The sequence below is a fragment of the Rhinolophus sinicus genome, chromosome 17 (genome assembly GCF_057876585.1).
Source record: "Rhinolophus sinicus isolate RSI-liver-muscle chromosome 17, RSI-T2T, whole genome shotgun sequence".
Taxonomy (NCBI): Eukaryota; Metazoa; Chordata; class Mammalia; order Chiroptera; family Rhinolophidae; genus Rhinolophus; species Rhinolophus sinicus.
The window spans coordinates 175,965,624-176,037,712 of record NC_142517.1 but is presented as its reverse complement, the minus strand read 5'-3'; the positions used below and the strand labels follow the sequence as shown (position 1 = coordinate 176,037,712).

The following is a 72,089-nucleotide window of genomic DNA, read 5'->3' as shown; positions in this document are numbered from 1 at the left end:
GAACTTCATCTAACATATTCAATAAATTAGTAAACAATGTCTTTCTGGAATTTACAACCCAGAGATTATAGGTATAGGTTCTATATAGCTAATTAGAAGAGCTCAAATTTGAACTCAGACATTATGAATACAAATTCAGTAACATTTCCATTATATTGTTCTATTTTCCAAATTAAAACAACCCTTTCTCAAGCCCTTAAAACACCAATACTATTTGTTAAATTTTGACAACTTAATAAGGATAAATATTGTAATTAAGTAGTTGATTATTAGGACAGAAAAACATTTTTCATGCTTCTTTGCTGAATTAACTGCATCTTGTACCTCCAAAACTGCTGTTTGTGGCTAAGAAGCATTGCTTTCTTAGATTTCCTTATTTTCTCTTTGCTACCATTACCAGCACAGCAGATGATTTTCTTTTATATCCTATTTTACATGAAGAAACTAAGTTTTTATCACTCTAGGAGAGTTTGTGTGAATGCTAATGAGTAGAGAACAACACTGCCAAGTTGAAAATCCGAGGGGCCCCCTCCCAACTTCTGAGTCATTCTAGCACATCAGTATTGCGAAGCCTGCAACCAAAATCCATTCCTCAGCAAAACGGCAAATCGCTACATGTTAAGTTGCTTGAAAATAGTCAAAAGCACAAATGTTTAAGCCTCAAATCCCAGTAATGCCCTGTAATTGGATTCATTCATTACAGCAGACACTATAAAGTAGGGTGTAGGACACAGATGAAGAAGAGGGAAGGATGGAAATCCAAATAGCTAGGAGCTCAGTACTTAGAACCTTTTCTGCTTTGGCAACTGTCTACTCTTCCAGGTGGTGACAGTACAAAGGTAGTAAAAACAATGAGCTGTGAAAGTAAAAAGTTCTTACTGCTACAGCTATGACTCTTACGAATATAAAGTGTGTCAAAATTTACCATACTCATTAATCAGGGAAGCAGAAAGATGATAAAGCTGATTCAAAGAGCAGTTACAGAATTGAGCAGTTTTAGAAACTGAAGGAAGAATGCTGGAATAAGATTACTAGGTTAGATATAAAACTGGTGGATATTCTACAAAACAACAAAGCCATAACTTAAGGGTTTGTACTTTCTACTAGACAGAAATCATCTGCATATCTACCAGAAAAAACTCTATGCATTAACATGTAACTTAATAGAATATGGGCCCTAATCAATAGCAAATTATATGTCAAGGAAAACAGTATTTATTTCCCAAAAGAATTAAGTAATCCTTCAGGGAGCCTGTTAGATAATGTTGCAATATAACACCTAAAGGACACACAACTATCCCTTTGCTTTATTTCTAATTTTTTGATAATATTTTTAAATAGAACTGAAGTAGAAGAGCCTTTCCTTTGGAGAAACACTCTGTTGCATTACATCAGAAATGTGTCTGGTCTGTTTTGAGAGAGAAACACCTCCCAGTTCCAAACTCTAAAAAAAAAAAAACTTTCAGACCATAAATAACTTATTCATATTTCAGCATACAGTATTTTTTTGAATAATGTATTTCTCTCATAAACAAGACCATAATTAGTGATTGAATGAATCCCATATTTCAGTTTGACTTAACATAGTCTCTGCATTCAAAGCATTCATCAACTGTATTTTAGAAATGAAAAGCACCTTAGTGAGGCATCTTGGAGTCAAATGATGTCCAGAAAGGTTAAGCAACATACTCAAGTTCACCCTGTGACTCTAAAACTGCGCTCATAGAGAAACTTAACAGTTAAAGCAGAAAAACATATGGGGCTATAACAGCTGTAGAAATTCCAAATTCCTGTGGTGGATCTATCAATGACCATGATCTCTAACATTCAAGTCATGCTGCTGTGCCAGAAAATAGGCTTTCTATCAAAGAGCTTATGTTTGAGGACTGTGAGGACTTTTTAACTATTAATAATTTTCTCCAATAAGATGCACAATGAAAGAAATAGGTTAATTCATCTGCAGGAAAAAGGCAAGATTAAAGCTTAGACATAGCACCATTTAAATTGGCTTGTCAAATGATTTCATCTTTTATAATTCGATTTTCTTCATTTCTAATTTTTTTCTTCCAAGTTTTGTTTCTAAAGAGAAATCTGCCTCCTTGGTAAACATTTTTTTCATTTTAGAAAATAAGGCTGTATTGTTAAAATAATCAGGTTTTAGAAAAGATAGAGTATGTTATGAAACCAAAAAACAAACAAACAAATAAACCAAGAGAATCTGACTACTGAATAACCTTGATGGCAGATTAGAATGCTTGGCATTTCTCATCTTCTTTGTAATTCTCCTTATCTACAAATTGAGTTTCGAATACAGAGAGAAACTTTTGTTACTTACTATAAAGTATTTATGTCAGTCATAGTAATTATGCTTGAGCAATAGCAGTCATGAATTTGTGGAATACTGATTCTTCCCATATCAAAATGATTCACCTAAAAGGAGGGAGTTAGCAATGGGAGATGAAGCTCAATGAGTATTCAAAATTGGTTGCTAATTGCCACCCTGATTCTGCAATGCCTAATACACTTCTAAACAATAGGCTTCACACAATTCTAAGTGAATTCAGATCTACTTTAATTTAAAATATATGTGCATTGCCACATGGCACTTTTACATTATGGAGACAGAGAAATCTATCACAAAAATACGATAACTGACCTGGAATGTCAAAATTCTGAAAACTTTAGGAGTAGTTGTAATATCAAGAATATACATTTTTAGTCATATTTCAAATTTTAACTCCGTATTATCCTGTAATGATCTTCAATCCTAAGGGCAGGCTAAATACTACCCAACTGGCACTATTCAAAATACATTTTTATTAAAATACTCTAGATACACTATTCAAAGTAACTGAATAGAAATGTTTTTAAATGGAAGTTTATAATTCTTCTTCAGCTTTCTCAAGACTGTTAATAAACATTCACCTTTCAAAATAAATGAGTATATCCAAATACAGAACAGATGTTTCAATAAAATTTGGACAGCTTAAGCTGGCCAAAGTGACATTTCCTAATAGTTTTCTTGGCACATTAAAATGATTTCATATTCTCCTACTTTAGCTAAACAGGGTAAGTATTACCGGCTTGACACAAATGAGTGACCAGAGCAGGTGTCTTGGGTGGTGGCAACCCCATGCTGTGACATGACAGATTGGAGCTTTCGAAAGGCAGAGATCCTTTATGATTGAGAAACCAGCCCTTGAAGGCTGGGAAAATTTCAACATCTTAATTCGCCTAGAAGAAACAAAATTTCTGATTGTTCTTAAAAATATGGTAAAAGAACAATGATTCCAGTTGCTGGGTTTTATTTTGTTTTGTTTTGTTTTGTTTCAGTATCTGAATTAAATGTATATTTGGGATTATGCCTGGAGGTTAAGAGGGAAGCTGAAATTCCCCAGGATCCAAAATCCAGTGCAAGTCACAGGTTCAAAAATGACCTTTGTTCATTGAATCATGTCTGTATTCTAGTTGGCCTTTCTTTTTTGTCCCTTTAGACCTCCTTTAAGTCACTAGAAATTTATATCTTGAGTGATATGTATCATTTCTCATAATAAAATCCCTCACTGGAACTCAGAAATAAAGTCACTGAGGTCATACATGCTTTGACCTACTCTCGTGAATCACAGATGGGGACTGCAATATATTGCTCCACCCTCGGACTTTTTGAATTTCTTATATCAGGCAGGTATTCACGCAGATTGAAATGTGAAAGGGGATTGAAAAATTCGTGCCCAGGGCATTGTTTGTCCACCAGCTTCACAAGTGATGGGATAGAAAGGGGAAAAAAAGTTTTTTGTTAGATTAAAAAAAGCCCCAAACTACAAATGTCAAAGATAATCTAGCCAAAGGACACATTCTAAAACCAGCAGTGACATCATTACCTTTCACCTTACTGTCAACTGACACCATATATTTTTAATGGAATTACATAAAAGTATGTTTATGTAATCCTAAAAGAATGAAATATTGCTATCTCAAAAGATAATACAATTTCCCAAGGTATACATGCCCTTAGGGATTTTAGCTTAGATATGTGCATTATATATCTAAGCCAGGTAAAAAAACATTGTGCTTAATAATAAAATTGAGCAAACACACTGGGAGCATAACATGCTCTAAAGTTATCATTTATAAGCAAAACAAAAATAATCTGAGAATAAAGACTTTGAAGAAAGAGGAAAAATGCATTCAGAAGCATGTGGATGGTCAATGGTGAAGCTAGAAATTGAATTTACTAACCTATTCCATGTTCTGTAAGTAACAACTTTCAGAAGTCCCTTGCTTTCCATACTATGTTCAATCTTTTTGTTATTGTTTTAATGAATGGAAACATTTTATATCTAAAAAATGATAAATTAATGAGTATAACAAACTGCTAGAACAATGTTAGTAGCACATGTTCAAGACATAAAACAAATCTTTTAAAACACATTTAAATTACTCAAATTCTAACTTTGAAAAAATAGGCCCCCATCAAGGAAAACACATAATTAAGAAAGACCATGTGGACAGTGATAAATAGCCTTAGACAGTTATACAGATCTCATTTTTCCTTTCCCAGCCTCGTTGGCTCAGTAGATTTAGGCTGTAGTCTGACACCCAGAATATTCTGTTCCATATTTTATGAAAACTCAGAAATGCAGGTCACCTAACTTGCTTCTGAACAAAACTACCAGATAATGTTTCTAGGACCAAACTTTGTGTCAGGAAATGGTGCAAATCTGGCCACAGTTGACTTGCCTACGGCCATGACAGCTAGTAAATTGGTTTAGCTCAGGAAGAGATATACACATAGCAAAGAAAATGTGACGATGCAGTAACTAAGTGCTTTGTTTGCACTAGTGGTCTCTAAACAAGGGTCATACAAGCCCAGGAGTCCTAGAAAAAAATATTACAACCATTATTTCTATTTTATTTAAAGAAAAATAATAAAGTATAAAAATAATAAAGAAAAATAATAAAGTTGCTATCATTTCATGTACCAGTTGACATTGACACCCTGCCTCGTTCTGTATGTTAAAATGTCTTGAGGGTAGAGTGGGAGTTTCATGAAGTCGACAATGATTCACACTTATTCATCTGCCTTCAATACATTGTAATATATTATACTTAACCTGTGCCTGGTAGAGTAGCCAGATTCATTGGAAATTAAATTTGCGGCTTTTCAATAAGGAAATCAGCCCCTGATATATGCAGTGCCACATGTGAATAGAGAAAGCAAGGAAAGTCTCAACAAACAGATATACTCTAATGTTTTACTGTACTGGCACTGTGACCACTTTCAACTCGATTATATTACCTCAGTTTAGCTAAATTAACTCTTAAATATTGGGCAAGCGACTTAAAGGAGTTACAACAAAGCAAGCACAAATGAAAGATGTTATGAATAAGATAAGCAGCAGTAAGTTTTTAAATGGCAGTGGTGACACAAGAGAACTCTTAGCCACACACAGATAATCCAGAGGCTCCCAAACTTTCTCAGTTCACAATGTCTTGATGTCTCAGTAGTTTTTTATCATTACCCTTAGATAAAAACATTTTTAAATATTCAACAGTTTCATTTATTAAGTACTTAGGTCCAAAGTACTTAAGTATGCATTTCCTAACAACTTAGTAGCCATTTGAAAAAATAATACACATAAATTGAAAAAAAAAAAAAATGTTTTTCATTCTTTAACAATGATAGTTACTTAACAATAGGATATGCACCTGATGGGGAAAGCACAGCCCTCAAACCTTGGAATCAGATTGGACACGCTACCCTCAGGTCCTGTTCCACACTGATTTTCAGAAGCACTTGCTTTTTATCCCAGCCACCACCAAAAACCTAACACAGCAAATACCAGGGCTGCCAAAAAATGTATACAAGTGGACACTTTGGTCAACGTTGCTCAAGCAGTAGTTTGCGGTAATCAGAAGTGTCTAGATGCTGATGGTAACCACTTTGAGCACCTCTTGTAATTGAAAAAGTCAAATGTGACTTGTATTCATCTTTTGTTATCAGTATATTTTGAGTATTACAATTTTCATTGTTTTTTCCTTTATTAAATGTGTATTCATTTTTTTGGCACCCTCTGTATATTCCATTAAATATTATAGCAATACCTAATGTTGAAAATGGAAACAACCTTGTGCCACTAGTTCACGCCCTGCCTAAAGAGGATGAATATTGCTGTGTTTCACTCAAAAATTTAAAACATCCCATTGTATCTCTATGCAACACCCTTAGAAAAAAGCCTGAGTCCAAGTCCAAGTCCTTCCTGCTGACGAAAAACCACCTACAAAATAGTCTTGCCAAAAATATCAAGATCAAACCATGAATCCAATCAACCTTCGATCTCAAACCATGGATCCAATCAACCTTCAATCTCCAACCATCAATTTGCAGGAATGACAGGACTGCATAAAGATGCAGTGCAAATCCAAATTTGGGGAAATTCTAAAACCCAGTTTCTTCAACAAATAAATTGTAAGTAAAAAAAGAGGAGGGAAAAGAAATACCATGTGATTTAGAGTGTGGTAAATGTAGCATGTCAAATCTTGAGCAGAAAGATGGATCATTTAACATATGATACTAAAATTATTGGCAGGCATTTTAAAAAATAAAACAAGGTCACTTACACTGAATAAACTCAAGGAAATAAAATATTTAAGTATTTTTAATTGAATGTACTAGGAACATACATACGTGATGTTTTACATGATATTGTGATAAAGAGAGACTTTCTAGGCAAGGTGCCAAACCCCAAATCCATAATAGAAAATATTGGTAAATTTGACAATGCACATTCTAAACTTTTGTAGAGAAAAACACTACAAAAGATGTCAAAATATAAACAACAAATTGGAAAAAAATATTTGTAATATACGTATCAGAAAATGAGGTAATCTCTTTAACATTTAAAGGACTCTTGAAAATCTGTTTGAAAATAATAAACACGCCAATTAAAAACAGATGAAGACAAGAAAGCATCAGTTCCCAAAATAACAAATACAAGGAGATTTATTAGAGTTTTATTTATAATAGCCAATTCTTCCAATGGCATGTTCTTCAGTGACATAAATAAAAAGAGAGAATAGAGTAAATTAAATTAAAAGATATATTAACCAATCACAATGTATGGGCACTATGTGACTCATGGCTCAAATGAAAATCTTTTTTAAAAAAAGAAAAAGTATTTATAAAACAATTGGAAATTTGAACACTGACTAAATATTTGGTGTTAATAAGGAGTTACTGTTAATTTTTTTTTTGGGGGGGTGCCTGTTTATGTTTTTAAAATCCTCATGTTTTAGAGAGTCATACTGAAATATTTATGGATGAAATGATATGAGACCTGCAATTTCCTTTAAAATAAGTAAGAGAGAAAGAGACGTAAATGAGATAGGAATGGCCATAAATTGATAGTTGGTATTGTTGGATGTTAAGTACATGTTGGTTTATAGAATTATTCTGTCTACTTTATTGAACATTTAAAATTCTCATAATAAAATGGAGTTTTCAGTCCTGTGCTTAAATGAGATTCAAAGAGAAGACAGTATAGCTTGATTTTTAAGAGCAAGGCTTCAGAGTCAATGGCCCAAATGCAAATTTTAGCTCCATGGAGCAATTACCTGAACAGATTCTTTTTCAGTTTTCTGATCTGTAAATTAGAGATAATTATAATACTGACCTCATTGGATTGTCATGAAGATGACATTGAGATAATACCTGAAAGCTGGCAGACAGAATGCCGCTGACTTAGATTATAAGAAATTTTGACATAGATATAATTGTTCCTACTGCATACAGTATTCTCACTTTTGTCCACACCATCCCTATCAGTACAAGCTAGTGGACTATGAGAACCCTAGCATAAGAAACGATGCTTTGAAATCTCCACACCGACACTCTGGTATGCTTGCCACAGGGCATCATGCTCCTGTACACCAGTACTCAAGCAGTTTCTTGGAGAGGTCCACACGGCAAGAAGCCACGTGAGGCAGCCACCTTGGATGTGGACCTTCCAGCCCTAGTTAGGCGTTCACATGACTGCTACCCCAAGTGACAACTGACTCAACCTAGTGCTAAATCCTGAGCCAGAACCACCCAGTCAAGACACTCCTGAATTACTGACTCATGAAAATAATAAATACTGTGAGAGATAATAAATGTTATTTAAAGCCAGTAAGATTTGGAGCAATTTGTTACACACTAATGGATAACTAATAGACATATAAATATATGTGAACATTAAAAATTTATTGGTAAATATAAATTCAGCTGGAAAATGCTACTCTGGTTTGCATTCTCAGAAAAATTTTCTGAAATGAACTTTAGAGAAGTTCCTCTACGAAATCAGGGCTGGTCATTGTTAATACATGGACCAATTAACAGAGCAGATTAAGTGTTGGCTCAAAAAAAAAAAAAAAGTGAATTTGCTTTCTTGGGATATATCATCCACTTATTTGAAAACAGAGTAAGTTCTTGAAAAATAAATATTTGATTAAAAACTATCTAATGTAAATCATAAGATATAATATAGCTTATCAGCAAGAAACTGCTCTTCATGGCATATGTATAATTTTGGTTTGTGGTCATTTTTTTATTTTTTTCTCAAGGGATATTATATTTTTGTTGGAACCATCTGGCAATACTATTTGCAAACATGTATTGGAAGTTCTAGTATGGAACTTTGCATGGAGCTATGCAAATACGGTCAGAGATAGTTAAAGCTATAAATTATAATTGACGAAGACTTCAGTTGAACAGAAGGCCCTCTACTTGCCAAGCACTGTGCTAGTTACTTGAAACAGAAAATTCAGTCAAGTGTGAATTTTTAAAAACTCAGAATCTGAGAACTCTTTTAGGTATTAAAGGCATTGATATAAGAGACTGATCAATTCTAAAAGGATGGAAGAGGACCAGAATGAAAACCATGGGCCACAAAGAACGAAGATGATCAAAGACAAAGCCCAATCAAGAGTTATATGACTTCCCTGCTGAAGGGAGATTGGAGGTTCAGTTAACACCATCACAATGCTTATTAGTGTTAGATTTTCTCTAATATAATTATTACATTAATTGTTAAGTAAACTCTACTCTCAATTAACTCTCATTCTGTGGAGTAGGTTTTACTATTCTCAGTATTTTTGATAAGCAGAAAAACTGTACTTGAAAACATTTAAACAGAATTATCTATATCACACTGTGGTTAAGTTTTTAAACCTTTAGAATAAAAAAACAATTTTAAAGAACTGTTTAATTGATACACATACCCTAAACCCACTAATTCTCCCTCTCAGGAGATACCTTAAAGAAAAGTTTTGCATATATACACAAGAATACATGAAAAAAAACTCCTTGCTGTATTGTTTATAGTAGGTAGTATTGGAAATTTTAATGGAGGAATAAAGTATGGTTTCTTTTATTGCTTTTTTTACATTTTAGGGTTTGCCTAGTTGTTCCTATTTGATTATTTTTCAAATTATCTTTAGATTCAATGTGTCTATCTCCAGGGGAAAATCCATTGGTATTTTTATTGGACTTGCCTTAAATTTATGTAACTTGAGAGAATTGACATTTCTATGAGGTCAAGTCCCTCCACCCAAGAACAAAGAATGTCTTTCCACTTGTTTAAGTTTTCTGGGTTTTTTCTTTCATATAATTCCCAGAGCCATCCCTTTCTCAGCTCATTGGTGTGGGTCGGGTAGAGCCTAATCTGACTGAGGGGGAAAAGTGGGCACATGAGCCAGGTTCTGTCCATCACAGTAAATGTGATATGTGGATATATGACCGGATCTGAACCAATGAAACAGATGAGAACTATTTCTGATTTTATTAGGAAAGAGAGGCACTCTGCTGGGGTTGCTAAGGTGGTAGGTAGAATGTAAGCCCTTGGTTGCTTGGAAAGAGCCTAAGAACAAAGCAACGCCAAAGACAAGACAAGTCAAGGTGGAGTGATGGGGTGAGTCGGGTGCCTGACAACAAGCCCTGCATACCAGGATCCAACCTTCCCTGATCATGTACCCCAGAGTCAATACATTTATGTTCTAAGCCAGTTCCAATTGAAATTTCATTACCTGCAACTGAAAGAGACAACATAACTAATAAAATACTTTTAAAATTATTTTTGAATTCCGTGTAGGGCATGATTCCATTTTTATCAAATCATTTCTACCTTGTCTGTAGTTCACTCTTATCTCACTTCATCCAGATCAAAGTCTTGAGAGAGGAGAAGGACATAGTGGGAGATGGCCAAGCCCCTTTCTCCCTATAAAAACCTCAAATGAGCAGTCATACGCATCACTTTCTCTGTAAACTCTTTTGTCTCTAGAGCTGGACAAGAGGGTCTTTGCTTGGGGGCATGTAATCAAACTTACAGTAAAGATGTCCACTCAGAAAGAAATAGACTTTCAGGACCTCATCCTTTCCATCCACTAGACACTGTTTTATATGCAGAAGACTCCTGATAACAGTGAGTCTGATATATCCCTTTTTTTCTGAACATAAAGATCAACTTCTTAGTTCTTGCTTTACAAAGTGGAGATAAGCTATGTAACTGACTAAACACACATAAAAGACAGAAGCTATAAAGCTGGAACTACTGTTTCTAAGCTGTTTAAATACATGCAACCGAAGCTGCAAGATATCTTTAATATACCTGTCCTCATTTCACATAGTCTGCTGCTTATGCCTTGCACCACAAAACACAAAGAGCCCAGCAATACAAGAAACCCAGCAAATGTGCAGACAGCATTTCCCAGCAGGGATCTCAGCCTCTCACAGCGTGGGGCTCTGCCTCTCAGTGATGTGAAAAGCCTGTCACAGGCTGACTTTCCAGCTGATGCTGCAACCTTCTTACATTCGGAATAAGCAATTTCTATACTGTTATTTTCTCACATGAATTTCACAAATGGTTCATATGAATTTGGCACGACTTAGTCTTCTGAAATTTCTGAAGACATGGTATTTCTATCCCTGGTAATATAAATTTATAAATGTATTTGAGGATTCTGCTTTAAGTATTATGTAACAGTTCTAGTTACATTATATCTATTGGTAATCATGACCTTGTTTCTCTTTATCCATTCTAGATTATATGACATAAACCCTAAAAAAATGTATCAGAATCTCTAGAAAACTAAATAATTACTTACTTCCATTCATTCCTCCTATCTTAAATTATTAAGGATTTACTATGTGCTCAATTTCTTGAATTCTGCACCAGAATTTATTCCTTTCCTCTTCCATCATTTTCCTCCCTTTTTTCACTCCTTCTCTCTTGTTCTTCCTTTTTACTATGCAAGGTCATTTGCTAGGCCCTGGATTAATGTTCTATACATATGTATATATGTATTTTGATGATAGACTTAAATTTAATCTGTTACAGGTTCATCGACTTGACTTAAAGTTTCACTTTCTGAAGGATGCCGGATGGTTTCAGATATCTGGAGGAATGGTAGAGCAGGCAAGCCAGGAGTCTATTTGTAGAAGGGGATGGGGTGGTATTTCTCGAGAAAGAAGTCACTTTAAGGGAAGAGAGAGTCAAGATGCACATTTCATTTGTTGGGATGAGGGTGGTGAGTCCTAGACAAGGGCTACAATAAAAGAGTGAGAAAGCCAGGTGATGTCACCGTCATGGCTGAGCAGGAGACCCCAGTTTCCATCCCTTCACAAAGATCAACAACTAGACAGCTATCCACGAACAAAAATAGCTCTGAGAGAGCTTAGGGTCCACTTAAGAAACTTCACAGCAACACAGTAGAACAAAAATATCTTCTGAGAATAACCAGACAAAAAAGGAAAAAGAACAGGTTCATTTTCCCTGTATCATCCCATCCTCCAGGCTGACACTGCATAGCACCAAGATGCACCCCTTGGCTCCAAAGAGTTCCCCTTACTAGGAAGAGGAAAACGGGGTGAGTGACCAGCTTTGTCAGCCTTTCATGATACTTCATGAAGGACCCTCTTTGGTCTCCCCCTATCCAGAGACTAACAAAGCTGAGACATCTAGAGGCAGCTAAGAACAAGTAAGAAGGTCAGGAGCTACCAGTGTTGGCTACTTCGAAAGAGCTACAGCTGTTCCCAGTGTACTCTGCAGAGGACCCCAGCAGTTTTCACTGCTGACGAAACCAAGGGCCAGGACAGCTGCCACAGGCCCCCTTGAGATATCATGTCATGCGGGGAGTCATGCGGGGGTCTTTGCTCCCACTCCCTGCACAAGAACACAGGTGTCATGCGGGGCGGCCTGTGGGGTCTCTGCTCCCGCTACCCACATAAGAATGCAGGATGTGGCCAGGCCCAAAAGGAACACCCACGGAGCCATAGGTAGGGGAGTCATACCACTACGGTCTCACTGGAGGCTGGGTTCACCGGACGTGCGACCTGCTGTCCGCTTTTCTGCCAACTGACCGACGACTCTCCTCGACTCTCCTCCATAGCCGCAGCAGTTATATTAATGGCCAATGGCTCAATGGTTACAGCTGACGGCCAACCAGCCACAGCTGACGGCCATCTACCACTTGAGCCAGCACCCCTCCATATGAGGCCGAGAGCCTGCAAACTGCTCTTTGGGACTCTGTCCCCACATATCACCACTGAGGTTTTCCTCCCACGGGTTCTCTCATTTGCAGACACCAGCTTTCTCCCTGCTCCCTTCCCAAATGTGCCCTTTCCCCACGCCTGCCAGATCTAGGATTCATACTGGCAGCCAGCCCCAGCCTCTGCTGCTCCCATCACCAGCCTTAACTGCCACACTTACATGCCCATGGGGAGACCCTGAAGTCACAGGAGTGTGTGCTGACAGTCAGAGACCCCAAAGCTAGTTATGGGCCTAGACCTGGCCTGGTCTCCTGTCACTGGCTTGCACAGCTGGCTCACCTACAGCTAGCCCCTCCAGCTGTGTACCTGCAGGACCTTGGTCCACTCCCATCACTGACCTTCACTACCCTGTGCACACCCATGGAGAGATCCTGCAGCCATAGAAGTGCACGCCAGCAGCCAGGACTCCCACAGTTGGCTCCTGCACTTGCTACCAGCCCTGGCCTCCACCACTACATATGTGTCCATGACAATCTTACATTTAATTATAACTCAGTAATCCTGGGGTGGGAGAAAGAGTGAGAAATCTGAAAACAAATGGAAGTTCAGGAGAGCAGAGTGGTTGGCACTGAAGCCAGCAGCCTCTACCGTATCAAAAATTGGCACCCTCCATATATAGTACGCACCCTCTCACAGCCCTGGCTGCCCTGAGCCCAGACTTAGGGACACACCCAGCTACCTCACTGCTATCTCTAGCAGTCTCTAGTACTAGGCAGTAAAAAGTACTAAGACAATTGAGCCATCAACAAGGAAACCTGATGGCCATTGAGATGGACACCAGTGGACACTCCCAGGGGCACTGACACTTCGGGCTCCAGCAGCAATAGGAACTATCACCACACCCCAGATCTAGAAGGAACTATCTGCCGGTGGTCAGCATCAGGAACTGCAAAGGGCCGAACTGTCCTGTATCACCAATCAGTATTTTCCCAGCTGCTAACATAATGCCTGACACATCGTAGGCATACGTTGAATATTTATGGAATTAATGAGTAAATAAATGGATGAATAAATGAATGAAAACACTAGAAAATACCCACATCACTGGATATATATTTTCAACTATGGAAATAAACTCCAAAGATTGTCTTCAAAAATGTATGAAGGGAATGTTTGTGAACACAAAACTCCCATCAAGGTGACAGGGAGCAGTCTCAAGGACGCACAACTGGCATTTGATTGTAAATAGAATCCCAATCAAATATATCAGACTTATGCTGGGTAGAAAAATCACATGAATAGAAGATGATCAGTCACATAAGCAGGGGATAAAACAGGATCCTGGAAGAAGAAAATGTTTACAAATAACTGCAAGGGTTACCTAGGGGAAAAGGAATTCTGACTGAATGCTAACATTTTTAACGTCTTGGCAACACCATCCCTAGAGTATTTCTGTCCCTGCAGGGGGACACTTCTTGAATCAAATCACTCCTCATGTTTGGATTCCTTAATCACCAATCTTCTTCCAATCCTGGCATTCTCATCTCTTGATGGTTCAATTGCTCTCTAAAATTTGACAAATTCATCTATAGGAGACAAGCCTTTCAGAGCCCAGTTAATGCCAGGCCAACGAAAGGGATGGCACTGTCCCCGAGTACTGGCAAAATGAGACCTCCAAGACCCAGAGCTGAGGACTAAGCGATGGCCTGATGGTGGGGGAACCCCCGGGGCAAATGCCAAAAGCTGTGGGAAGTGATTGGTGGATGGCTAGTCTTCTAGAAGTGCCTTCTCTGCTTTGTCCTGTGCCTTCGCAAACATCATCTGTCTCCCCAGAGAGCCAGAGGAGGAGAGGAGGAAAAGAAAGTTGGCCAGGAATGTGTAAAGGATGTGAAAATCTGGATATTTCTGCAGAGAAAAATAGAAGCAGAATCAAAGAAAATCCATTTCGTGTCTGTCACTATGAGTCTATACTTTGTTGGGCCAGTGTCTCTGGGAAACTTTGTTTACACCATTTGTTTACCAAATATAATAAAATTCAAAGTCACTTACTATTTGTTTCTGTGTCATTCACCAAGTTACCAATTACCTCCCAATTATAAAGTTCATCTTGTTCGTTGATTACCTTGCTGTCTCTAAAACATTTGAAATTGTAGATCACCAGCTCTTCACGGAAATGTTTTTCTCATTAGGCACAATGATGTGACAACATGATGCCTCTCTCCCTACCTCTCCAGTGGCTCCTTCACCAATTTCACCTCCTCATGCTAAATGGAGTTACAGTTTTCAGACCTCTACCCTCTGTCTTTTCTACTAGCAAGTCCTACCCATTCTGACTCCTCCAACTACCCTCACCCAATCTTTATTTATTAAGCAGCTCCTGTGTGGTATGCTACATCTCCATACTTGTCATTCAAGTCCAGCCCTGGGTGGTGTCCTGGACTTTACATCCACGCCCAAACAGAACCTGTGAACATCTATGTGTGGATGGCTCACCTTCGTGCCAACAAAGCACAGTAAAATGTTTGTACTTCCTGTTGCAAGATACAATTACACAAATCAAAATAGCTTAAACATGCATGAAAATTACTGATTCAAGCCCATCTATAGAGTGAATGTCAGGATTTTGGCTTCTTTCCTCTGGCTCTCAGCTCTGCCTTCTTCCATGGGTTGTGTTAATACTCACGTGGGCTCTAGGCCTTAGCACCATCTTATCAGCAGCCTCCACACTGTAAGAGACAAGTGGAGGAAGAAACAAATGTGGAGGCTGAGGTGCAAAAGAAGAAAAATGAGGCAGCGGTCCCACTAAACCACTAGTACGTGCACCCACAGAGGCCACAGGAGCAGAAGCATGGAAGGCTAGAAATTGGAGACATGTGTACAAGTGATTGGATGGCATGCTACTGTCTAGAACTTGTTTCAGTGGTCTAGAATTCCCATTCCCATTGGATAACCACAACCATCTCTTAGAGACCTACCTTGCTCATAATGCAATCCCTTTCATTCCTTTGCCCTGGGCCTGTGACATTCTGGACTAGCTGTTTCTCAGTGGCTGAGTGTAATATGAGTACAATAAATCACCTTTTCTACTGCCTAAAAAAAAAAAGAAAAAAGAAAAAGAAAACCTCAGATGGGCTTTTTCATGGTAACAAAGGGGTTGCAGAAGTTTCAGTACTCAAATGCACATCTCAGATTATAGAGGAGAGCCTCCCTTCTACAGCCATTGAACACAATTTATGGACTTTAGTCTGACTGATGAACTGGGCTCAGCACCCACCTCTGTATGGTCACTGTGGCCAGAGAAATACTCTGAGCTGTCGGTTTAGACCACAGCTCATCAGTTCTGGAGCAAGGAGGTGTGTTTATCATAATTAGCCTGGGCCAAAAAGAGCCTTTTTGTAGAGAAAGAGCCTTTCTGTGATCAGTTCCACCAAGAGTATGGCTGCTACATAATGGGAGAAGGGTGGAATGGATGCCAGAAAAACAACAAAAGTTTTAGCAACTCTCGTCTATTTGGGACTTGGAGAAAAGGAAGAAATCTGTATAGTCAAGTTTCCAGGCAGCTAAGGGTTCACTTCACTCTTTATGTATATTAACCCATTTGAATGATATAGTTCAAAAGTGTATTCTCTATGTCTCTGACTTTTAACAGAAGTATACTGAACGTAATTTAACCATTTAATGATGATTTGAGGTCATCATGAAGTAAATGTATTATTGTACCAATTACAGTACAGTGACCGACCCCAGGAGTCATTGAGCTGTGCATGGTTTAGACCCATTAAATGACTCCAGAGTGCTATGCACTTTAACAAATTGTATCTACTTTTTATGACTTTTCTTTCTCTTCCCTTTCTCTAAATTGCTACTTCTAATCGACAGTGGAATTGAGAACCATGTAATGAAGCTTTTTAAATTGTGTATAAATTAAAAGTAAAACTGAAATTGCTTAGGAGGAAATAAGTCCAAATGCAAACTATGGTTGCCTCTGAGTAGGGACATTAACTTGGTTTTATTTATTTTTGTTTCCTCATTATTTTGTCTCTATAATAATATTTAAGAGTAACTTTTATGATCTCTCACACACACACACCTGCATACTACATACACACACAAAATTAAACCAAGTAAATAGGATTAGGGTGGTGCCTTTGAGTTCCCCGAGTGAAAAAACATCCCAGCTCTTAATTCTTACAGCCCTTGACAGTTCTTCTAGCAGATGGGAGGCCTTGTTGATATCCTGTTGCCTAGTGTGTTCTGAGTCAGGGAGTGTACACACCTGAGGAGAAAGTCAGAATGTACTAGGGGGAGGTTGGCTGCCTACCTACTATGGGACCTTGACCTGGTAGGTTACCACCAGGGTGAGACTGGCCCTCAGCCTTATAGATGGGGAAGCCCAATTCTGCCTATGCCCCAGGGTTGCACAGTTCATAAGGATGATGAATCAACGCCATGGAAACTCATAAGTGACATGTGTGCTTTTTACCCAGAATACCAATTTAACAATAGACAATGAAAAGGGACCTGACACTCACAAGGAGTTTTTCTTCCAGCATAGAGACCATATGGAGAGCCAAATTATAATTAGAAGGTTGATTTTATCAGCATAAAATTAGAACTATAATGTGACATAAGGTTAAAATAGCCTGGTACACCCAACTATTAACACAAAAGGTCATATCTGCTGAAAGCCTCAGGCCACTCCAAACACTGTTGCTGGGTGCCCCCAAACTTTGTTCTATGACCCACCATTTTGTATACTTCATTACGAAACAACCCCCTTTCTAACAAATCATTCTTTCTTTAGATAAGTTAATATAATCACTGGTTAGTGGATAAAGATTATTGCTCTTAAAGTTACTTTTCATACTTCTCTGTATAAGTATAGCTTTGGGAGAGCAGTTTTCAAGTTCCAGGGCTACCTCATGGTTACCTCCCACTCTACATACTACATTCAACTTCTAAGGGAGCTAAAATTCAAACAGAAAAAAGTTCAAATAATAAATATAAAAACAAACTCATTATCTTCTCCTCAGTTTCTCTACCAAGCCAAACAAGTTCCCCAAAGTAACTTTATAAAAAATTAACAGTATGATCATCTTTGACTCTTCTCTCTCTGCTGCCCCTTATTTTTCAGGTGGCCAAGTCTTGTTTACTCCTCCTTTTCAATGTCTGTCACCCATCATTTTCTTTCCACTCCCATTGCCCCACTTTTTTTTTTTAATCTCAGCTTGAATTACTATAGTAATCCAGTAATTCCTTCCCTTCCCTCCTGTCTCTTCTCTTTTACTCTTATCTAAATATTACCGCCTTATTACTCTTCTAGAAACTTTCTCATTCAAAATATTTAAGGCCTCCTCACTACACAAACAATGATGTGCAAATGCCTTGGACGAGTGCTCAAAGCCCTCCCAAATTTCGCCTTTATGTTCTGTTTTGTCTTCACTTTCTGTGACCCCCTCAACATGGACTCTCTATTTCAACATTTAAATAGTTACTGTGGACAAATGAAAGTGTCAAATACGAGCAACGGTGATGCTTTGTAATGCAAACCTATAAGAAAGAAGACTTAGAAATTAACACCAATAGATACAGTTTGCAGATTTTCATTTTAACAGCTCATTCAGCTTTCCTTTTTAATTCCCTGTATTTACCTTCACAAACACATACATACATTCATACAACAACAGCTAATTACCAGGTAATCAACATGTTTCCATGGTCTCAGTCATGCTTTCGAAGGAACCGTAAACCTGTCCAGCGTAGGTCTTAATCCAATGATAACATCAGACAGGCATCACATAACTCGTATTGACTTGTGACCTAACATCATTCAGGATATCCTAGAACATAAATGTCTCTGACATTTAATGTGATAGAAACTCTGCTTATTTCCCATGCAGGATGTGACCTTAAGGAATATATGATTTATCACGTTTGGTCACCTTTCAATAAGAACCCAACACAAAGTGATTTGAGCAAAAGAGAATGTATTGACTCATAAAACTCAAAAGTCCAGACATGGCTACATCTAAGTGTTCAAACATGGCCATCAGGACACATTTCCATATCCCAATTCGGCATTTCTCTATACTTTATTCCAGTAGATTCTTTCCACATGGTATCAAGGACAGACACCAGCAATTCCAGGCTTAGCAACCCCAGCAGAAGGATAGTGCCCCTTTCCCAATAATATCAATAAACATCCTAGGGTGAGTTCTTATTGGCCCAGCACAAGTCATATGCCCATGACTGAACCAATCACTGTGGCAGAGGGATATATGTTGTCTTGATTACCCAGGACTGTCTCACCTACTCCCGCCCCCTGATGAGGTCAGCGGATGGGGTCAGCCCCATTGAACTGCATGGATTGATAATGGAGGAAATGTGGTTCTCCCAAGGAAAATCAAGGTGCTGTTATCAGAAGAAGGGAGAACACATATGAAACAAACAGGTGAACACCAGGGGCATGGACATGACTATTACCTCTTTCTATAATAAGTTCTTTAATGAGTCTCACAACTTTATAATCAAAATTTAAGATGAACTTTGGTAATTTGTATTAACAGTTATAATATACATACTCTTAACCCTGCAATTTTATTTCTATGAATAATAGCTATTCTAGCAAGTGGCTTTCCTATGTGCCCAACACTAAGCACATTACAGATGTTATTTCATTTAATACAGAACTCTAGGGTGAAGCTCCATTTTACAGCTCAAGAAACTGAGCTTAAAGAGGTTAAATGACTTAAACAAGGTTGCACAGCTAGTAAGAGGCAAAGCCCAATTCAGCCTTCAAAGTCTTTACTATTAGTTACTTCCCTCAGAAGTCTCTGTGACATGCAGACTCATGAATTTATTCTATATATATATGACTGGTGAGAAAAGATGTGCATCCCAGAATGTTATTTATAAGTATTTGTCAACAGAACTCAAGTATGAAACAAAGTATCAATAAATTGTGTCAACCTACATATGTCCTCTCATTATCAGTAAATATATACTAAGTTCCTACTTTATAAAATGATAAAAGATTAATGACTTTTTTGATAAGGCTGTGAAATTACATGTTTGTTCAAACCAGCTGCCTAAGCTACAAAAGCATCCACAGTCAAGGTTAATCAAACACAATAAGGCCTTGTGCATTGTTTCATATCTATCACCATGCCAGTTTATCACTTAGGAAAAAATTGAATACTTAATCTGTACGACCATTCAAAATAGATCTTTATATGTCGCAGCTGTCTCCTATCAGGCCACAGGGAGCTTTAGGCTAAATTACTTAAACCTGATGACACTCAACACTGGACTATTCCATCAAATGGGAAAGTGAGTGGCCTGGGAGCCCACATAGCTGCTGCTTTTAACCACTGTATCCCAAGACTGAGAAGCTTCCCTTAGCAGTCAGAAACCTTCCCTCTGCCCTAGTCCCCAAATCAGGGCAGAAGAGGAGGCAGAACAGCTACAGCCCTGAAGCTAATACTGAGCTTAGACAATTTGTAAGGACAGCTGGAAAAGTAGCCATACTGGTCGAGCTTTCTGATATGCTGTCTGGATTGGCTAGAGGAGGGGAACACAAACCGTATATGTCATTAATTCATTATTGCTGTTCTTTTAAAGGTGAGTATTAATGTAAACAATGTTACTGAACCTCAGATTTTGGTATTTTTTTCTCTTTTTTTTTTAACCTCTTGTAACATGTAAAAAGATCGGTTTGTTTACAATCAGTCTCTTTTTATCATGCCTCCATTTCTCATTATCCTCAGGAGTGTATCCTCAGCAAACATGGCCCTAAAACACTCCTGAAAAGACCAAGAAGTAGAAGCTCATTTGCACAAGAGTGATGATTTAGTCCTGTGAATTTTTAATTTGCATAATCCTCCTTCCATTTCCCCGTTGTAAAGGTTTTTGATTTTTTTTTTCCTGCAAATGACGTGGGTTGGGAGAAAGAATTAAGCAAGCATCAAAGTTCTAGCTCCTGTGTTCTCAGCTATTACATTAATCTTTAAGATTTTTCTCTCCCATTTATTAAAAATCAGTGACTCATCCAACTTTACACATAAATCCACATCAAAGTTAATTAGAATCTTGGTAGTCTAATGTTTGCTTCTTCCTTTATTAAATCCTAGAAGCTTAAAGCAAGGTTGTGTGTGTGATTGTGGAACAAAGAAAAAGAGAAGCCAGGAGACATGACCTGCCCGAGATTAACAGGCAGTGTTTGCATGGTAGGATTCAGAGTTGGGCCCAAGCCTGGTGGGTGCAGAGAAGAGGCAGGCCTCAAAACAGCAGAACTGATGGTCAGGTCTACCTCGTCTACCTCCTCAGGATGTGAGGTGAGCCTTGATCCCAATCTGAAAAAGGGAGTGTGGAGGTAAGAACTAAACAATTGAGAAGAGAGCCCCACGTGCTGACTTCTTTTTCTCTTTCTGCTCTATAATCAGGAAATGCAGCCAATTATTCTTGTTAATTGACATTCTCGCTTTCCTTTCTGAAACGCTTAAAAAAAAAAAGAAAGAAAGAAAGAAAAACCATGCTGCTTTGCAAAATTTCTACTGGAAGCAGGGAAAACATGTGCAGGAGGTAAGATGGGTACAAGATGGAAATTATCGTGCAGCAAGACATTTTACACTTGGTTTTCTCAAAGTGTACCTGGACACAAAATGAAGGGAAAGGACATGAGGAGGAGAGGGAATTCTATCCAATGTACTTATTCATGAGAAACTGACAGCAACAGCTCCAAGATTTTATTGCATATTGATTTTGCTTTAGGAGGTTTGCGGGGAAACTACATAAAATAAAGTGAGAAAACTAATTTTCTCCCCAAACCGTTCTTGAAAAGTGTTGGGGAATCTTCCAATGTATTTCTTATTAAAAAAAAAAAAAAAGTTGCATTATTAGTATTCTAAAGTCTAAAGAAAATATGACAGGAAAGCTAAGAAACTCATGTTTATAGCTCACACGAGGCTGGAATCACTCACCCACTGATAAGACAAGTTAGAGTTTCAGAGCATAATAAATTTATGTCACATTAATACATTTGAAACTACTTTTCACAAGGTTGCATAATTCCATGCTATATGGAAGGAGATAATTTAAAGTCCTAGATAAACTTACAACCAAAAAAAAAAAAAACATTAATATTAAGTTTAACCCACACTGGAGGGTGGATGCAAGCATTCCAACTCCCTGAGAGGTGTTCCCCCAATTGGCAAGTTCTAGGAGCCTCCCACAACTTGGGGGCCACTGCTTCTCTGCGCGTGCTCTTGCTCCCCCACTAACGCCTGAGCCCAGCAGTGACCGCTCCCCAGTTGGCAACCCCCTAAATTCTCAGGTGAGTCCTGAGGCGCAGGTGGGTAAAGAACAGAAGATCTCCCAGTCCTTTGACCCTAGTAACGTATGACCTACGCTAGAGAAATCTCAGATCAACATGCCGGTGCTCTAATGTGGTCCGCAGTTTCATGCAGCAGCATTTTCCCCTTATCTCCACAGCTCTCTCCCTCCACAGGACCCAGTCCGCATTGCAGGATCAAGGATACAACCTGAGAACAGTTGCTGCATTGTACTCAGAGCTTCCTCCTGCCCTGATGACTAAGGCTTTTTTCTGGGTCAGATTCCACATGCTCTGATCCTTCCCTCCCAGGACATTTCTCACTCTTTCCCAATACCTTCCTCACCCCCTCAAAACACAAGTATCAGACAGTCTCATGAGCTCCAGAGCCCCAGCAACGGGCTAGTTCGAGTTCACTTCCCAGGAGGCTCTTCTGCCTCCGATCAATAAAAATTCCAGGGAAGCTGAAACCCCAGAAGTACTGATAATTCCAAGAAAGAGTCTGGAAAGACAAGAGGGAAGGTAACAAGCAGAATCAAGAGCACTCAGTCCTACTGAGCAGTGTCCACAAGCTTGCTTTGGATCAATGGGTGCTTCACACCATTACGTAGCATGGCAAAAATACAGGGGTGGGGGTAGGCTCGGCTGCCTCAAAGGTGATAAGCAATTTATAATATTCATATTGTAATGCAAGACCAAGTAAGAACAGACTTATGCTTTGTAATTTATATAGCTAAGTTCAGGTACTTGTGGCAGCTTTATCACATTTCTACCTATTACTTTCTGGTCCCCTTAAGATATGAAAAGAGGAAATGATCCAAGATGGTGAAGTAGCCATAAACACTGTGCTTGCCTCATCTCATACATCAAAATTACAACTAAATTATAAAAAAATCGACCTGGAGAACCGTCTGAAGTCTAGCTGAACAGAAGTTTTGTAATTAAGGATATAAAGAAGCCACATCAGGACTAGTAGGAGGGGTGGAGACGCAAAATAGGCTGGCCCCAAACCTCCGTGTGGTGGATGAAAAGTGGGAGGAATATCTCGGCTGCAGAGGTTCCCCACGGAGAAGCAAGAGACACCAGCCCCACACCAGGCTCCACAGCCCAGAGTACTGGTGCCGGGAAGAGGAGCCCTCGCAACACCTGGCTGTGAAAAATAGTGGGGATTCTGACCGTCCGTGTGGGTCAGAAGGCTGCAAGAAACCCGGACCTCCTCTTAAATGGCCCAAACAGACTTGTTCGCAGGATCCAGTAGAGGGACAGTGACTCAGGGGGCTTCGGAGACATACAGGGAGCAGGCTGAGGTGTGTGGCTTCAAGTGAGGGTGAGAAGATAGTCATCATTTTCCCTGTGTGGGGTCATCCTCTTGTGCAGCCAGCAGGCTGCCACCATCTTTCCTGTGTTGAACCCACCCCCACAGGCCAAATCTGAATTTGATTGGCCTGGTGAGCTTTGAGGCTCCACCCTGCTGCCTCACCCAACTTTCATACCACAGGAGGCTTTATCAGCAGCTGAACCTTGTAGGAGCCAGCAGCTGAGAGCAGACCTCAGAGTTACTCCAGACCCAGTACTGGTGGCAGCCTTCCTTGGTTCACAGCACGGCTTCTCCCACATGCCTCCAGGTCTAGCATAGGCAGCAACCAACTGTGGATCTCTTTGTAGCCTCTACCAGATAGTCCTTGGCTGGTCACAGGCAGTGGCTATCCTGGGCCTGCACCAGAGTCCCTCCCAAGAGTCCCCAGAACCAACGTACTTGGAGTTTTGCTTTAGACAACAGTAGAGCACTGCCCAATTAGCCCCACAAGTGGCACACACAAAGGGTAGTCTCAACAGGTACCAGAGCCCACTGGGGTGAATCCTGAGCCATGTGGTAAGCTCCGCCTGCCCCAGACAGCAGCCCTGTGGATGTGGCCAAACCCCATAGCCAGTAAGCCTGAGGGTCAATCCCACCCACTAATGTACCAATAGCAATCAAAGTTCAACTATAACAGGAAGGCACAAACATCTCATACAAGGGACACTCCTGGATTACCCACCACAAGTGACCAGGGAGACTGTGCCATGGACCACACAGGGGACCTACTACATAAGACCGCCCAGCAAGACTGGCAGACATAGCAGACCTACCTAACACATAGAAACAAAATAGAGAGACAGCCCACATGAGGAAACAAAGAAATATGTCCCAAATGAAAGAACAAAACTAAACTCCAGAAAAAGGACTAAACAAAATGGAGGCAAGCAACCTACCAGATACAGAGTTCAAAACAATGGTTATAAGGAGTCTCGAGAAACTTAGTGAGAACTTCAACAAAGAGCTAGCAAGCATAAAAAAAGACATAGAAACCATAAAAAAAGAACCAGTCAGAAGTGAAAAATACAATAATGGAAATGAAGAATGCACTAGAAGGAATCACCAACAGACTAGATGAAGCAGAGGATTGAATCAATGAATTGGAAGCCAAGGTAGCAGAAAACCCAATCAGACCAGCAAAAGAAAAAAAAAGAATTAAAAAAAAAAAAAAAAATGAGGATAGTTTAAGGAACCTCTGAGACAACATAAAGCATAAAAACATTTGCATCATAGGGGTATCAAAAGGAGAAGAGACAGAGCAAGGGATTGAGAACATATCTAAAAAAATAATGACTGAATACCTCCTCAACCTGGTGAAGGAAATAGACATACAAGTGCTGGAAGTGCAGAGTCCCAAACAAAATGAACCCAAACAGGCCCACACTAAGGCACATTATAATTAAAACGGCAAAGGTTAAAGACAAAGAGTGATTCCTAAAAGCAGCAAGAGAAAGGTAACTAGTAACTTATAAGGGAGCTCCCTTAAGACTGTCAGCTGATTTCTCAACAGAAACTGTATAGGCCAGAAGGGATTGGCAGGAAATACTGAAAGTCATGACAAGCAAGGATCTACAATCAAAACTACTCTACCCAGCAAGGCTATCATTTAGATAAAGAGCTTCCCATATAGGAAAAAGCTAAAGGAGTTCATCACTACCAAATCAGTATTACAAGGAATGTTAGAAGGGACTTCTTTAATACAAAAAATATATATATATATAAATAGTAAAATGGCAATAGCTACATACCTGTCAACAATTGCTTTCTATGTAAATAGATTAAAAGCTCCAATCAAAAACAGAAGGTGCCTGAATGGATAAGAAAACAAAACACTTACATATGCTGCCTACAAGAGACTCACTTCAGATTGAAAGATATACACAAGACTGAAATTAAATGGAGAAAAAAGATATTTCATGAAAATGGAAACAAACAAACAAACAAAAAAGATGAGGTGGCAATACTTATACCAGACACACAGACTTTAAAACAAAGACTATAACGAGACAAAGAAGGACCCAGTAATCCCACTTCCTGGTATTTATGTAAAGAAACCCAGAATGCTTCTTCGAGGGAATGTGTGCATCCATATGTTCATTGCAGCATTGTTTACAATGGCCAAGATGTGGAGACAGCCTGGGTGTCTATCAATAGATAAAGAGCAGGTGGTACATATATACAATGGAATGCTGCTCGGTCATGGAAGGGAATGGGTTCCTGCCATCTGCAACAACACGGATGAACCTGGAGGGCATTGTGCTGAGCAGAGTATGTCAGACACTGAAAGACAGATGCAATGTGATTTCACTTATATGTGGAATCTAAAGAACAAAATGAATGAAAAACAAAGCAGAAACAGACTCAGATAAAGAGAATGTTTTGATGGTTGTCGGATGGGAGGGGATTGGGGGTGTGGGTGTAAAAAAACGGGAAGGGATTAAGTACAAATTTGTTGTTACAAAGTAGTTATGGGGATGTAGGGTATAGTATAAGAAATATAGTCGTTAATATTGTAATAACTATGTGTGATGTCAGAATGGTATTAGACGTATCGGGGTTAGATGGATGAGGGTTGTGGGGCAGGGTGAAAAAGGTGAAGGGACTAATAAGTACAAATTGGTAGTTACAAAATAGTCACAGGGATGTAAAGTAAAGCATAGGCAATATAGTCAATAATATGGTAATAGCTATGTATAGTGACAGGTGAGTACTAGACTAGTTAGGGGGATCATTTCTTAAATTATACAAATATCTAACCACTATGCTGTACACCTGAAATTAATACAAAATAATATTGAATATGAACTGTAATTCAAATTTAAAAAGAGGGAAATATGCGAAGGGGAATAAGAGGGATAAGAGGTTCAAATTTCCAAATATGAAACAAATAATTCATGGGGATGTAATGTACAGCATGAGGAATATCGTCAATAATACTGTGATAGCGTGGTACGGTGTCAGATGGTTGCTGGACTTATGGTGATCACTTCTTTAGGTCTATAAATGTTGAACAACTATGGTGTACATATGAAACTGATATAATATTTTATGTTAGCCATATTTTTAAATAAAAATCTTTAAGATAAAGATATGAAAAGGGTTGTTTTCCAGTAATCTTTGACCCTTTCTTCTTTCCCTAGATGCTACATTTAAGCTTCAACTTCACTTTTCAATGCTCAAACCATCTTCTTCTTAAGGAGCTGTTGTTGTTTTGTATGAAACAAAACAATAAATATTGAATTTTGACACACCCTTTGTGCAACACTGATTCAACATATTCAAATGAGGCTTTGGTTTTGATTCAGTATGTGTAATAGAAATCATACAGAGGAGTCATGTTTTATGTAGCGATGAGGGTCTAAAGTCAGCATATGTAGCGCCTAAATTTATTGAAAATTCCTTAATTTGGAATGCATAATTTTGTGTATGCAGCCCTACACAGTAATATATATTACTTTCAAATGATTCCACTTAATATAAGACATGAAAAATATAATTTACAAAGTGTTTTAATGTCATAAGAGAGTGAGAAGTTGGTATTCTTCATTGAGTTCTGGATGAGGTAGCTGGTTTTCATTTAGAGTGCATGTCCTATTTAAAAAAAAGAAGAAAAAAAAAAAGAAAAAAAAGCATGCCTTTAAGGGCTAAGCTCCCAGAGCAGGAAGAACTTGTGTGATTCTGAGAATCACACAAGAACTGAAACTGCCCAGGGGAGCCCGTTTTTGGTAGATGCACTACGAAAATAATATTTTTGTCTTTCTCTCACTTCTGTCTTGTTTTTATTGTTTTGCAGGCTGTTTGTTTACCAAGCCAAGCACTTTTAGTTGAATTCCCATAAATTAAATGTGTATGAAATGCAACTACACTGTACAGGGAAAAATATATATCAAGTTGATTACCTAGCAATGTTCACTTGTTCATCTACTTAATCTAAATATGAAGTTTGACTCTTTTTTTTTTTTTTACCAGAGGATTGAATCTGATTCTTTCTGTTGCCACTGCTGTACACAAACAGAGGTCCATATACACATGCATATAGGCGTGCTTATCTCGCACAAACACATACACACACACACACACATACACACACACACACACACACACACCGCCGCCCCCAATGAAAGACCTCCCTCCAACATCTCCAGTCAAAGTTCAAACAACTTCCTCCCACTGGCTGTTAAACTCTTTCGCGTCTACAACACCCGCCTCACCCTCACCACGTGGCAAGATGTCTCACCCACTTTCCTGCGCCCCTGTAGGTACCTACACAATGATCACACTATCCTTGCTGTTTCTGAGCTCCTCCAGTCTCCCATCAGCACCTGCCCCCATTCAGGGCCTTGCTGTGCCCTCAGACTCTGGTGCCCACGCTGTTGCCTGCACTTTTGCAGTCACCGCCTTCCTGCCCTTGGCACTGCTGGCAGGCCCTCTATTATTGCTGCACTTGCTGAGTCAGCCAATGCCACTGCTGCCTCTTCCCCAGTGAGACAAACAGAGGGAAACGGGACACTCTTAGGAACTAGTCAGTTCCTTCAAGAGTCTAAGATCTGAATTCCTGGGTTACATGGAGTCTTGATAATACCTACTAGCTCAGGACAGGAGGGACCTCACCAGCAGTAGGGCATATTTCAGGCTGGCTGATGGTGGGAAAATCATTAACGTGAAATAATAACAACAAATACTTACATAACAATTACAATATTCTAGGCACTCTTTTAAGTCCTTAATACACAGGAACTCATTCAGGGCAAATTTTGTCCCCTTTCAATGTTAAGATTATGTGTATATCTATATCAGCCCCAGCCCCAACTTAACAACAGGAGGGAAATCTCTTTCTCACCCATAATCAGGCTGTCTGCGTATACTCAGGTTGCATAAGGTTGACTGACCAGTCCTTGATTGGTAGATTATAATAGAAAGCTTAAGCTTTCTAGAGACAGATAATATGTCAATTCACATTTTTTAAACGTTTTTTTATAATGAAAATGAGTAGGGAATATTTATATATACATGCATACAAATACATTTATATGCTTATCTCATATGTATGTGACAAACATAAATCTCTATTATATACAGCTCATACACATAAACATATGTATACCTCATCTATATGAGATAAACATATATAAAAAGTACAGAGAAGAGTATAAAAACCCTTATATGCCGGTCCTCAACAATTATGAACATGTAAATAATCTTCTTTCATCTATATGCCCACCCACAGGATTATTTTGAAGCAAATTAGAGACATCCTCTTATTTCATCTATAAATACATCAGTATTCGTGCCACTTATCAATTTAATCCTCCTTAGCTCTAAATCCATCCATCTTTGTTCCTTGTGTGATGCAGAGCTGGACCCTAGAAACATTTCTCTTTTGACCGCTGGCAAGATGTGAAGCTTTGTCAGTAGACAACACCGGAGGGACATTAGAAGAGGAAGGGGCATCTCTTCCCGGTCCTGCTGTGCACTCCCTTGTTTGTTCTTGAAAGCAGCTCCAGCTCTTGAGACACACGGTGGTACTCACTCCCAAAGAGTTTCAGCAGCACCCAATGGGTGGCTTTCTGGGGAGTTCTGCTGGCATCTCAGCCAGTCTCCGTGTGGGCCTCACAGGTGTCTTCCCATGGAGTTGGGTGGCCATCCTTAGCCTGTACCAGCCCAGTGAACTTCTCTGCCATCCAGTAGGCCCAGGAACTCAACGTCTCCGAAGAGATCTGGATCTCATCACTGCGGTGGGGAGGGTTGAGAGGGAGGGTTGTTCTTTACTTGGGTGTTCTGTCTCAGCCCTGGAAATATTGGCTATTCCTTATATCTCCTCTTCTATATTCTTTAGTGTTTGCTGTACCCCTTCATAGTTAATTTCCTGATACTAATTAATAATTATTCATATTAAACTTTCTCTGTTCATAGGACTATGTGGTTCTTTCCTGACTACATCAACTGATACAGTACCTAACTCCAAAACCTAAGGACTCTTTGAACATAGCAACAAAATTGTATTAAGAAAGGACTAATTTCTTAATACCAACATCTGATCACTGTTCAAATTTCCCCAAATTTCTAATAAATGCTTTTATCCAGTTCTCTTCCAGTCAAAATTCAAATAGTCCACATATTACATTTGATTGATGTGTCTCTTAAGTGTTTTTACAATCACCCACCTTCTTCCTTTATTTTTCTCACAATTGATTTGTTGAAATCGGGACTGTTGCGCTTGTAATTTCCCATGATATTGTTCAACTTGCTCCTCTGTACCCTGTACATCCTGTAACTAGTAGTTAGATCTAGAGACTTAAGTAGATTCAGGTTCAATTTGTTTTCAGGTTCAATTTTTTTGAAAGAGTACTGGTGTTAGTACTTCTTATTGCTTCATGTCAGAAGGTGCATAATGACTGGTTGTCTATTTTTTTGTTATTGATCAAGGGGATCCTGAACTGTCAACTAGATCTCTCAAAAAGTTTCTCACCAATTCTTCCAAAACTATTTTGGAAAATGTCACTTTTCTTAAGGAAACACAATATACTTCAAAGTGATATTTCCAATTCAAATTTGTAATTATATTTAGAATTTAGAATTTTACTTAGCATCTTTGATTTTATATTTGTGTGTTTTCTTTATTCCTAACACCATTAACAAATTGTGCGTTTTATTTATCATGAAAAATATATATAATCGATTTAGAATAACATTACCATTAATAATATTAATATTTCTTCCTAATTCACTTTTACTTTAGGATATACCCAACAAGAATGTATAGACAAATGACCATGTTTTTAAAATACTTGAAATAATTCTTCTCTGTGATTTTAAGCCATCAACAGAATTTTCATTTTGCTTTTGCTTTATATATGAATTTTTATCTTGGTTTTATATATGTGTGTGTATGTGTGTGTATATACATCTATATGTAAAACATTTCCATGATTCTAAAATTATATCTACAAAACAAGGAATATTAAGTGAATTCTAGCTTCTGTCTGTGTCCCCTTCTTTTTCCTTTAAGAAATAATTTGTCAATTCTTCCATTTTAAAAAACAAAAGCAAAATAATTTACATTCCTCTTCTCGAATAAAAGGTAGTACATTATATGTACTATTCTATACCTTGTTCTTTTCACTCAATGTTTCCTAAACATCACTTCAAAAAGTATGGAGAGAATTTCTACTGCAGCTGCTTAATATTCCACTGAGTGAATGCACTGTAGTGTATTCAACCATTCCTGAATTGGTAGACATCTGAGTTGTTTCCAGTCTTTTGCTATTATAGTCAATGCTTCAGTGAACATGTCTTTTCATATTTTTGCCCGTGTATCTTTAGTATTGTATCAGTTAGCTTTTGCTACATATAGCACAGTACCTCAAAATTTGGAGGCATAAAGCAACATCATTTAGCTCAAGATCAGGTAGGTCAGCAGTTTGGGCAGGGCTCAGCCCTGTCCTTCCTTCTGCTGCTCATGTTCCTATTACTGAAGTCACCTGGCAACTCACTTGGAGCTGGATAATCTAAGATAGATGCATTCACCTGTCTAGAGGTTGGCAGGCTGTCGGCCAAGTTGCCTCAAGTGGCCTCTCATCCTCCAGCAGGCTAGCTAGCACTCATTTATATGTTCCACTGGCACTCTCAGGGTTCCAAGAACATCAAGAAAAAGCAAGTCCCAATGCACAGTACCTTTCAATTGTCTGCTTGCGTTAAGTTTGCTACAGTCCTGGGCGCAGGGTCAAGCCCAGTGTCATGGAGGACGTGCATACAGGCAGGGGATTCTAACAGCACTGGCAACCAATCTGCCACAGAGATAGGTCTCCAGGGGCAGGATCGTGGGGTCACAGGGCAAACTCAAATGTAAAACTTCCAAACCCTCCCCCTCCCCACCAACCCTAGGGATTAGACAGTTTGCATTCCCTCCACTATGAGTGAAAGTGCCCGGTTTTCATCGTGTCACCAATAAAGTATGTTTTCAAACTTTTATATATTTTGCCAATCTAAAAATGAGTAATGGTATTTTAATTTGCATCTCTCATTATGAGGTTGAGCATTCTTTTCATATGTTGGGAGCCTTTTTAATTTTTTTCTATAAATTGCCTATATTTCTTGTCTATTTTCCATGTGATTGGTCTTCTTTACTTTTACAAACTTTTACTGTCTTAGAAACAATAGCCCTTTGTCAGTGGTATAAATTACAAATGTTTTTATCTCGTCTTTATATTTTATTTTTTTAACCATGCAAACATACCGTGTTTCCCCAAAAATAGACCTAGCTGGACAATCAGCTCTAATGCACCTTTTGGAGCAAACATTAATATAAGACCGGGTCTTATTTTACCATAAGGTAAGACCCGGTCTTGTACAATATAAGACCGGATCTTATATTGTTTGCTCCAAAAGACACATTAGAGCTGATGGTCCGGCGAGGTCTTACTTTCGGGGAAACATGGTAGTATGTCCCAGGCAGCCAACTCATTCCAGCACAGTCCTAGGACAGCAAGTCCTCCTGCTCAGCAGTTTCTGCCCTAGTCTAGGGTGCCAGGTGTAAATCTTGAGGGGAAAAATAGATATTGAGGACAGAGCTGGTGCTAATTGAAACAAGGGAAAAGTGAAAAATAGCAAGGTCTTTGGGATTCCATTTCTGATGTGTGTGAGGTGGCTGGTTTGATCTTACTCTGGCATGGTTGGAGTAATGCAACTCAGTGAGCTCACATTGGAACATCTGAAACATCTCCCTTTAGTTAAGAATGTTTTTTGTTTTGTTTTTTAATATCAGAAGAGTGACCACCAATGGGGCTGTGGGGAAGGGTTTGACTTGGGAAGGCACAGGAGGGAAGTTTCTGGATGGCAATGTTTTGTATCTTGATGGGGGCTTGAGTTACACAGGTGTGGACATTTACCTCACAAATGTCCACCTGATCTGTGCATTTCTTTGCATGTAAATTTTACACTAAAAACTGAAAAATACTGAACTCTAGTGAACAGGCATGCTGAAATATTTTGTGTACTGATGTGTGCAGTTTACTTGAAATGGATTAAAAATAGATGAATGGGATGGATGGATGGATGTGATAAAACAAGTCTAGTCAGCTGTTAATGGTAAAATCTAGGCGGTGAGCACACAGGTGCTTCCACTAAAATTCTTTCAACATTCCTATGTTTGAAATATTTTTCATAATAAAATGTTAGGAGTTACCCAATGCTTTATCAGAAGAGAATTAGTCTGCACTCGGGGTGTGCAGCGATCCTGAGGGCTGACACTGGGAATACAGCTTCCTTCCACTGTACCCCATGCCTTCTCCTTGACCATCGACCTCCTTTCTGGCACAAAACCTGTCCTACATGTCCTCCCTCTTCCTCTGTACTTTCATAATCATGCCCTCACCCTTTGAGCAAAGGTGAATGGAAAAACAGCAGTGTACTCAGCTATTGAGCAGATCTTTATAAAGACTCAACTCTACATGCGGTCATGCTAAGTCATCAGCACACCTGTCTGTGGCCAGAGAAGACTAAGAAATTGACGTGTTGGTTTTTTTTAATCCTAATTTCAGTCATTTATATAAATTGCTTAAAATTTCAAATTGTAAAAGAGATTGTCTTCTGATAATGGTATAATGACCAGTATTTGCCTTATTACCATTGCTCCTGGGAAAGAGTTTAACATTTATTTAGCCCTAGAAATGGAGACTTTTTGTATATTGCCTCATGGAGTTCTCATAGCTGTGGGAATATGTAGCCCCATTATCCTCATTTTATAACGAGGCTCATGGTCATGGAGCCAGTAAATAGTAGATCCAGGACTCAAACCTAGATCTCATTGGCTCAAAACCATGTTCTTTTCACCAAGCACTGTCTCTAACATTTAAAATAGGTTATGGTCTGAAAAGCTAATACAATAAGACCAAGTCATTTGGCCAGGACTTTACAAAATACTACTAGTAAACAAAAAACCTATTCCACTTCATTTTTACCAAAACATCACCCAGTGAAAGGTATTTTTAAGTTTATACTTCCACAAGTATTGACAAATGTTAATGAAAATACATCTCACCTTTTCCATTTCCTGTAGCTTTAGAGGCAGTTCAGGGTTTAAGGAACCTACTGAACTGAGGGGAGTTTTCTTTTGATGTCAGTGTTGCTTGTTCATAACTTAGAATTAAACAGATGGTCCAACTATCCTGTAATGACCTTTTGTATCATGCTTAAACCGTCAAACACTTATCTAATGGGACAATGGAACCTTTTCCCACTAACCCAGATTCCTGAACTATGGAAACTATATAGTAATCACCCAGTAGATGGCACTAGTTGTGCTGACTACCGTTTTTATTCGTTTTCTATCTTTAGTCCAGGGACTTAGGTCAGAGATCTACTAGGGTTATAGTTAAAGCAAAACCAGCACCACATGGCAGCCAAATGCCTTGAATATTGTTGGTGGAAAACACTTATTGCAGCTGCCCATCTATACAGAACAGGATAAAGATGTCTTAAGTGATGTTCTCAGGAATGTTTATCATCCCTCCTACCCAACTACTTTCCAATTTGACCAGCCTCTCTCCACATAATAAAGCAGGGAATAGAGGAAAGTTCTGAGGGAGAGGAGGAAGGTAGATGATGATGCAAACGTATTTGCTGAGATAAGCAACAATAAAACCTATTTAGTAAAATTTTAAATAGAAACCGAGGGTGAAGTTTTTTTACTTTGATCTATATAGGCCTAGATAGAAACAGCTTGACTCCACTATAACAATTTTAACATTGATATAATTCTATTTTAACCCAATTCAAAACTCACAGTACTCACATCCAGAGGCTATCCCTCCTCCTACTCCATTCTGTTTGGGACTACCTGGCTTTACCACATTCTGCCCTTTGGAGGCGTATGCTTTTAAGTTTTCCATGTTTTCCAACCCAGAATTTTGGTATTCTAGCCTCACAAAGGTAACAGCTCAGGAGCTATATACATGCTTCAAAATCAAGTTATTGCTGTGTTAAGGGGAGATGTCAAGGGCAGGAGACAAAAATTCTTCAATCTTTTGTTTCAAGTGCAGCTCATAAAATAAAGCAGAAAAGCAATTCACACTTCTACATTTCTAAGTTCCTGGGGAGCATCTCATATAGGTGGTTTATAAACCATTGAGGATTTTATTTCCCACATACTCGATGTATGGACCAAGAACTGGACCATCTCTTTTATGTCCAGAATAATTTTTGATGGAGTAAAACACACAAAATGTACTTGAATTTCTGATTGGAAATGGTTAAAGAACTGGTTTTCAGACATGTCTATAGCCCTTCAGTTGAAGTTAACAGTAAGTACAGCATGAAGGTGAGGACTGCAGTGTCAAGTATCTATTGTTGCAGTTCAACAGTGAGTCACCAAGCCTTGGGTTGGCAGACTCTTAACACCTGGGGAGCCACAATAAAATCATGGGTTACCTATCAAGGCCTTCCAGAAGGCTTAAATGTCCACTAGTCAAACTTGTTAAAATGTTCCTTTTCTTTATATTGCGACAGTTATCTCCTAGTGGTACATAGCTCTTATGTCCTTGAGAAAAACAATGTAAAATGGCTTGTCAGATATTCTAGTCTTGATTTTCTCTGGCCTGCTCCTTAACCTGTGCTTTGAGAAACCATCATTAGATCCTTTTAGCTCAGAAACCTGAAGTACTTTGGTTACAGTATTTGATTATGAACTCGGTGTATCCCTAATAAAGCAAACTTCAAGGAATTTGGAGAAAAGTTGAGCCTGGAAAGTACAGTTTTCCTAGATTCTCCCTCAGGGACTAACAGTGCTGTATTTCAAAGGTCACAACCTGACTTTCTCAGAAGCATACCTTAACTGTTAATCATTGTAACTACTTTGTGAAATGCGGACTGTTTAATTACCCCAAATTTAATCACTGAATAGAACCTCAATACACAGATGTAGCATGACCAAATATATCTGCCTTTACCTATCATAGAACCCATACCAGGGAATAACTGGGAACCTCTTTTCTACTAGAAATGTTCAGATTCTCATCAGACAGCAGATAAAATTAAGATCAGGAAAAATAGATTAAAAAAGAAAAAAAGCCATCGTAGGGCAAGTAATCCCAAGAATAAGCCTAGAGGAAAGAATAGACTTAAGTTTGGAAATGGGTTCCATGTCGATGTTGTTTTCAGGTTTGTTGTCTGTAGACTCTTTCCAGACACATTGAAGGATCTTCAGATTAGTAAGAGTCACAGCAGCCTAAAATTGCTTGGAGCAGTCATTACCTTAGTGACACCAGAAAAGGGAAGTCATTGCTCTAACTAAACTAGAATGTCAGATCTACATAAACTTCAACTAACAACTGCCACTGTTGTCTTCAGACTGATATAAAACACACTCAATCTATACCTTCTGAGGACTCTTTATAGGGCCAGTTAATCACCTCACTATAAACATTCTCATATCATAAACTGTAACTTTACTAACTTCACATCTATTTGTGTTCAGCATCATTCCCTTGGCATTATTACTCAACCAATAAAATTAAACATTATTTTAAAATATTAAATGATAAAATACAAGTGACAAATACTCAGCACTGCAAATGTTCCAGGTATCCTCAAGTTAATCTGTCCTCACATTTAAAACAGAATCCCTAAACCTACAGGAACAAAGCAAGAGTTGGTTGGTATACTATAGGAAAGCCTAACTGTTTAAACGCTAATAGGAAAGCACACTGCAGCCTTCACTATTACCCATCACCATCATCTGGACTTAGGGTTTCATGATTCCATTTCTGTACTATAGCAATTCCCTAAAGAACCTGACCCAACAGGAGGGGACAGCTGGTGGATGAGACTTCAGGCACTTCAGAACTGTTTTGTAGAAATGAAATGGGACTCAATCCTAGGAGTGTGTGTTTCTAAACTAAATGGTTTTTGATTCCAGTAGGTGTTTAAACTTATTTAAAAATAAGTTGAAAGCTGAAAGCATCAGGAAAGAGGAAGGCAGGGAACTTGCTTCCTCTCAACTTCTTGTTGAGTACTGTCCAAGCAGGCTGGTAAGGCAAATATTCATTATGGATTGTAACTCACTTTGCTTTGCTTTTGAAGGCTCCCCTTAAGAAAACAGAAATTTGTTAATAAAGAACACAGAACAACAAGGTTAGATTATTGAAGCAAGTGTCAATTATAAAAGTAAAAGCTTAGGTTTTTCTCTATTTAATCTCAACATGTTAAAGAGTAACAATACTTCTACACCTAACCCTGCATTTTTTCCTCTTCTTGAGGTATGACTACACAACAAACATTCAACTGCTTATTGTGTGCCAGAAATCATTCTATTCACTTACATGGAAAATCTAAAGTAACTCTGTAAGATTGTAATATTACTTACTTGTTTTTATAGTTGTAGAACCTAAGGCTTACAGAGATTTCAAAAACAATAATTTGCCCAACATCACAAATGAGGAAATAATGAGGCCAGAATTGGCAGCTCAGCAATCCACTTATATTTTAATTTTCCAAAACTCCAAAATTCTTTCTTTTAATAAATCACCTTTACCACTCTCTTCGCCCATGAATAACTTAGTGTTATTGTTCCTCCCACTACTCAGATTTAAGAGAACTTACATACTCATTTGATTTTTCATTGCTCCAAATGTCTATAATTTTGTAAACATCTTAAGAAAATATTAGTCAGGAAGCCAAATTGACTATAATTATCAGTATATAAACAAAGGAAAAACTTACTTCTATAATATGTAAAGCCATTTTGAAGTGCTATCAACCATAAATGGGCTCCTTGAGATCATTCATTATTTCCTCTACCCCTAACTCTCCTCATAGTGCCTGATACATAGCATGGACTCAAGTATTTGTTAGATGTTCTGAATTAGAGCAAACAAATATTATCTGGCACAAATTTTATATTAAAACACTATGGAATCTTCAGGAAGCAAAGTCTACTTAAATTATTTGGGGATTTGAGGTGGGGGAAAAGGACAGAGCGACAAATGCCGAGCTAAGTCATCACCAGGCTGAAGTCATCATTACTACAGTCCAATGTACTGGCTCTCCATTGTGAATCACTGAAAGAGTAAAAATAAGGTAGGTCTGCTAACATCAACGCAAGTTTTTATTCAAGAGACAATATTGAAAAAGAGTTGAATTCTAACAAAGGAAAATTTTACCAGTTATCCACCCTACAATAAAAAGTGGAACTGGGGACCATTTACAACACATAAATAAACTCTACCTTTACATTTCTTAATAAAGCTATGTTTGCTTCTTTGAGAGAGCCATGTCTTAACTTTTGCTGATAAGGCTTTGTGAACTGTGTTCAGAAACTGTGAACACACACACACACACACAAACACACAACGTTCAAATAAAGTAAGTACCCATGATTTTTACTCCAAGTTTTTCCAAGTACCTAGGACCCTATAACTTAAGGCTGCGTATTTCTCCATGAATTCAACTTGAATTGCCTTCACTATGTTTATCTCCCATAATTTTTATAAACAATTAATGTTTACTATGAGTTTATAACTTCCTCAAATTATACTTTAATATTTGACATGGTTGCTTCAAAAAATAACTATTCAAGGCCTCAGTTTTAAATTTTCCTTCAGTGTAATGCACAAAGTTGATAACAAATAGACTACCCTAAAATAAAGTAATTGTAGCTTTCTTCTAAAAAATCACTTGTTACACTACAGATCACATTCTACTCCATCATTCTGGTAAAGAATATGTGTTTTGGTTCTAAAACAAGAGTTTAGGATGATTCTGTACTTGAAAACCTTAATGGCAGTCACTCAATGAAAACGTCAATCATTCCTGGGGTCACAAACACTCGTAAGTCACTGTTAGCACTGTTTTTTTTTTTTTTTTTTTTTTGGTGGTTATTGCTTTAGTTGGCAACATCTGAATTTAAGACAGAGAACATCTCCCACTAAGCCTTATTTTATGTTACAAAATACATGCAGAAGATAGACTCATAGAGGCTATAATGCTGATGTCTTGAGTAACTCACCCATGAAATGGGTGCAGGTGTTTTAGAGGATATCCAAAAACTTGTTTGCTCTAAAATTAAATGCCCCTACTTTTCGGTGTGTTTCCGTTCTTCAACAGGAGACTTGAGCAGCTTAACAGTGTTGCTATGAAAACAAACCACCCTTGTTAACAAACCAAAAACATAAAAGGAAACCGATAAAGAACATAGTTTTCACAGTTAACAATAAATAAAAGTGCAGTAAGTATTCAAGTAGGGCATATAGTTTAAAAACCACATGTGAGCACTTGGCATAGGTCATCTTTTCAAGGCTCTCCTAGGGTCCCTGCCATTACTTAGTGTGCTCATGACCGTTTGATTAGCAGCAGCTGTTCCTGGTAGCTGCGGGTTTATTGGTCCCCGGCCATTGCTTCTACCAGCATATGAAAATTGGCATCCCCTTGATTCTGGGCCAGTTTGAACCCCGTTTCCTAAAAAAAAAAAAAAATACAAAAATCCATCACCATTTTCAGATACTGATCTATAGAGGTCCACCTATGTGAAGTTCTAACACATGCTAGTAACGTTTACAAATAATAGGGGGGATAATGCCTTTATTTTTAAACTACTAGAAAAAACTCAATGTGGGTTCTAGGTTTTTTCAAGCATATGATTACTGTAAATATATTAACAGGGAAATGCTGTATTAATAGGGAAAAGTAAAAAAAGAGCAACTTGGGCAAGAGAATGAGAAATTGGTGTGCTAGAAAAAAAGGCAGATAATGAATGCACTGCCTACGTTATAGGAGAAAAAGAAAGGGCAAATGGTGTATAATTACTGGCATTTGGTTCAAATATGGTTAATAATGTTTCAAAGGAGACAATATAATTCTAACTTTTTAAAGGAAAAGACAGCAAAGTATTTCCCCCCAATGTGATTCCCATAATATGATCATCAGCTGTACCAAAACATGTAGCCATGAATTCAAATAAAACTTCACCCACCCTAATGAACTGCAATCACAAAATATTTTTTTTAAGTTATTTAAAGACTTCAAAAAACCTTTAACATGGCTGCAAGAAGCATTAATATGACATCTGAAGATCTTTGAGGGGTAAAGGCTACTCTTTTAAAGAGGCGGCTATCAGCATGTGAAAAATTAAGCTGAGCTTTAGTCTGAAGATAAAAGGCTTTTTCAGTGTACAAAAATAACCAGTAATTCTGCATCTATTATAAATAAACACTAGATTACAGAAATTTTATAAAAGTCAATGGAAAAGTAACATGACACATCACCAAAACTTAGATTTATTATTAGCCAGTGTTCACCACTGTATTCCCAGTAACTGGCCCAAATGTTTAAATATATAATGTGCTCACTAAATTAACAGGATATCTGTTTTCTAGAAAATCAGCTATTTGGGAATTCCCTGTTTACCAATGGTTCCCTTTTAGTTCTAATTTATGCCTAATGACAATTTTTTCCTCTAAATTTTTCATGAGATATTCCCTTAATTCTTATAACTGATCACAATTATGAAAATAAAAAATCTTACCCACTGGTCCAAATGTACCTGTACCCATATTACTATTCATGGAATTATTCTTCTGTTCACTATGTGCCTAAAAAAAAATTTTTTTTCATTTAACCAAATGCAGGTTTAAAAAAAATTGAAAAAAAGAAAACATGTTCACTTTATTATAACATAATATCCTTTTTAAAAATATTTTTAAGGTTTACTTAAGCAAATTTTTAAAAGATTTACCCAAATCTATGCAATGTTAAAATATTCAGGAATGTTTCCCAAACCTTTCATCTTATTGTATTTCTTGATATTACACCTCACTCCTCAAAGTGCTAAATGGCACATATATTTAATATATGACACTACAGATATATATTCAGACTCACAAAATGTACAAAATGAAAATGACTTTTAAAAGTTTCCTTTTTAAATTGTCTTCATTATGCTCTGGGTATGACAAGGCTGGCAACCTCGCCATAGAATTATAGTACATGGTCAAAAATTAGCCTAATCCTAAAAATAGACTATGCATTTGGATTAATTACCCCTTTGTTTTGTTGTCCTCGATAATCTGGATTGGGCTCACTGAAATTTGGCACTTCTGAATAAACCATACAAAATCTGAAAGAAAAAGGACAAGTTAAATGACTTCTAAAATCAACTAATCAACCCTTCTTGCATAACTTACGGGAAAATTAAGAATTTAGGTGTCAAATGGATTAACTAAAAAGCAGCATGTTAACTAACTCTAGTCATTTGTAACAGACACTTCCTAAATGCTTATGTTCCATAAAAACACCAAATATTTGATTGCCTACAATGTACGAAGCATCCTATTTTGTATTTTAATTCTTCTATACTGCAAAAATAAATTGTGTCAAAGATCAAGGACACAGAAACACATATTTGTCCTGTTTTTCCACATAGGCTGATGCCACTGAACCATGTTTAGGGTTCCAGAGTGGTTTTTCCAGCAGTGGTGATGGATTTGCACTGATCCATTCACACACTCTCATCCAGTCCCTCTTTTGACCAATCACTGTGAATCTGCAAAGATAATCAATCATTCGAGGTTAAGAGTGAATTCTCCAGGAATGAATAAAGACAACTGGCTATCAAGACAACAGTTTATCCCAATGCTTATTAGTTGACTATGATCTATATTAACATTACACACATTTTTTTAGCTCCTCAGCCCACAAATAAGAAATCAGAAATAGTTTTGATAAATGATAGACTGATCCTGACAAAGTCACTAAGAAGTCAGTGACCCCCCCCCCCAGTGGTTCTTTACATAACTGACCTCCATTATAAATATTTCTCTATCATAAAAGTCAGGATAGGATCTTAAATCTTTCGATAATATTGATGCTAAGACCTTTCATTACACATTGCTCTATTACCACTCTAAATACAAACATTAAGTGAATCCTAATTTTCCTCCTAGCAAAGACAAAGTGTTACCAGTTTCTGATCTTGAACAGCTAGCAAGATTGCTTATTTTTCCACACAAAGTACCTTATCCCTGCAGTGTGGAAGAGAATATGTTATGTATGTATGTATGTATGTATGTATGTATGTATGTATGTATTTATTTATTTATTTGTGCCACTTGTGACTTTTCTCTGTAAGTATCCTCCAATTTAATGGGCATTAAGTAGATGTTTAAGCATTAACCAAGTAGAATGGACTAATAATTTGACTTATTACCTACACCATACTTCATGAGTACATCCCAAATATCAAGGCTAGCACAGAGGCTGAATTACCTTTACACCCCTAGAGAGGATGGTTCCTCCAAGTCAGGGTGGAGATTACCAAGGTAGTAGTGTATGGAAGCTCGCAATGCGGCTGCCTGTACGGTACCTAGACTGTGGATAAATACAGGACTTCAATTGTCATTGCTGCAAGTCCTTTTACCATGAGTACACATTCACCCATCAACAGAGTAAAAGAAAATGTAAACATATGGTCAAAACCCATACCTAACTTATGTGGCAATTTACTAGAAGACAGAACCTATTTCAAATGGCACTTGTGACACCTGAAAAATGCACATTCTCAAAGCTTGCAGAAATGGTCTCCCTGGGGCTTGTCTCAAGTGCAGCTTTTTAATGCTCTTTGCCAGGAAAAACTGACATTCTCAACCACAGAAAACAGTACTGATAGCTGTTCAATTCATACAAACATGGAAAGTTATTTTTATACCGTGTTTCCCTAAAAATAAGACCTAATCGGACCATCAGCTCTAATGCATCTTTTGGAGCAAAAATTGATATAAGACCCGGTCTTACATTACATATATATATATATATATATATATATATATATATATATATATTTATATAAAATATAGTATGTATATATAAATTATTATATCTTATATTATATTATATTATATTATATTATATTATATTATATTATATTATACCCGGTCTTACATTATATTAAAATAAGACCAGGTCTTATATTAATTTTTGCTCCAAAAGATGTATTTAGAGCTGATGGTCCGGTTAGGTTTTATTTTCAGGGAAACACGGTAGTGACATTGCTGAAGGCATTCAGTTTACCAGTCAAAAACAAGCCAAGGAAAAGGTTTATAGTTTATACCTACCCATTACTTTAGTAGGTACTTGTAATTTATTCAATTACATTAAATGCACTTTAATACTTACTCCCCAATTTTTTGAAGTTCTCCACCCCTTCCAGTATAAAGTGTCAGACATCCTTTCCACATGGATGCATACCTACAAATAAAAGAAATATCAGTTCTGTAAAAATGTCTCTTCCCTTCTATTTCAATCAAGTAAATTTTCATACTATATTTTTTATATTAGGTGTGGGTGAGGATCAAACCCTCTGTCTACCATACCAAATCAAAACAATTACTTTAACTTTGATTAACTTGTTATTTATTAAGAAATAATAGAAAGAAAATTCCACTGCCAAATTTTGACAGTCATCTTAACTATAGCTAACCCTAGAAAACAAAGTCTTTCTGCAAAGCAAGCATTATTATACTCCAAAGGTCACATCTTTAGTCAGTTAACAAAGGGAGAACTTACAACTGCAGACATTCAAGCAGAAATTATTTTTCCATCACAGGATATATAAAATCAACACCCTAGTGTTGTTTTACACTTATTTACTTGGTCTAATCAGATATTTATATAATTTTTCCTTTGCCTCCATAAAACACATAGGGTTCTTAAGCTACCAAAAATTTGGCAAAATTTAATCAAGGAGCTGAAAAAACAAAGATCACAAATCTTTCACCTATTGCCTTTCCAAACATGCAATTTTTAGCACCAACTTGGCTGAGCAATTATTTGCTCTGAACAATTTTGAATGCAGACAGCATCATTAGATAAAATAACCTCATACACAAATCTAAGAAAAATGTAAATTAATATTATAAAATCAGTCCAAGGTTTGGTTTTCAGTGGTTCTTTGTACAACTACTGTGGTTAACTTCATGACTTAGAATGATAAATTTTAACTAAGTATAGTGATAATTCATCTTTTAATATAGGTAATAAAAATTTACTACACTAGTTCCACATTATGTATTTATTTTTCTTCATTTAGTAAGGGCTTTTCATTAAAGATTCCATTCACCAATCTTAGAGTAGATAAAAAGTAACTTAGGAGAAAGTGCACTAATATTTCACCTTACTAAAGTAAAACTTAATGCATATTTTGAGAAAAAAACTTAAGTTACTACAATTAAAACACTTTCACTTGTTTCAATAATGAGATCAACATTTGTACGGTTTTCTCACAAACATATCAATATTTAAATTACCATTATTTAGATGTATACCTGTCTTCAATAGCCACTTTTCTTAGATTCAACCAGAATTTAAGGGCCTTACAGTGGGCCACTCTGCTGAATGCATTATTTTATGATATAATTATTCCCATTTTACAGAAGAGGAAGTTGATGAAATATAATAACTTCAAAGTCATACTGAAGTTAGGAAATAAGTTTTCCTTTAAATTGTATTCCTTGGTAACCATATTTGGTAACCATATTTGTATTCCTTGGTAACCAACCTTAAAATCTATAGATACTATATGTCTACTAAATTTAGTCTTTCCACAATTTTTTGGACAGACGCATCTATGTACTTTCTGTGACTACAAAATATGAAATATCTGAATTGCTGTTTACAGTATATAAAATACTTTCAAGCACTACACTTAAGATACTTTGGCAGCCAAAAAAACTTTAATTATGCTTATCCTCACCACACCCTTCCAGGTAGGAATTCTTTTTTGTGTAAGTGAAAGACGTGGAAGTTTAAAAGGCACAATCAGTGTCATAATGAGTCAGTGTATGAGAATAAAATGTCTCACTTCCTTATTTGATGATACTACTCAACCTCACTTCCTGAAAACGTCAGGCTTGTAAGATACTATCAAAGGGCTCTCAGCTTCTACGTTCAGAGTGATCCAACACTGCTCTGAGATCCTATTTACTTATGCCAACATCAATTTCCATCCACTTTTCCTATAGCTATGACCAATAAATTATTACAATTTTATTGACCACAAAGCTTCCAAAATCTGTTTTTAAGACCCTTTTTTTGCCTTTTATCTTCCTAAGAAGGAATTGGTCAATTTTAAAAGGCAGTCTAATTGCCAAACAAACAAAAAAAAAGGTGGTGCTACGTTATTTTTAAAAGTCAATTTCCAACTGACTCTTTTGGATGTAAGTATAGATACATGTCTTTCTGCCAAACATTTTCTGCACATCATTCTGGTTTTTGTACCACTGACCTTACAGCAATAGGCACAAGAATCATTTTCGAGAATGTGCCTTCCAGATATTGTAAACTTGCCCTCTAAAATAAGTACAAGTAAAATACTGGTAGGGTTTCAAGTCATTAAAAGGGAGAAAAGATTGGAAAATAACTGACAACTATATTAAATTATTTCTAAAAAAGATATAGTATTGACTACAGTAATTTTTCAACCTACTAAAGACTCAATAATCCCAGAACAGTATTTAAAAATCTATTTAACCTGTGAACTGAGGGGCAGGGACTGGGGAGGCGAGAGTGTTAAGATTTCTGGCTGAAACTGGTGCTTTTAAAGGCAAGGTTGTTACATCCCAACTCTGTCCACCATCCAAAGTTACCATCATAGGGGCTCAAAACTCCCTGGGAGTGGCCCACAGTAAAGATAGGGAACTTCGGAACTTGCCAAGGTCCTGAGCGTCAGCCAATTCCAACTCCACAAACTGCTACTTACAATCACTCTCCCCCACACCCCCCTTTTTATGCACACCTACCCTCTGGTCAACCGAATAATATCCCCTGGTTGTATAAGACCTCCGATTTCATCCCACACGGAAATAGTGATGCTGCCCGTTTTATCTGCTACTTTGCATGATCTCACTTCATGGCCGTCTTTGGTTTTGGTCACGCGTCCTGTGAGGATTTAAAAATCAAAAGGGGGGGGGGGAGAGGTGTATTATTAGATAATGAGGACTTCCAGAAAGGCTTACTCCTCCTCCGGGATCTTAATGCATCTGAAAGGTGGGAAGTCGAGTCCCGGGTACTCGGCGCAAGTAGGATCGGAGCCCTGGCGGGGGCCATGGGACCACGTGGATGGGGGAGGGGAAAAGGAAGGGAGGAGGAGGGAGTCCCCGGCTCGCGGCAGCGACGCACTGGGGCCGGCGGGGAGGGCTATGGACCCCACTTACCTATCTCCAGGACAATAAAGACGACATTTAAGTTTTTCAGTCCGGGCTTAATATCTTTTATAAAAAAAGGTGGGTCGTTGACCCCATTCATATTGAGGCAGGTGCGGCTACGGCTGCGGAGACGCGGGTGGGAAGGGAGCGGGACAAAGCTTCCCACCCTCCTGGGCCAGGGGCGAGGGCAGAGGGGCGACCTTGGGCGGGGGTGGCGAGAGAAGGGGCAGAAAGCGGTTAGTCAGGGACAGAGGAAACCAGCCCAGACGACACTGAGCCTTAAAAAAAGAAAAAAAAAAGAAAAAAAAAAAAGGCTCACAAGTTTAAAAAAAAAAAAAAAAAAAAAAGAACCACCCCGCACACCAACCCCGCTCCCAACCGGGGGACAGGAAGGCAAGCCTGCAAACTGCTCCCTTCTTTGGATAAAAGGCAGGGGAAAAAAAGCAGTGAGGGGACGCCTCTGCCCAGAGTCCCGCTCACATACACATGGGCGAGCGCCCAATCTGTCTCGGTCTCCGGGAAGGGACAGGCTGTCACAGCAACCAGAGAGCACAGACTGAGCAACCACGCACCAAGCGTCCCAAACAGCGAATGCCGATCGCGCCCAGGCGCCCGCAGGACCCTCGGGACGCCCCTCCTCTTATGCCGTCACGAAGCGCCGGCACGCCCGCCGCCCCGCCCGCCAGGCACGGGGGAGGGGAGACGAGGGGGCGGGAAGGGGCCGGCTACTGCCGCACAGCCTCCCTCGCTCCTCCTCGGCTGTCACTGCGGGCCCCGCCCCCTCAGCCTTCCAATCGGCAGTCGGCGCCGCCCCGCCCTCCTCCCGCATCTGTCGTCGCGGCGCGGCGTCCTCATTGCCCTGCCCAGTTATCCTTCTGCAGATTTCTTCCGCTCTGTCAATCCTGTTTTCTTGCATTTTTCCCCCCTTAAAGATCAGTCCTCCACCGCTGCCCTTAAGTCCCGCAGTCACGGGGAACGGTTGTTATGTTTAGAACCCAGTGCGTACATCAAAAAGTATGTCCAGTAAGAACAGCTTCAGTCAAGGGTGGCTGGTGGGGGGGTTGAAGGAAAAAACCAGAAAGGCATGAGTTCTTAGGTGCTTGTCTGGAATTTTAGGATCAGAAGAGAACTTGGAGATCAATTCAACCGTCTCAGTTTAACCATCTTTAAATTGAGATTCGGAAAGGTGAGGTAGTTTGCTGAAGGTCACCCAGCAACTTGTGAGCAAACAGGACTTCAACACAAGTCTTCTGACCTGGTCTTGCACTTTTCACTCTACCATAATTAGGAAGATACACAAGGAGTTAAGTTCCTTTTCAAACTTCTTATTTTTCGTTATCCCTCCCCTGTCAGATTACACCCATTTGCTTTTCTTCTCTACACTTTTTTTAATGGGCTATTTTTTAGAGCTGTTTTAGATTTACAGCAAAATTTAAAGACAGGTACAGAGATTTTGCATACTCCTATACGCCTTACCCCCACACATACCTAGTCTCCCTTGTTACCAATTTCCCCCACCAGATTGAAATGTTTGTTACAGTTGATAAACCTACATTAACACATCATTATCACCCAAAGTGCATAATTTACCTTTGAGTTCACTCTTGGTGTTGTATATTTTATGGATTTGGACAAATGTTTAATGATGTGTATCCACCATTATAGTGTCATACAGAGTAGTTTCACTGCCTTAAAAATCTGTGCCACCTATTCATCCTTGTCTCTCTCCTAACCCCTGGTAACCACTGATCTTTTCACTGTCTTCATAGTTTTGACTTTTCCAGAATGTCATATAGTTTGAATCATACAGTATGTAGATTGGCTTCTTTCCCTTAGTAATATGCATTTAAGTTTTCTTCATGAAGCTATCAAGTCATGAACTTATTTTTACATATCAAAACAAAAAACCACATAGCAGTAGGAAACCCTGAAACGTTATAACCATGGGGTGGGGGGTGGGGCATGAATAAAGTTTTTTTTTTGTCATGTAGTGAAAAGGTCATGTACTTCAGAAACATCCCATGCTCAAACTATTTACTAGCTGTGTGACCTTTAGGAAATTTGATTAAGATTTCTAGTTTAATTTGATCACCTGAAAAATGGAAAGATGTCGGGGCCGGCCCGGTGGCTCAGGCGGTTAGAGCTCCATGCTCCTAACTCTGAAGGCTGCCGGTTCAATTCCCACTTGGGCCAGTGGGCTCTCAACCACAAGGTTGCCGGTTCGACTCCCGCAAGGGATGGTGGGCTGTGCCCCCTGCAACTAGAAATGGCAACTGGACCTGGAGCTGAGCTGCGCCCTCCACAACTAAGACTGAAAGGACAACAGCTTGACTTGGAAAAAAGGCCTGGAAATACACACTGTTCCCCAATAAAGTCCTGTTCCCCTTCCACAATAAAATCTTTAAAAAAAAAAAAAAGGAAAGATGTCTTCCTTAGAGGATTACATGGGCCGTAAATAAAGTATCCAACTAGTGCCCAGTAAATATTCAGTAGTTTCCCTTCACCTATTTTATATTACTGAAAAAAAGAAAACAATAATAGCCTAAACTCTGATTATTTAATCTTTTCACCCATCCTATGTGTTGACGCTGATTTTAATCCCCGTTTTACAGATTATGAAACTCACCAGAGACCACAAAGCTAGAGAATGGTCCAACTGGGTTTTGTTAACCCAAGGGCAATGTTGACCCAAGAGCCCTCCAGCTTAAAGGTAATTTTTAGACTTAAGTTGCAATGGTGAAATTATAAAAGTCAAAAGCAGATTGAAGAAATAAAGTAGTAGCAGTAGCTGTAGGGCTTTAAAGAATCATCTAATTAACTAATTGTGAGGGTAACAGAAATGTTGAGAATAGTGTCAGAGAATTTGCATGGTGGAAAATTTAATGGTTCCTTGATTCAGAAAGAATATTTTTAGATCATCCACCACTTGGATAAAAATATCCATCCATGGATATTTTTAGGTCATCCACCACTTTCCAAACATCTGCAAACAAGCGGATAGATATAGGAGGTTGGACAATTAAGATGGCAAACTCATCCTAGAAAAAGTGCTGCAAAGCTCATTGTTGAACATCACTATAATCAGCTTCGAAGTACTCCCCTTGGGAAGCTATGCACCCACACTAGTGCCTAGTCCACCCTTCAAAGCAATTTTGGAACTCTTTCTGGAATGGTCATCAGAGCTGTCGTCGTATTACCCTTGATGTCCTGAATGTCATCAAAATGTCTTTCTTTCAATATTTCCTTTATCTTTGGGTAAAGAAAGAAATCATTGGGGGGGGGCAGATCAGGTGAGTAGGGAGGGTGTTCCAATACAGTTATTTGTTTACTGGATAAAACTCCCTCACAAACAGTGCCAGTGCCGTGTGACCTGGTGCATAGTCGTGGTGCAAGAGCCATGAATTGTTGGCTTCAAGTTCAGGTCATCTAACTTTTTCACACAGCCTTTTCAGCATTTCCAAACAGTAAACGTGGTTAACTGTTTGTTCAGTTGGTACAAATTCATAACGAATAATCCCTCTGATATGAAAAAAAAGGTTAGCAACATCATTGCAACAAGTTCACGAACTTAATTGTCAGACCATATTAATGCCTGAGAAGCAAGTTTCAAAAATCATCACAACATTAGCACAAGAGTCAAGCCATTCTTAATAAAGCCGAAGCTTCCATGTCATGAACAAATAAGATCTGGAGAGCCAAAGGCACTGACGTAATGCCAAAAAGTCGTGTAAAATAATAGTATAAGCATGATTTCAGCATCAAATGAAACAAATAATGAAACATTTCAGTTAACGGCAGAACCACATCCAACTTCAGAGCTCCCAAAGACCCAATTTGAATCAGAAGCTCTGATTCCACCATGATTATCTGACAGGACTTGATACTTAAGTTGGATATTCCTCAAAGCTATATTCTTTAACGCTGGCAAAAAATAAGTAAATAAATAAATAAATAAATCTCACAGAAGCAACATTTAAATTGTTTAAAAAAAAAAAAAAAATATGTTAGGACCGGCACGGTGCCTCAGGCGGTTGGAGCTACATGCTCCTAATTCCGAAGGCTTCCGGTTCAATTCCCACATGGGCCAGTGGGCTCTCAACCACAATGTTGCCAGTTCAATTCCTCGAGTCCCACAAGGGATGGTGGGCAGCGCCCCCTGCAACTAAGATTGAACACGGCACCTTGAGCTGAGCTGCCGCTGAGCTCCGGGATGGCTCAGTTGGTTGGAGTGCATCCTCTCAACCACAAGGTTGCCAGTCTGATTCCTCAACTCCCGCAAGGGATGGTGGGCTGTGCCCCATGCAACTAGCAAGGGCAACTGGACCTGGAGCTGAGCTGCGCCCTCCACAACTAAGACTGAAAGGACAACAACTTGAAGCTGAACGGCACCCTCCACAACTAAGATTGTAAGGACAACAACTTGACTTGGAAAAAAGTCCTGGAAGTACACACTGTTCCCCAATGAAGTCCTGTTTCCCTTCCCCAATAAAATATTTAAAAAAAAAAAAAAAAATGTTAACAGTAGACAGAAAACTAAGAATGTTGAGCAGAGTTGGGGCCAAAAGTTTGGACAAAGAAATTTAGCCACTCCCTGCACCCTCAGTCATTTGTTCCCAGAAATGGGATTAGTTAGGACTGCTCAGACTAATTTAATTGACATTTATAAAGAAGAACCAGACACTCAGGAAACAAAGCCCCACAAAAGCAGAAGCTGGTGCTCAGAGGCACAGCCCAGCCCTACCCTTCCCCCACAGGACAGAACTTTGGAACATCTACTTCCTTCCCTACTAACTCAGCAGTTCTCAGAAAGGAAATGGCAACCCAGTGCTTTCTCACTTACCAAAAGTAAAGACAGCCTTGAGAAACAAGGTGATGTGGGCAGTGCAGGAACTCTTCCACCCAAGCCAGTGGGCTTCAAGTACTCTTGAATCCCTCTTCAAGGATGGTGGTTAATAAAAAGAGAAGGGGATGTCCAGAAGAACAACTAGACAATCTTTCCTAATATTACCACCATTAAGAGAGATCTATCACTCGGCCCAGCCAGTTAGATCATAATGATTATATTGCCAATCTTTACTACAGTCACAAGATCACGTCGTGGTCTTCTGCTAGGATTGCTGTTCCTCATTTCCATAGCCCAAACATAAACTTATTCTAAGATGAGGAGAGGTTTGTGATCAGAATCTCAATACCACTACTCCACATAAAGAAGATATTGCTTAGTGAGACCTAGGACAATACAGAAGGGCATCCATTAAAATCCTGTACATAAAATCCCAGTTATCTGTGTCCTCACTGATAAAGGTTTTCCTGTAAATTTTGCCTATCACCTAGTACCTATGCTCATTCCCAGGTGCTGGTTTCTGGGATCACAAACTTCATTTTCACTTTTTTTGCACTACCCACCAATTTAAAACTATTACAACATCAATAAAACAGCTGGCCAAGTACTGTTTGATACCAGACATCTTGTGTGGTGAAACTAACAATGAAAAAAATTAACAAGAACTACAGAGTTCCCACATTATATAGATAGTCCACTTTATAGTACAACTGGCAAGGTTAAAAAAAAAAAATCTTATCTTAATCTTCTTAAAAAGATTTAACCAAAAGACTCAGAAGTGATGTTTAGTAATATTAATATTTACAATAATAGTCACAGCAACCATCCCTATAATGATAAATGCTAAAACACATTGAACATTTGCTATGTGCCAGGCATTTCACACTTATAAACTTGATATATTTATTAATATATTAATAATATGTGTGAAATGAATTTTTTTATTTTATAGTAAGTTATGGATCTGGGATTTAAAACCAACTCTGTTACATACAAAAAGTTTTCTACAAAACGGGTTATTTGCCCTAAAAAGTCCTTTGGATTTTTTTGAAGACTTTGTAGTTCCCAGTGATAAGTGCAAAAACATTTTATCTGATCTCCAATGTCTTATTATGTGGGGGCAGTGAAGAGGAATAACTTATACTTTCCCTTTGGAAGAAATGCATCCCCAAATGCATTAGTTCAGCTTAGCTATATTATCTTTTAAATGATAGAGTGAAGAACTTTGGCTTCTGTATTCTAAAAAGTATTTTTCAAGTACATAATACATGTAGTAGCTTCCTGAATTTATTGTTTATCCAGCTGAAATAACAAAATGTTATTGGCAACTGAACCAACTCAAAACTAATAAAACAAAATTATCTCTATATTGGTGGAAGATTTATTTAATTGGACTATATATCACAGTCCTCATACTTAAAGGGATATTGTAGAAAATGGTATAAGTCATATGTACAAAGAGAGCATGAGAAAGAGAAAGCTTCTGAGGGATCAAAAGTTCTTGTCATATTTTATGCCTAGATGCTTCAAAAAGAGTTCTCGCTACTGTTTACTATGTTTTCCAGTGTACTATGTTGCTATAGATTGAATGTTTGTGCCCCCCCAATTCATATGTTAAAATATAATTCCCAATATGATGATATTGGAGGTGGGGTCTTTGAGAGGTGCTTACCCTGTTTCCCTCAAAATAAGACCTAGCTGGACAATCGGCTCTACTGTGTCTTTCGGAGCCAAAATTAATAGAAGACCCAGTATTATATTATATTATATTATATTATATTATATTATATTATATTATATTATATTATATTATATTATATTATATTATAGACCTGGTCTTATATTAAAATAGACCAGATCTTATATTAATTTTTGCTCCAAAAGGTGCATTAGAGCTGATTGTCAGACTAGGTCTTATTTTCAGGGAAACACGGTAGGTATCACACACATGCACGCATACACATATACCAGTAAATCACCAGGAAGAAACAGCAAATACTTTCTACAAACCCCTAAATAAGAGAATTTCCCATATGAACATAGAATGTCCCAGTTGGAAGGATGCTTACAGACAATGTACTCAAACCCCTTCATTTTGTACATGAAAAAATACAGGCCCAGAGATGCGAACAAGATTACCACCTACAGCCGCAAATGAATTAGTGGATCTCAGTAATAGTAACCATAGGCTACTAATATGACAAGAGGGATAACCAGTCCAAACCAACTGAATCAGAATCTCTGAAGGTGGGACTTAGGCATCAATATATTGTAAAACCCCTCAGGGAATTACAGTGTGCAACCAAGTCTGAAAAGCACAGCAGGTTAGGAGAGATTTTTTTTCCATAATATTTTCTTCATTTTCCACATATCTATTAATACTCTGGAACAGTATTTCCCTTATACTAGCTAGCGTGGGAAATCCTGCATTGAGATAAATTTCTGGAAGTGAAATTACTGAATATGTATTTAAGACTCCTGGTATGTATTATAAAATGAACTTTTAGGAATTTTGAAGAGATTTACACTTTCATTTGTCCTTTGTATATTTATTAAACATTTGTCCTTTGTCCATTTGTCCTTTGTATATTTATTAAACACTAATTTATTCAACAAACTTTTATTGAACCACTATAATGTGCCAGCACTGGGACTGCATCAGTAAAAAAATAATACAAATAAAAATTCCTGACTTCATAGAGCTGACATTCTAATGTAAGTAAACAGACAATAAACAAAATAAATGAGTAAACATATAGAGTATATTAAAAGATGATGAATACTAAGGTGAAATGAAGAAAGGGAGGGGTTAGGGATTTAGTAGGCGTGGCTACAGAGAGTGGGCGGGGAAGGTGATATTTGAGTAAAGATATAAAGCAGGGGAGGGAGCCACTGAAAAGGCCCACGCTACCTGGCTTTTTCCAGGAAAAGCGAGAAGGCTGCTGTGACTAAAGCAGAGTGAGCAAGGAGAGTGTAGAAAATGAGGACGATGAGGGGAGCATATCATATATGAGACCTTTGGCTTTGATTCTGAGACAGGAATCTCTTGGAATGTTTTCAGCAAAGACCCGACATGCTAATCTGATTTATCATGATCACTCTGACTGCTGGGTGGAGAACAAAAGGATCAAGGGTGGCAGCAGGAAAATCAATTAGGTGGTTGTCTTATTAATTTACTTGAGGTGGGTGGTGGCTTACACTTAAGGTGGTAGCAACGATGATGGTAAATGTGACCAGCATCTGAATTGATTTTGAAAATAGAGCCAACAGGTTCTCTGGTTGGAAGTGGAGTATGAGAAAATAAGATGAGTCAAGTATGGCTTCTGGATTTTTGGTCTGAGCAACTGGAAAGATGGAATTATTCACTGAAATGGGGGAAGACTAGAAGTGGAACATTTTGGAGGGATGTAGAAAGACGTTTGAGAGGTGATTTTAAGAGGGCTATTTTAGACATTGCAAGGAAGGCAGTAAGGAGAGTGGTGTGCTGGATGTGCCAGGTGAATTGAGTGTTTCTGGGAAGAGAGGATGATTGTTGTGTCAAACGCTTCTGATCAGGTGAGGAAAAGCTGAGGGTTGATATTGGATATAGCAAACATGAAGGTCATTGAGGACCTTGACAAGAGCAGTTGCAGTGGAGTTGGTGGGGATGCAAGCCTGAATGGATTGAGTTAAAGGGAGAACCGACGTCAAGGACTTGGAAATGGGAAAGCAAGTACGTACAGCTCCTTCTAAAGGAATTGCTGCAAAGGAGAGCAGAAAAATGGGGCAATAAATTGAGGGGGAAGTAGGACAAAAGAGATTTTCTTAAGATGTGAAAAATAATGTCATGACTAAAGGCTGAAGTGAATGGTTCAGAAAAGAGAGGGAGGAATGAGACTTTCTGCAGACACGTTCTTGTCGTTGAACAGGTGAGAAGGGGTGGGAGCCAGTGCCCTGGTGAAGGGGTTGATGGGAGCATACAAGTTTCTTCTGTAACAGGAGGGGAGTTTCTAACTTGGGTGGGATGATATGGTGGTGTGAGCTTGTGAAAATTCTCTTCTGATTGCTACTATTTCTGAGTGAAATAAGCAAGATCATCAGTTTAGAGTAAGGAAGGGGAGGAGATACTGGAGGTTTGAAGAGTGAGAAGAGGGTATGAAATAGTTGGCAGGGAACATGGGAGAGTGAGTGAACTAGGCAAATGAATTATAATTTTAGAACAAGACTAACATCTCACTTGAAGGCAATTAACAGTAAATTTAAAGTTAGAGCAGCGCACATGGTTTTGTATTTTTTTTTTTTCCAAACACGTTCATCTGTGAACATATAGGCACAAACTAAGCTGAGAAATGGATTTAACCAGTATTGGAGTTTTGACAAGTGACAGCAGTAATCCTGTTTTTGGCAACATATGTTGTACAAATCTTCCCCAGTTTGTAATTTGCCTTTTCTTTTTATGTGTATTTTTTTAAAAACTACAGAAACTTTGTATTTTTTATGGTCAAATCTATTATCTTTTCCTATGGTTTTTTCCATTGCTTTTTTGCTTAAGGAATCCTCCCTCATAAAGCAATGATATAAACTTGCTTCTATACCTTCTCCAATTTTTTTTATGATTGAATTTTAACACTTTAATCTATCTGTATGTTTTATATGATGCAAAGCTCTAATTAAATATTCATCCAAAAGTTCCTTTACCCCACATTAATTTTTAAAGAAACAATTCCTTACCCTTAGATTTTTAATTTCTTTAAAATACCTTAGTATCTTTTTTATATTTTGTAAGCTCTAATTATAGTTTATCACTTCTAGGTCACTGATCTATCTGTCTATTCTCAGTATTTAACATGCTTTAGCTATTGTATATTTATAATTCTGCAGCAGCTTATAAGTCAAACACCAACTTTCAGCCCCATTTTTTATGAACATTCTCTAACCATTCTCATTTACTTATTTTTTTAGAAAAGTTTGTCATGATTCAAAAACAAAGCCCCCTCAGGGTATGTTTGGAATTGAAAGAAGCCTGAACATTAAATTTGGGAAATATCAATTTCCTCATAATATTCAAGTTCTCCATTCATAAACCATGCTATGATCCTCTATTCTTTTAAATCTGACTGAATTACTCACTCATGTTTTTATACACTTTGAATTCCCCTGAGATACAGATTTGCTTTCATTTTGATTTTGCTAGAATGATTCCTCAAGTAAATTTCCCACAAAGAAAAGCAGAAGGTAACTTTCTGATACTTTACATATCCCAATATGTCTATTTTTTTCTCATATACATGTGATATTTTGGGCAGGTATAGGATCCTTAGACTATAATCCTTTTCTCTTATTATTTATCTCTAAGTCCAGTGGATAGAATGTTCCTTGAAACACTACTATTAGAAGGAAAAAAAATGGAAAACAACTTAAATGTCAAAAAAGAAGAGATTTATTAAATAACTTAGTATATTATTAGTAGAGAAGTTTATAAATTTTTTTAAATAAGGAAAATAAACATCCATTGATAAGGCAGCAAATCCATGTGGAAAAAGGAGTCTACATAATAATATGCATACTGTGATTAGATGTTTGAAAAATAAAACCCTACATGGATATATATTGGTATATCTACAAAGGGTGCCAAAAAATATACGTACACATTTTAAGAAAGGAAAAAAACTGTATTAAAATTATGCTGATGGTAACGACTTTGAGCACCTCTTGTAATTGCAGAAGTCAAACATGTCTTGTATTCCTATTTTGTTATCAGTATATATTGAGTATTACAATTTTAATACAGTTTTTTCCTTTCTCAAAATGTGTGTATATTTTTTGGCACCCTCTGTATTTTCATATCTATATATTTGGAAGAATATGTACCAAATATTAACAAATCATAATGGAGATTAAGACTAAAGTGAGGGGGGAGGAAGAATTTTCACTTTTTGTTTCATATACTCCAAATTATTTGAAGTTTTAAAATGATGTCTTATTACTAATTAGCAGGCATATAATTTTACACAGCCAGTGTACACATTTACTTCACCATTTTTCATGCCTTTATTGACACTGTTCACCACATTCCCTCCTGTACTAATACTGAATTAGATGCCTCTTCTAAGTATTCCCATGACACACTATACTTATTCCAATTATAGAACTTTTCACTTTAATTTATAATTGCCTACTTTTTTTGTCTATTTTTCTAAGGAGAATGAAAAGTGAGGTACTCATCATTTTATGTTATACCTTGCAAAGTACCAGTTCAGTAACTAGTAGTTGAAAATGTCTGTATGATTTGAAAGAGAATGTGTATTATCTAGTTCTCTGGAATGTAAAAGAGGCAATGTTTAGAAGGTAGAAAAGGGAAGTGTTATAGGCAGGGAGGGAAGTCCTGAGGGTGAACGGTGTCCATTTGTTGATAGCCAAACCACCATGGGAATGGTTCCCTTAACTGCAACTAAGTAGGTCAAAGGAAATAAGGTGGAGACTTGTGGGAGAACTTATGCAAGTGCATTAAAAAGATAACCGGCCTTCTCCATTGGGGGAATTCCACACTTAGGTAAGAGAATATTACGTAAATGCCTTTTTCTGGTGACCTAGTAGTTCACATATCCCACATGGGTGGGATACATAAAAGCAGCATGAAACTTCTTTAGGGTAAATTGGAAGGCAAATATCACTGTAAAAGCAAGAGAAAACAGGACTTGCTTGTTAGGTTAAAGATTAAGTTGTCCCCCAAAAGAGAAATACCAAAAAGTATACACCTATATGCAGAGGCTTAAATAACATGCAAGTTCATTTCTTTCTCATGTTACAGTCACAAGGTAAGTGGTCAAGCTTGGCAGGGAGTCTCTACCCCACAAAGTCACTCAGGGACCCAGATTCCTCCCATTTATTGCCTCACTGTTCCCTAAGGTGATAATTTTATCCTCATGATCAAAGTTAGGTTGTGGGCACATTCAGTGTTCCAACCTGTGAAAAGGGGAAAGAGAGGAACTCCAAGGCAAATGGCTTGTCTTTTAAGGTAGAGATGATCTTACAATTTACATATAATCATCCCTAGTTGTGAAAAGAGGATGAAGATGTAGTCTCTAGCTGAGTATCCATGTACCTAGTGTAATCTCTTATTTCTATGGAAGAAGAAAGTGTGGATTTTGGTGAAAAACTAGAAGCTTTGCCATATAAAGAAATCGACATTGTGCTCACAACCTGAAACTCTAGAGGTCATCAAATGCTGGTGTAAAACTAACTAATGCATGTGCAGTGCAAAAATCAAAGACAATGGAGGGAAATGAAAGCTAACTGTATTCAGTTTAAGCAGTTGTCCTTTATTATGAGATAATGTCCTTCCTATTTTTTTGTTGTTGTTGTTAAAATATATTTAAAGTACGGTAATGATTACAGATAGCATTTTAAATATTCTTTAAAAAAAAAAAGTAAAATAAAATATTGGCAACATTCCCCAATTTATATATGTGTGTTTGTTGAGATTTTACATATTCTTGAAATCCTTACCTGGGACCAACGCTCCATATGACAACCAAGGGTCAGCAGAGAGGCCAGTAGTTAGGACAATTATTACCGTACTCCTTTTTCAACACTGAAGATGGCATCTCACCTCCAAGATAGGTTTCCTAAACACTGCCCTCTGAACCCACCATCATCTGTCTCCCTTTCCATAGCCAGTTAGTTCACCTCCTCTAGGCTTCTATAGTAGTTAAATGGTTCCACCATAGCATGTATCATATTGCATTGTATTAAAAGTCAATGTCTCTCTCCTGCTTGAATATGAGTACCTCAAAATGAGGAACGTGTACTCATTGAAAGTGCTAGTTCTTTTTCAATATAAAAACATCGATATTAGTTCACTAGGACTGCCACAATAAAATACTATAGACTGGGTGTTTTAAGCAACAGAAGTTTGTTTTCCCACAGTTATAAAATCTAGAAATCCAAGATCAAGGTGTCGGCAGCATTGGTTTCTTCTGCGGCCTAGCTCTCCTTAGCACGCAGATGATGACCTTTTCAACATGGTCTTTACTCTGTGTACACAGATCCCTGGTGTCTCTTTATTCATCCAAATTTCCTCTTATAAGGACATCAGTCAGATTGGATTAGGACGCACCCTAATAGCCTCATTTTTACTTAATCACCTCTTTAAAGACCCTATCTTCAACAGCCGTCATATTGTGCGGTCCTGGGGGTTAGGGCCTCAACATAGCAATTTGGTGGGTGTGGGGCACAATTCAGCCTATAATAATATATTTATAATATTTGTTGATTTAAAAAATAATCTATATTTTTAAAGAGAAAGTTATACAGAAATATGTAAGTAGAAAGTTAACTCTTCTATCATCTCATGAGAATAGCTCCCAACAGTTAGGGGTAATGAATGTTTCTTGAATGAATGAGTGAGTGAGCAATGGTGTGGTCCCCATATTATACCTGAAGAAAATGAGGCACCAAGAGGGTAGGCAACTTTTTCAAGTTTATAAGATTGAGGAGGACCATAACCCAGCTCTACCAATTTCTCACTCAGTGTTCCTTCTACTATCCTATTCTATTACTTTTTAATATTTGTTATAATTATTGAATACTTGTGTTCCTCATTTTTAATGTTAAAGTGGATAAGCTGAAGATTTTATGTTTTCTTTAAAAGTTACCAAACTTAATAAATTTAGGTGCTCTTCACTTACATTTGCACTTGTCTTGGAATCTTTCTGCAGTAAGAAACAGATACTTGCTCAGATTAATTTTCAAGTATCTATTCTGCATAATAAACCTTGTCAAAATTTAGTGGCTTAAAACAGCAACTATTTTATTTTTTTAAACATATACAATTTTATTTAAATTATACTTCAATAAAGATAGGAAGAAATAAATACATTTATGTTAAATGGTTTTTATTTCATTTGCATGGGATTATCAGCTATCACTCCAATTTATGCTTCATAATTTATAAGCTAATAAATTAATGAAATATTTAGTTCAACCAGATTACTTTTCATGTCATATAAATTCCTGTATTTCAGTCTACTTGAATGTAGCAGTCTATTGGTACAGTGTGAAGTTTCCTACATGAATTAATTGTGGGTTTTGCTTTATATATTTGTAGTTCATGTTATTCAGTGTGTACATAAGCCAGAATAGTTGAGGATAAAATGCAAAATTAAATTAGTCAAACAAAAAGAGTATGTGCTGATAATATTAACTTTAAAACAATACATAGGAGAGAATTGTCATATGCAACTATTTTATTTTAATGATTCTGTAGGTTGACCATCTGCGAGTGACTTCTGATGGCCTTGCCTGCAAGCACGCATGTGGCCTTATTCATGTGTCTAACAGTTGGCGCTGGCCCTGTATTGGGGTGCTCCTGTTGTCCTCCACATGGTTTCACTTCCTCTGGTAAGTTATGCCAGGCTTCAGAGCTTGGTGATTTCAGGGTTACAAGAGAGTGAGAGAGGAACCTGCAAGGTCTCTATGGCTTAGACTCTAGAACTAGCACAGTGTTACTTTTGTCACATTCTGCTGGTCAAAGCCAGTCACAAAGCCAACCCAGATTCAAGGGGTTGAGAGATAGCCTCTGCTTCTTGGTGGGAGGAGTGCCAATTCCACATTGCAAAGAAGTATGTGGACAAAGAAAGGTATGATTCGTTGGGAGGCATCACTATAATGCTTTTCCACAGCTGACATTTCCCATAGGATAACATTCTGCTTGCAGGCCTCCCTACCATGCCCACAGCTTCCTTTAAACAACATGAATAGTTCATATGGTATCATGCTTTATACTCTGTAACTGCCACCTGGCTTCAAGAAGTCAGACTGGAGATTAGTACTTGTCTTAGTAAGGAGTGAGGTGAACTTCAAGTGAGAGAACAACCCTACATGGCTGTGCTTAAACAAGATAGAAGTTTATTTCTGGCTCTTGTCGAAATTCGGAGGTAGGTTCTTCAGAATTGGTATTAGCCTCCAATTAACTGGTTTCTTCTATCTTGTTGCTTCATTGACTATACCTGCCATTCCCAATGTTGCCTCATGTTTGAAGATGGCTGCCGAAGTTCCAAGTATTACAGGCAGTTTCACCCAGCAAGAAGGAAAAAATGGAGGGAAAATTGAACCCTCTCTAATTAAGGATACTTCCTAGAGGTTGCACACCCAACTTCTATTTATATCTCATTGGCCTGAACTTAAGTCACATAGCCACACCTATCAGCATGGGGGAATTTTATTTCTGGTGGCCATTTGCCCAGCCGAAAAATCAGGGATCCTATTGCTATAGAACAATGAAACAGTAAATCCTGATGGAAAATCAGCAGACTTTGCCACAGTGCTTCATTTAAAGGCAGACTTCTGTATGCTGTTTATGGGATAGAATGTGGCCTGGTATGACAAATATGCTCAATAGAGTTGTGTCATTTATTAATTCATTCCTTTTGCAAACATAGTATTTATTGAGTGTTTCCTATGTGCTAAGCAGTGTTTTAGCTACTAAAAAGAGAGCAGTGAACAAAACAGATTCCCTGCCTTTATTTCGTTATACTCTAATTGGTAAAGATAGTCAATAAACAAAGAAACAAAAACAATATAATGTAAAATATTGAGAAGTGCTATGAATAATTCATCTGGATAAAAGGATAAACCGTATAGCATGTGGGTGGGAAGGGATAGTTATTTTAGATAGGTGGTATATGAGGAGGGATATGAATGAGGTGAGGGACAGTCACACTGTCCTGGGAGAGAAGGTACAGGCAGAGGGAACAGTAGGTACAGAAGCCTTGAAGCAGGAAACTGTTGGAATGTGTTTGAGGAAGGAATCTGGCATAACTAGAACAAGGGGATGGGGGAGTGACAGGAGATTAAGATAAAGAGATAGCCAGAAGTCAGATCATAGCAGGGACCAAGTAGTGGACTGTGAATAAGATTTTTTTTCCAAAGTCCAAAAGCAAATTTGTGTTGGAGATACTCAAAGTCATCCTTAGGTTCAAAGATTTACTGTAAGGACTCACAGGATTCAGCATATGGCTATACTCAGTTTAGGGCTATGACAGTGACAGGATACAGAGCAAAAGCAGCAAAGGGAAAGGTGTAGGGTAAAGTCTGGCGGAAACAAGATCCAAGCTCCAAGAGTTTTCTCCCAGTAGAGTCACACAGGAGACACTTAATTCCTCCAGCAACAAGTTGTTACAACAGGTATAAAATGCTATCTACCAGGGAAGCTCATTATAGACAAAAATCGGTGCCCAAGATTTTCATTGAGGACTGGTCACATAGGTACCCTGTTCCTGGCACATACCAAATTCTCGAATGCCAGAAAGAAAGCAGGTTTTTAGCCTAAACTATATTGTCTGTACAAATAGTTTAGGCATAATGAGCCACGCTTATTTAGCAAATGGTCAGAACCCTCCTGAAATCTAAGTTCTCAGATGCCAGTCAAGGGCCAACCTTGCAAGCAGGTCTTTCTAAGAATAGTCGTCTTGGGCCTATTGTTAACTTTTTTCTGCACAAAAGCACACAGAGAACGAATTGCGAAACACAGTGGAATAGGAGCCAGGGAACTAAGCAGAAACTAAGCAGACTCCATGAGCTATTAGAAGCAATGAGTAAATAAAATCCACAAGACAAATAAACTGAGTAGTCAAAGGGCAGTAATAAAAGCAGGAAGGAGGAAGAAGCAGGAAAAACTTAATCAAGTGAATGGAAGGGTGTCTTCTACTGGAAGAACTAATGCCCTTCTATTTGAAGACAACCCCAGTATTGCTTTGGGGACATTAAAATTGCTATCTGATCCTGGAAACGAATAAACAATGCTCTGTTTCTTTATAAGGATGAGTGTTTCATTAAAATGTTTTGGCATACTTGCCTCCTAATTTCTTCTTCTATCCTTATAATAAATTTCAGTCACCCAAGATCAAAGGCATATCTGTGCTCTTTGAAACCTGAAATCACCTCACTAATATACCTGGGTTATCAGCCATTCAAAGCATAGACTTTATAGAGAAAAACTAGTGTGATGGCCAAGGAATCACTGGCCAACTGGATCAAGCACCAAGAGTTATAATATGGCATGAAACCTTCCCCCACCCACTATCTTGAAGCCAACTTCCAGCCACTGCTTTACTAAAATGCAAAGTGCCCTTTTATGCTTTTTTTTTTTTTTTCCTTTTTTCTTTTTGATCATGCAGTTCATCTCTGTCAAGAATTCCTGGTCTTTTCATCCTCAAAAAAAAAAAAAAAAAAAAACGAAAAATGAGCTCAAATGCTATGAATGTGACTACTTCTCTCCCCACAGTCTCCTCTGCACCCTGTGGAATGAATCTTTCCCTCTGCACTGCTCTCTTAGTTCTTGATACATAGTTCTGTAGTAGCACATATAAAACATATTGTAATCACTATTTATATATCTGTTTCTGAAATAAATTTTGCTCATTATACTTAGCACAGAGCTTCACCAATGGCAATTCTTTAATAAATGTGTATTTGGTAAATGAGTGAGTGAATAAACCAAGAAACAACAAATGTAGTGAGTCACATAGTGAAGGGTTCTGATCGCTGGAGTTAAGGACGAAGCTCCTTGACCAATTCTTAATTCTAATACTTGAAAAAATAATATCTCTTATTTATTGGGGTACTTGTTATTTTACAAAATTATATTGCTTTTGCACTACATTATTTCTTTGAAGGTATTATTGCTTTACACATATTAAATAGCCATGTTTGCATTGATTATAATAATTTCCCTAGTGAGGAAGCAAATTCATTTTTATTTTTTAATTATGGGAAGACCTAAATGTTCCCCAATAATACCAAAAAAAAATGTGCTAAGTATACTTAATTTTGTGGTATATGAGCATCTTTATACAAGTAAACACACAGAATCACTCTCCTACTATGAAAGCACTTCCTATCACTGGTGCTCATATATGTGTGCATATTTTTTAATTAAATTTTTCAAAAGGGAATATAATTTTAAGTAGTTTTTATGATCTACTACTTATGGCACTGGAAGTGAATTCCCTAAGAAATTTTACAACAAAACCAATTCTAAATCATGGTCATAGCAAACATCAAATAGAATCTAAATTTGTTATTCTTTTTACAGATCTCTTTTGAGTAGTGGCCTTTTAAAATCTGATAGTACATTTTTATAGCTTTCCTTTTCCTATAGTTCCCAGAGAAATATTAGAATCAAGGCCTTTGTTAAATGCTTTGATGATGTGCTGTTAACATGCAAGAGATTGTAAGAACTGAACAAAATGGATTCCCAGAAATTGAGTACAGATTTTAAAAATAGCATCATGTGAAACTGAAGCTAATTAGAATTAATTTTGAAATCCTAAGATAAGCCATCTAAGAGAGGGTTTGCAAATATGTGCGGATGTGATTGGGATGTTGCACAAATCTCACGTGTATAGCGAGGAGGATATTTTTGCGGAATTGGAGAAGAAAACTAACATTCTTTGAGCATTTTCTTTATGTCAGGCATTTAATATACACTTTCATTTAATCATTACAGCACCCATATAAAGTAGGAGTCTTATCCATGCAGCTACTGCAGAACAGAACTGGAACCAAGTTTCTCTGACTCCAAAGTTTGTGTCTCTACCGCCCAGTAGAGGAGACTAGGTTATCACATCACAACTACAAAGAGCTCTAATTAAATGTGACCTAGTCTGGATATCATCCCCAAAATGGAGTTATCTTCTTGGAGTGTGAATTTTAAAAAAAAGAAAAAATTGAACAGGAGTCTGCAAACGACCCAAACCTGTTTCTGTAAATAAAAATTTATCCGACCGGTGTTACCCCTATGTGTTTGCTATGTTGTCAGGTGACTGCTTCCAAGCTGCATGGACAGAGTTGAGTAGTTGTGACAGAGACCACATGGTCCACAGAGCCCAAAATATTTATTATCTGATCCTCTCCAGAAATATTGTGCTGACCTCTGGAATAGAACCTTTGTCAGTCAATACCCAGTATGGTCCCAGGGACAGAGGTTCAATGTCAGGCAGATACTGGAGAGCTGTTCTGCTACAAAAGTGCAGGAGTATCTGCAGACTCATTATAAAATGAATCAATTTCCCTTGCCTTGACCTATTGTCCATCAAGAAATCTCATTACAAATAAAGTTCTGTAAGTACCATAATAACTGAAAACATATGAAAAAAACATAAATAATAGTTGCCATGAAGACTTAACCTGACTATAAATTAGTAGAACAGAAATAGAAAACTAATACGTACAGCAAAACTTTTCAAGGTTGATTTACGCTACCCATCTGTGAACCAATTAAACATTGGCAAGGGAGATGAAATTACAGTGATTGGCTTAAACTAATTTAAGCTAACCACTGGCAACCCAACAATATGACAGCTAATCTTAAAGGTGGAGTTGAATACATATTGACAGGCCAATCACCATATTCCCTACAACGAACATGATTTTCTGATGAAGGAAGGGTCTACTAATACATAGTGTAAAAAAATACAATCCTAATTAAACAATACAGCTTGTCCTCATTAATCTCCCATTTGACACTCACAGGTTCAACTGATCATAAATAGCCAAAAACATTCATCACACAATAATTGCTTGACATTTCTAAAGAGTATTTCTAGACATTTTGAAATTTCCCAAACTGAGAAAAACAGAAAAAGTTTATAGTTTCCTAGCTTTCTTCCTATTCCATTGATAGATATGTCATTTCCTATGCACAAACTCACACTCTACAAAACACTGCCTTTTCTTTAAAAAAAAAAAAACTTATTTTTTGAGACAATAATACATTCACGATTAAAAATTCAAAGAGTTCCAAAGTGTTCCTAGTGAGACATCTGTTTCCTATCTCTGTTCCCCAGCCACCCGCTTTCCCATTCATCCTCTACCACCAAAATTATTATTTTCTTGTGCATCATCCCAGAGATAATCTGTATCTTTAAAAGTAAATATGTATATACATACATATATATACACACATATATATATATATATACATATTCTTTCCCTCCATCTCTTTTTTACAATATTCTGCACCTTGCTTTTTTTCCTTTATAATAAATATCCTAGTGATTTTTTCAAAGTGATACATAACTTGCTCATTCTTTTATAGGTCTTCATAATATCCATTGATGGATACACTGTAGTTTATTTGATTAATCCCCTGTTGATGGACATTTGAGTTATTTTCAGTCTTTTGATATTACAAAGAATGCTGTGATATATAAGCCAAGATGTGTCATTTCACACATGTGGGAGGATATCTGTAGAATAAATTACTGCCTTTTCATCTTTCACCAAAATTTCATTTTCACTTGAACAATTTTTTCACTGGGTTAGAATACTCACTAAAACACTTTCATCTTTTGTTTGTTTGATATAAAAGATTCATTCATGGCATAGACTAAAACTACCTCCAAATTGTATATTCCACATGCTAATTTACACCAAAACTCTGTAGTTTGGTTAAGAAGAATCACTTTCTTAGAGTTTCGCTTGTATTGCCAGAACCAGCAATGGGAGACACACACAAAAAAAATAATAATACCATTGACTGCCTATGAAAAAAACTGAGAACAATACCAGGAAGATGAGCCTTACATGCCAGACATTTTTTTTGGCCTTGCTCATTACCATGTAGCAATTTACTTACTGACCTCAGAGCTTTCCAATTCAAGTTGACATCTCAGCAAAGTCTCTAGGTTTGTGGACCTTCTGGGAAAGCTAATATACATCCAAAACTTTGTAAACATTTCCTGTCAGGTTCTTAAAATTGTAATCCCCAGGATATTTTACAGGCTTCCTTTACCAAGGATCTGGAAAGCTAAATCAAGTTTTCTAGTTACCAGTCCAGAGCAGAAGCCAAGAGGTTCCAAGCAAGTTCCAAACAGAGAATTTTATGTGGCTTATGCCACCCTTTGGCCCTTGTCAATGTATGTTCCGTCAATGCCCTCAGGAACTATGTGATGGAATTCATAATAATACAATTATAATAAAAATACTAGCTCATATTTTTTGAGCATTCACCATGTGCCAACCACTATGCTAAGAGCTTTACATTCATTCTTGTTTTAGATTTTATTACATTGCTGATTTAAGGGATCGTTCTTTCCCCTTTCCTCTTCCCCCAAAAGTAAACCCTAATCCCAGACTCTCATTTGTCCCAAGAGCTAATAAAATGAAAATATCCCTGCAAGAGGAAACAATGTAAACTGAACCAGTCTTTGCACACCATTTTGACTGATTTTATCACATTCTTTACAGCATAACATTTTAATGGGAGAAGGAGAAATTGCTCAGCAGATGTATTGTAGGGACAGAGTGCCTCTGAGAAGGGGTGCTAAAAGTCACCCCAAAAGATTGATACATAGTAAAAGCTAAATTTACCTCAGAGTAGTCCCGGAATATAATCACTGTCATCTCCCCTCTCCCAACTTTAAATCCCCCTTATACATGAGTTGGAAAGCAAAGGCCAGGGTGGATGTGTTTTGACTCTGCAGTGTTATAATAATTAACTTTATTTAATGGCTCATTAAGTATCAGCATGCTCAAGGATCAATAACTTCTAATCAATGCATTAGACAGTCTTCAGAAATTGTTTATAGATACTTTAAAAAGGTATTTGAGATTATGCTTTTTTTTTTTTTTTAATACAATCATCTCCAAGAACTTTCATAGTGATCTGTTTTTCAAAAGAATTTTCTCAGAAGCTGATCCTGGGTCTTCAAGGATAGACTAAAAGTTATCTTGCACAGAGGTATAATTTATCAAGGCCTAAAACCACTCAGACTGAAGAAGACCTCTAACTAATTGCTGTGAGGGGTCTGCAAGTGGAGTGGAATGCCTGAAAAAGTGGGTCATACAGTTGATTAGACACAGGTTAGCCAAGAATTAAGCAAAAGGCAATCTCACTCTATCTCTTTGATCTGTATCCAGTGTGAAACTATCACTGGCAGTAACTTGTTTTTTGTATCTTCTGAGCTTTGGCAGGGGATTGGGTTGGGCTATATCCTTGATGACCTTGCCTGGCTGGCTAAGTGCAGCTTGCTGAGTGATGCCTTAAACAGAAGGAGAAGAAAATTCTGTGGGTGCACCACTGGATATAAACCCTAACTAGAAGCATACAACTGGGCTGTAATTACCATGCCCTCTCCATTATTTCCAGAGAATTACCCAGGAACATTACTGAAAATGAGCTGTCTTGTCCAGTCAGCTCCCATTCTTTCAGGAAGGTTAGAGCCCTGTGAATTTCACAACCTTTGCAGCTTCTTGGGAAATGCATTATGAGTTTCCAAATCTCTTGCTCAGCCTTGATAAGATTCCCAAGTGATTGCAAAAGTGAAAATAAAAACCAAAGCAATTTTGTGCCTTGGTATTTATGAATAAGACAGGGAATTAAAATTGCATGCAAGTAACCTGGAGTTTATAATCCTATGGACTTTGGGGCACTTAGTGGAATTCACGGTCCCTATGTGGAAGAAATAAATATTGTTAATGACACAGGCTTACTTCGGTCATATGCCTCAGAAATTCATGCAATGTTAGGGATGGTAGAAATCCAAAGATCATCTACTCCACATCATCACAAATTTGAGGCCAGACAGATTGTCACTTATTGCAGGGGTCTCAGTGCATATTGTAGAAAGAACACTAAGGTTAGAATGAAAAACTTGAACTTGAGCCTTAACCCTAACCCTTTCTGGTGGTAGCTTTCAGACAAGCCAGTGAACCTCAGTTTCTATATTGGCAAATGGGAGTAATTTATGCCCCAAAGAAGCTGTGAATGTTACTTTATTCGGTAGGAAAAGTAAAGTGCCACTAGGAACTTGGAAACACACTGGCTCTTACCGAGCCAAATTAATAAAATTCATACATAATACATGAGAAAGCTACCTTTAGAAATGAATCATGAAATTGTAAATTTATGACTAAAGAGTTTTTTAAATGTGTATTTTTCTAATTTTATAGAGTACTGTATGTCTATTGTATTTAAAAAAAAAAAAAAAAAAAAAAAAAAAAAACTCCAGACAATAAAGTAGAAAGTGAGGCTCACTCATAATTCACTCCTCAATTTACAGTGGCTTCTAGTTAGGGTTTATATCCAGTGGTGCACCCACAGAATTTTCTTCTTCTGTTTAAGGCATCACTCAGCAAGCTGCACTTAGCCAGCCAGGCGAGGTCATCAAGGATATAGCCCAACCCAGTCCCCTGCCTAATAAACCCATTGTAAGACGAAAATATCCTAGGTCGAAATGCATTTAATGTACCTAACCTACCAAACATCATAACTTAGCTTAGCCTACCTTAAATGTGCTTAAAACACTTACATTACCCTACAGTTGGACAAAATCATCTAACACCAAACCTATTTTATAAAAAAAATAGTGTTGAAGAGCTCATGCAATTTATTATAGGTATCCCTTTCGCACCATTGTAAAGTCGAAAAATTATAAGTCAAACCATGGTAAGTTGGGGACCATTTAGATTTCTAACTACGTTCTTGGAGAATTCTTCATTACATATGTGGGTGGGATTATGCAGATCTGCTTTTGACACTTAAGATTTTATTGGTATCATCTTTCAATGTATTTGAGAGCCTTCAGATTTCTAAGCAAAATGAATTGGGCATAATATCTGGGAAGCTGATATGATCTGAAATGTGACCGTAATTTGATAATCCTGGAAAAGGCTGAGCGAATAAGAATGATTGGCAAGAGCACAGAAAAAGGAAGCCCCCAAACATCTAGTGTAGACCAGGGATAGTGCTAAGACTATAGGCTCTACTTAATTTACTCCTCTCATCTACCCTACAGATTATGTACCATTACTATTCCCATTTTTCTGATGAAGAAACTGATGCTCAAAGAAATTAATTTGCCCAACATCACGCAATTAGTAAATGTTAGAAACTGGATCTGTGCCCAAGCAATACACTTCCAGAGCCTAATGTTTGTTTAAATTTATATTTCAATTTTACTGAAGTTACACACACACACACGTAATTTAAAGAATCAAATAGTTTTTCAAGGTTTGTTTTGAAAACTATAGTCCCTAGCCCCTACCTTCCTGCTCCATTTCTCACAACTTAGAGGCAACTATTTTCATTCCTCCCTCCCCTCCAATAGCTGATTCTTAAGGTATTTATCTCCATATTGATAAATAATATGCTTGAACTGTTACTTTATGAGGTTTCCATTTTAGGCATTTTTTATTGTCATCTCACTAGAAAGTGAGGATTTAGGCCTCTGTCTCCCTCATTCTCCACTCCCACCTTGAACTCTCATCCCCTCTGCCCATTTTCTCATTTCTGCTGTGGTATGAATGATTGTGTCACTGCAAAATTCATATGGTAAAACCTAATCCCCAATGTGATCATCTTTGATGGTGGGGACTTTAGAAGGTGATTAGGTCACGAAAATGGAGCCCTCATGAATAGGGCCCTTAGACAGAGATCCCAGAGAGCTCCCTCACCCCTTCTGCCATCTGAGGTTACTTTAAGAAGCACCTTCCATGAACCAGAAAGTGGGCTGTCACTGGACATTGAATCTGCCAATGTCTTGATCTTGGACTTCCCAGCTTCCAGAACTGTGAGAAATAAATTTCTGTTGTTTACAAGCCACCTAATCTATGGTAGTTTGTTATAGCAGTCCGAACAGACTAAGAGAATTATACTATGATTTTCATTATATCTAATATTTAGTGTTCACATTACTATTATTAGGTTGATGCAAAAGTAATTATGGTTTAAAAGTTTTTAAAAAATTGCAAAAACTGCAATTACTTTTGCACCAACCTAATATAAGCAGACAAATGCTATTCACAGCTGATACCTACAGACCACCAGGACTACTTTTCCTTTACTACACAACCTTTTATTTTCTCTGGAATTATTGCATGATTATCTTATTTTTGTTTACTTAGTTTTCTTTGTGCTTACTACAAATTCAAACTACCCCTCTACTGTGTTCATCTCCTTTCAATATACAAGCATTCAAATGTACTGGAGACTCTAACCATTTCATCTTCTGGAGGAAAGCGGACTTGCTCCAGTCTGGGTCAGATGCTTTCTAGAATTACTTCCAGTTAGAAAACTGGTGGCCCTTCATCCTCATTCTGGGGATTCTCTTCACCTCTCTTTAGTCTTAGATCCTATTTCCTGAGTCCTGTGTCTTCCTCCTTCTTGGTTTGTTCCCTTGTTTCAGTGAAGGACACAACTCAGGAACTTCCTGAGGAAGAATGCAAAGGCAGTAAAATTTTTGAGAACTTGCTTATCTGAAGACATCTTCATTCTACACTTAATACTTTTGTGGGGAATAGAAATCTATTTTTCCTCTGAATTGAGAAAGCATTTTCTCCATTGTCCTCTAGATTCCAATGGTGCTATTGAGAAGAGAAATGATGTTCTAATGCTTGATTAGTTATATTAAACCTGATTTTTTTTTAATGGAAATTGGTAGTCTAATCTCTTTATCCTTTTTGTTCTGTATGTTTTGCTTATTCTTTAGTACAAGTTTATTGATTTCCTACTATGTTCCAGGCATTATTTTAGGTTCTGAGAACATGTCAATATAAGTTTTATTATGATAGTCTCAGGCGGGCATCTATTTTTACCCTTTATTCTGGGCAGTTGGTGGTCCCTTCAACCTGAAAACTGAGATTGTAGGATATTTTCATTAATTTTTTTCTTTGATGTGGGCCTCCTGAACTGGTCCTGTAATTTTCATATGTTTTCTCTCCTATATCTGTATGCTAGTCTTTTTACTCTACTTCCTGGGAGATTGCCTTAACTTTATCTTTTAGCCCTGATATTGAATTTCTCATTTCTAATGTTATATTTTTAATATCTATGTTTCTTTTGAGATTGCTGGACATTTCTTTTATATATAACCCTGTTATCATTTCATATTTTATGGCTCTGAGGACAAGATAGTTTGTTTTCCCAGTTTTCTATCGGCAGAGTTTGTTTCTTTGAAGTGGCTTTCTTCTATTTGTTTTGGTCTCTTTCATTAATAAACATTCCTCAAATATCTGGTGATCACTGGCTGTCTAGTTTTGTTTTAAGAATGGGACATTGAAGAAAGGATGCTCTGTATGTATAAGGGGATTCTTCATTGAGTTTGTTACAGAAGGATGCAATATAGGCCAACATACTGGGCTCCTATAAGTGTATTTTTTCTTAAATTAATTGGATTACCCACAGAACTCTTCCAACCTTCTGCCAAGAAAACATAAGCCTGGCTAACAGAGTTCTGGGAGCCACATGGAGGAAGTTTCAACACACAATTTATAAACTTACACGTAATCCCCGGTCTTCAATACTGTAGCCCTCATCCTTTCCCCATCACCCCAAACCGGAATCCCTCTGTTCTTGTCACAAGAATGAGCCTTCAGTTTCATTCTGAATGAGGGAGAGGTAAGAACAGGGGTGGGAAATTAGGGATCTACCAGCTTCTAATAAAGACTTTCCACCAAATCCCCCATGTAATGCCTACTCTCATCCCCACTTTCTAAGGTACCTGTTGCTCCAATTTTTTAGGGATCTAAATTGTAAGTTGGGTTGCTTATCATGAAGTTTAAGATTTAGCTTCTTGCGTGTCCTAATTCAGTTATTACTGTCCCTCTGCTTCCTAGTTTCTAAAGTGTTATTGCTATTGTCTCCTTTCTCATTCCCTTTGTTCTTTTGCATTTATGTTTTGTTTAAAAATCATTTTATTTTTCTCTTAGCTGGGTGGAGGGAAACGATTTGAATGCTTATATTCAATCTGGCATCTTTAACTGGACGGCCCCAGATCCTAAGCTATTATCAATGTTATAGGGAAGTTCACAAGATTTGTTTTAACTGTTATAGAATGATAGATACTAAATCTAGCAAACACAAACACATT

At 37.7% G+C, this 72,089-nt stretch overlaps 1 protein-coding gene across 4 annotated transcripts; it reads right to left on the bottom strand.

Annotated features, from left to right (window-relative positions):
- Positions 1 to 33,839: 33,839 nt before the first annotated feature.
- Positions 33,840 to 46,117, bottom strand: NABP1 (nucleic acid binding protein 1). 4 transcript variants are annotated; one of them, XR_012498506.2, is made up of 8 exons: positions 45,880 to 46,028; positions 45,405 to 45,673; positions 44,991 to 45,129; positions 42,370 to 42,441; positions 40,240 to 40,315; positions 39,725 to 39,791; positions 38,210 to 38,658; positions 33,840 to 37,262 (listed from the first exon to the last, which is right to left on the bottom strand). XR_012498506.2 is itself a non-coding variant. In XM_074339477.2 (7 exons), exons 2-7 carry the CDS (start codon positions 45,493 to 45,495, stop codon positions 38,486 to 38,488), a joined length of 618 nt encoding a protein of 205 aa, XP_074195578.2. In that variant the 5' UTR covers positions 45,496 to 45,673; positions 45,880 to 46,028; the 3' UTR covers positions 37,292 to 38,485. The 4 variants fall into 4 exon arrangements, 3 of the variants coding, with proteins under 3 accessions (XP_074195578.2, XP_019596314.3, XP_074195587.2); XM_074339477.2 differs by lacking the exon at positions 33,840 to 37,262 and having other exon boundaries at positions 37,292 to 38,658; XM_019740755.3 differs by lacking the exons at positions 33,840 to 37,262; positions 45,405 to 45,673 and having other exon boundaries at positions 37,292 to 38,658; positions 45,968 to 46,117.
- Between the last annotated feature and the right edge of the window lie 25,972 nt (positions 46,118 to 72,089).

What these genes read in the sequence shown, in the direction of transcription:
- NABP1 (XM_074339477.2), bottom strand. Translation starts at nt 45,495, where the DNA reads ATGAATGGGGTCAACGACCCACCTTTTTTTATAAAAGATATTAAGCCC. An exon ending in CTTTATTGTCCTGGAGATAG is followed by an intron (nt 45,130 to 45,404) that starts GTAAGTGGGGTC and finishes AAATCCTCACAG; the next exon opens with GACGCGTGACCAAAACCAAA. An exon ending in GAGGACAACAAAACAAAGGG is followed by an intron (nt 39,792 to 40,239) that starts GTAATTAATCCA and finishes ATTTTTTTTTAG; the next exon opens with GCACATAGTGAACAGAAGAA.